This window comes from Pristiophorus japonicus, chromosome 2 (genome assembly GCF_044704955.1).
Source record: "Pristiophorus japonicus isolate sPriJap1 chromosome 2, sPriJap1.hap1, whole genome shotgun sequence".
NCBI classification, from domain to species: Eukaryota; Metazoa; Chordata; class Chondrichthyes; family Pristiophoridae; genus Pristiophorus; species Pristiophorus japonicus.
The window spans coordinates 25,156,680-25,228,768 of record NC_091978.1 but is presented as its reverse complement, the minus strand read 5'-3'; the positions used below and the strand labels follow the sequence as shown (position 1 = coordinate 25,228,768).

At 46.1% G+C, this 72,089-nt stretch overlaps 1 protein-coding gene across 3 annotated transcripts; it reads left to right on the top strand.

Annotated features, from left to right (window-relative positions):
- The first annotated feature begins 17,524 nt into the window (after positions 1 to 17,524).
- LOC139229754 (UDP-glucuronosyltransferase 3A1-like) lies at positions 17,525 to 55,757 on the top strand. Of its 3 annotated transcripts, none has more exons than XM_070861317.1 (7): positions 17,525 to 17,794; positions 20,653 to 20,751; positions 31,309 to 31,423; positions 35,059 to 35,593; positions 42,133 to 42,358; positions 48,074 to 48,293; positions 54,745 to 55,757. In XM_070861317.1, the coding sequence occupies exons 1-7, from the start codon at positions 17,713 to 17,715 to the stop codon at positions 55,043 to 55,045; spliced, it is 1,578 nt and encodes a 525-aa protein (XP_070717418.1). In that variant the 5' UTR covers positions 17,525 to 17,712; the 3' UTR covers positions 55,046 to 55,757. The 3 variants fall into 3 exon arrangements, with proteins under 3 accessions (XP_070717418.1, XP_070717427.1, XP_070717434.1); XM_070861326.1 differs by lacking the exon at positions 17,525 to 17,794 and adding an exon at positions 17,925 to 18,010; XM_070861333.1 differs by lacking the exon at positions 17,525 to 17,794 and adding an exon at positions 18,161 to 18,249.
- The last annotated feature ends 16,332 nt before the right edge of the window (positions 55,758 to 72,089 follow it).

Below are 72,089 nucleotides of genomic sequence, written 5' to 3'. Positions count from 1 at the left end.
AGGGGGTACAGAGACGATTCCGGAGATGAGGGGATTACCTTATGATGATAGATTGAGTAGACTGGGTTTTTACTCGTTGGAGTTCAGAAGGATGAGCGGAGATCTTATAGAAACATTTAAAATAATGAAAGGGATAGACAAGATAGAGGCAGAGAGGTTGTTTCCACTGGTCGGGGAGACTAGAACGAGGGGGCACAGCCTCAAAATACGGGGGAGCCAATTTAAAACCAAGTTGAGAAGGAATTTCTTCTCCCAGAGGGTTGTGAATCTGTGGAATTCTCTTTCCAAGGAAGCAGTTGAGGCTAGCTCATTGAATGTATTCAAATCACAGATAGATAGATTTTTAACCAATAAGGGAATTAAGGGTTACGGGGAACGGGCGGGTAAGTGGAGTTAAGTCCATGGCCAGATCAGCCATGATCTTTTTGAATGGCGGAGCAGGCTCGAGGGGCTAGATGGCCTACTCCTGTTCCTAATTCTTATGTTCTTATGTTCTGATGTTCAGTTCCTTGGAATCGAGAAGGATTTGCTTCCACTTCCAAAGTGAGTTCTTTGATAGCTGAACAGTCCGATACGAAGCCACAGATGAGTAGCACCATGCTGGCGTTGCGGAGGAAACCATAGGGCTCACCAGTGTTGGTTTGCTGAGTATGTATGCAAAGCCTGAACACAAAGGGCAAACTTTTAAAGATCACACGGATGAACAATTGTACATCCCTGTCTGGAGTAAAAATAAATGGGGAAGGTGGCTCAACCATGGCTAACAAGGGAAATTAAGGATCGTGTTAAATCCAAGGAAGAGGCATATAAATTAGCCAGAAAAAGCAACGAATCTGAGGACTGGGAGAATTTTATAATTCAGCAGAGGCGGACAAAGGGTTTAATTAGGAGGGTAAAAATAGAGTTTGAGAGGAGTTTGCAGGGAACATAAAAACTGACTGCAAAAGCTTCTATAGATATGTGAAGAAAAAAAAGATTAGTGAAGACAAACGTAGGCCCCTTGCAGTCAGATTCAGGAGTTTACAATGGGAAACAAAGAAATGGTGGACAATTAAACAAATACTTTGGTTCTGTCTTCACGAAGGAAGACACAAATAACCTTTCGGAAATACTAAGGGACCGAGAATCGAGTGAGAAGAAGGTACTGATGGAAATCCTTATTAGGCAGGAAATTGTGTTCGGGAAATTGATGGGATTGAAGGCTGATAAATCCCTGGGGCCTGATAGTCTGCATCCCAGAGTACTTAAGGAAATAGCCCTAGAAATAGTGATCATTTTCCAACAGTCTATCGACTCTGGATCAGTTCCGATGGACTGGAGGGTAGCTAATGGAACACCACTTTTTAAGAAAGGAGGGAGAGAGAAAATGGGTAATTATAGACCAGTTAGCCTGACATCAGTAGTGGGGAAAATGTTGGAATCAATTATTAAAGATGAAATAGCAGCACATTTGGAAAGCAGTGACAGAATCGGTCCATGTCAGCATGGATTTATGAAAGAGAAATCATGCTTGACAAATCTTCTAGAATTTTTTGAGCATATAACTGGTAGAGTGGACAAGGGAGTACCAGTGGATGTGGTGTATTTGGACTTTCAAAAGGCTTTTGACGAGGTCCCGCACAAGAGATTGGGGTTTTCACGAAACTGATTGAGACCAAAGACTTGACCTTGGAAGCGGCGGCTCTGATAGCCCAGACATTTATCTCAGGGGAGGAAGAGACCAGAATGATCTATGACAAAAATCTTGGCTCAAATGCGGCAAACGACCAGAGAGTCAACATTTTTAATGCGGCACACAGTTCTCTAGGCTAACAAGGGCAATCGGACATGCCCCAGCATGTAGTCGAACCCAAAGGGAGAATTCAACAGAGACAATGGCGAGCTGAACGGCGATTCATGCCATCGCAATGGACAATGCGGCCAGTAATGGGGCCATCAACACCTGTTAATGGTGCGCTAAGGACAGTTACAGAGACAGTCAGAGACGATCGACTGGTAATGGACCTTTTGTTACCAACAATGGGGCCTCCAGCTCATGCTGGAGGTGTGGAGGCAAATACCCAGCCAGAGCTTGCAGATATCAGCAATATACCTGCAGAAACTACAACATCAGTGGTCACTTGGCGCGTATGTGCAGGAAGCCTGCAGCCAGGTTGATGTACGAGGAGGACGGGCCCAATGTAAGCCCTACGAGGCCAAATGAATACTGGGGGAAATCGCTGGAAGCTGAAGTTCAGCGAGTTCATGTGGAGCACATATGCAATTCCTGTACCAGGACGCCACCGATAATGATGAAAGTGCTCCTCAATGGCATCCCAGTATTAATGGAGCTAGACACGGGGGCCAGCCAGTCCCCGATGAGTATCAAACAGTTCGATAAGTTGTGAGTGTCCAAGGCCAGGAGGCCAAAATTATTGCCGATTGACGCACAGCTACAGACATATACAAAGGTGATAATTTCGGTGCTAGGCAGCACCATAGTAGTCGTGACCCACAAAGATTCGGAGAACAGGTTGCCACTCTGGATTGTTCCGGGGGACGGTCCCGCACTACTGGGGAGGAGTTGGCTTGCTGTCATGAACTGGAAATGGGGCGATGTCAATGCAATTTCTTCTGTGGAGCGAGTATCATGCTCACAGGTCCTGGACAAATTTGACTCATTATTTCAACCCGGCATTGGCACTTTCATGGGGGGCCAAGGTAGTGTTCACATAAACCAGGACGCCAGGCCAGTACACCACAAGGCCAGAGCAGTGCCGTACGTGATGCGGGAAAAGATAGAATGCAATTGGACCGCCTGCTGAGGGAAGGCATCATCTCGCCAGTCGAATTCAGTGACTGGGCGAGCCTGATCATGCTGGTGCTCAAGGCGGATTGGTCGGTCAGGATATGTGGCGATTACAAGGCCACCATCAATCGGGTGTCACTCCAAGACCAGTACCTGCTACCGAGAGCGGAGGACCTCTTTGCGACGATATCCGGTAGCAAACTTTTTTCCAAATTGGAACTGACCTCAGCTTACATGACCCAGGAGCTGACGACTGAGTCAAAGAAGCTGACCACCATCACGACACACAAGGGGTTGTTTGAGTATAACAGATGTCCGTTCGGGATTCGTTCGGCCGCCGCGATCTTTCAGCGAAATATGGAAAACCTCCTCAAGTCGATTCCAAGGACAGTGGTTTTTCCGGACAACATCCTCATCACAAGTCCCGATACTGAAGAATACCTCCACAACCTGGAGGAGGTGCTACGCAGACTGGTAGGGCTGCGACTGAAAAAGGCGAAGTGCGTCTTCTTAGCTCCAGAGGTAGAATTCCTAGGGATGAGGGTAGCAGCAGACGGGATCAGACCCACTGCGTCCAAAACGGAAGCGATCCAGAGAGCACCCAGACCTCATAACATGACGGAGCTGCGTTCGTTCCTGGGGCTCCTGAACTATTTTGGTAACTTTCTTCCCAAATTGAGCATGCTGTTAGAGCCGCTACACGTGCTCCTACACAAAGGTCACGATTGGGTCTGGGGGGGGACAGCCAGGAAAGGGCTTTTGATAGAGCACGCAACTTGTTATGCTCCAACAAACTGTTAATGTTATATGACCCGTGTAAGAAACTTGTTCTAACGTGCGATGCGTCATCCTATGGGGTTGAGTGTGTGTTGCAGCATGTGAATGCCAATGGTCAGTTACAGCCGGTAGCTTATGCCTCCAGAAGTCTGTCCCAGGCAGAAAGGGGCTACGGGATGATAGAAAAGGAAGCGCTAACATGTGTACATGCAGTAAAAAAAAATGCACCAGTAGCTGTTTGGCAGGAAATTTGAGCTGGAGACAGATCACAAACCCAAACGTCCCTTTTGGCTGACAACAAAGCCATAAATGTGAATGCATAGGCCTGCATACAGAGGTGGGCACTTACGTTAGCCGCCTATGATTACACAATTCGACACAGACCAGGCACTGAAAACTGCGCCGATGCACTCAGCAGGCTCCCACTAGCCACCACTGAGGGGGGCAACTGAGCATGATGCTGAGATGGTCATGGCTGTTGAAGCTTTCGAAAGCAAAATCTCACCTGTGACAGCCCGTCAGATTAAAGTCTGGACAAATAAAGACCCGCTACTGTCTTTAGTTAAGAAATGTGTTCTGAATGGGGACTGGGCAGCCACGTACGGGGCAAGCCCTGAGGAATTTAAACCGTTTCATAGGCGCAAGGGTGAACTCTCAATTCAGGCCGATTGCCTACTGTGGGGAAACCGAGAAGTCATGCCCCAGATGGGCAGAGAACTTCACAATGAGCACCTGGGCATTGTCATGATGAAGGCAATTGCCAGGCCACACGTTTGGTGGCCAGGGATAGATGCAGGCCTGGAACTTTGTGTTCGCGGGTGCAACACGTGTGCTCAGCTGAGCAACACACCTAGGGAAGCCCCCCTCAACCCCTGGATCTGAACCACCAAGCCATGGTCATGCATCTATGTGGACTATGCAGGTCCTTTCATGGGAAAAATGTTTTTGGTTGTAGTAGACACCTACTCCAAATAGATTGAGTGTGCCATTTTAAATTCAAGCACATCCTCTCCCACGGTAGAAAGTCTACGGGCAAGGTGCGCCTCCCATGGTCTACCGGATGGCTTGGTCAGCGACAATGGCCCGTGCTTCACAAGCACTGAATTCCAGGACTTCATGGCAGGCAATGGAATCAACCATGCCAGAACGGCATGTCATGTCATGTATTCAACTATCATTGTAACCCATGTATAAGCTGACCGAAGTTGTCCACCTTGAGAACATTAACCACTTGTGGGAGACACTCCTAACCTGGACTTTCAAGTATAAAAGGGGAAGCTCCACCCACCTTCATCACTTGAGGTCTTGGTAATAAAGGTAACTGGTCACAGAGTGACCTTCTCTCAAGTATGGGCCTCATGTGCATTTATAATATATAGTAAGGACATATCACAGCCGACCTGCAGCAGAGTCAGAAAATGGCTGCAGCACCATAAGGAGCAGAACCTAAAATCAAAATGGCCACGGCCATACCACGAGGGGCAGCATTGGAGGAGCATCATGTGACACCGAGTGGCCAATCTGATTTGAAGGCTCCCTTAAAGGAGACCGGTAACCAAAGAAATTTAATGACGAAGTTTCAACTATTTGAGTACAAGGACTGCAACGCTAAAGATGCAATTAAAGGGTGCAAGTACGAAAATGTATGCAATGTAACCATGAATGCTTTAACTAATGTGACTAATGAGATGAATACAGGCGTCAGTAAGGTTAAGAACAAGTTTATTATGCTGAACAATAATGATAGAGAATGTAAAATGCCTAATGTAACCATGTCTGTTGAAACCAGGACACCCAAAAGTGATGCAAATGATAGAATATACAATGCAGGCTCGACTATGTGTGATCAGAGCCAAGGTGTCATGTATACTGGTAGGACATTGGGTCCTACAGGGACCATGCTGATGCCAATGGAATTCCCCTGTGGGAGACCTCGAGGTCCAGCAGGCTACCTGACCATGTAGCCTGACCTTTGGAACAAATGTGATGCCACTTGCAGGACACACACACACACAGGCAGTGGGAGTACACCCAATAAAGGGACAGTGGTCAATGGGCAGCCCAGCCACCACCAATGGCAACCTGCGCCAGACCAGCCCTACAACCCCTGGCCACCAGGGACAACACCAGGAGCATGAGACCAATACCCTCCAGCTTCCCTGGCAAACCCTGGCATGATCTGACCCTCATCCCAATTGGGGGACAAGGAGCCCACCCAGTCTTGTGGCCCTGCCTACCACCCCACAACTACCCACATCACAGTGTATACACCACCCACTGCTGGCGTGGCTACCACCCGCCCCCCACCCCACCCCCCGAGGGATCCCACAACAGTGACATCCATTTGGTCTGTGTGTGAGGGAGGGAAAACATACGAGGCCAGCCTCAAGCACAGGATCATACCTGGCAACCACACAACCCTCACCACAACCTCTCATAGCCCACTATTGATCACCTTCCCTGGTGATGACAATAAGGATATGAAAAATGTTGTATATGAATGCCTGTTTACTGTATGATGTCTGTAACACTGTTATGCAACACTGAATGTACCCTTACACTGTACACACCTTACCTGTACACCAGAGGGTGCTGCTGATGGAGACCTCAGGGTTACCTACACACAGGTAACCCAGTATAAAAAGGAGCTCACAGCTTGTGGTCCTCACTCAGGAGCTGCAAATAAAGGACTACAGGTCTACACAGTTTAAGTATCATACCTGCCTCGTGGAGTCATTACTAAAGGTGCCTACATACACTACAAGATCAGTAGAGGAAAAGTACTTGAGAAACTATTAGAACTGAAATCCAACGAATTCCCTGTACCTGAAGGCTTACATCCTAGGGTTCTAAAACAGCTGGCTGCAGAACTAGTGGATGCATTTCTTGTGATCTTCCAAAATTCCATAGATTCTAGATCAGTCCCAGCAGATTGGATTGCAAATGTAACCCTGCTATTCAAGAAATGAGGGAGAGGCCAGTTGACCTGACATCGGGAAAATGCTGTAATCCATTATTAAGGAAGTGATTACATGGCACTTAGAAAATCATAACATGATTATGCAGAGTCAAATGGTTTTATGAAAGGGAAATCATGTTTAATAAATTTATTAGAGCTTTTTAACAATACAACTAGCAGGGTTGATAAAGGGAAACCAGTATTTGGATTTCCAAAAGGCATTCGATAAGGTGCTACATAAAAAGTTGTTACACAAGTTAAAGGCTCATAGGGTTGGAGGTAATATATTAATGTTAAATCCTGACCCTGCAGTACAGACTTACACGAGGCATATGCTGAAGTCAAGGTCACTCAGGACCTGCACCTTTATTTCACAGCTCCCGAATGCCACACTTGCCTAAGAATTGTCTTTATATACCTGTGTGGAACAGGTATGCAGTGTCTCCTGCAAGTGCAAGTGGTAAGGTATGTTTGTGGTTACAGGTCATATCGAGTTACAGTCATGTATAGCATGGTAAGATACAGTTATGTACAGTAATGTGAGATACATGACATCACCCTCCTTTGACTAAGGATAATGTGGGGTCGCTGGTCATCCAGGCTCTGATTTGGCGAACCTGTGGACTCAAAGGCATTGATTGCCATGACTATCTCACAGTCCTGTTCGTCAGACCCTTCTGTGGTCGCCAGGGGTAACCTGCTAAGCGCGTCGGCACAGTTGTCTGTGCCTGGTCTGTGCCTTATTGTGTAGTCGTAAGACGTCAGCATGAGTGCCCACCGTTGAATGCGCGTCGAGGCGTTGCCGTTTATTGCTTGCTCTCGGGTAGCAGGGACGTGAGGGGCTTGTGGTCGGTTTCTAACACGAACTTGGCCCCGAAAAAGTATTGGTGCATCTTTTTGACACCGTACACGCACGCGAGCGCCTCCTTCTCCACCATACCGTACCCGCGCTCCGCCCGCGAAAGTGACCTGGAGGCATAAGCTATGGGTTGTAATTTACCCGCACCATTGACATGCTGTAAAACGCACCCGACCCCGTACACTGACGCATCACATGTGAGAACTAGCTTTTTACCTGGATCCAATAAAGCCAAAACACTGTTGGAACATAGAAGGTTGCGTGCCTTATTGAAGGCGCGTTCCTGGGCATCCCCCAAAAACCAATCGCACCCCTTTCTGAGTAGCACATGGAGAGGCTCCAGCAGCGTGCTTAAGTTCTGCATAAAGTTCCCAAAGTAATTGAGTAGCCCGAGAAAGGCACGCAGTTCCGAGACATTCCGGGGCCTGCGTGCCAGATGAATTGCTTTGGTTTTGGATTCTATTGGGCGGATTCCATCAGCGGCAATCCTTCTGCCCAAAAATTCAACCTCGGGCGCGAGAAACAGACACTTAGATTTCTTAACTCTTAGGCCTACCCGATCCAACCGCTTTAGTACTTCCTCCAAATTCCTGCCCGTGATAAGTATGTCGTCTTGAAACACAACCGTCCCCGGGATGGACTTGAGCAGACTCTCCATGTTGCGCTGGAATATAGCAGCTGCCGACCTGATGCCGAATGGGCATCGATTGTACATGAAAAGGCCTCGATGTGTGTTGATGGTGGTGAGTAGCTTAGACTCTTCGGTCAGTTCTTGCGTCATGTACGCAGATGTGAGATCTAGTTTCGAGAAGAGTTTTCCTCCAGCCAACGTGGCAAATAGGTCCTCCGCTCTGGGCAGCGGGTATTGGTCCTGTAGGGAGGCTCTGTTTATGGTAGATTTGTAATCCCCACAGATTCGTACGGATCCATCAGGCTTCATGACTGGGACAATTGGACTTTCCCAGTCGCTAAATTCCACAGGTGAGATAATGCCTTCCCGCAGAAGCCTGTCCAGTTCATGTTCAATCTTTGCCCTAGGGCACAGCTCTAGCATTGTGATGGACCGGTCTAGCATCCTGTGTGATGTAGATTCTAACTTTTGCCCCTTTGAAGGTGCCCACACTTGGCTGAAAGAGATGTTCAAATCAACTTAGAACTGTTGAGCAGGAGGTCCGTTCCTCTGATGACATGGCGTGAACATCATCCCATTTCCAATTTAGTTTTGCCAGCCAGCTTCTCCCCAGCAGTGCTGGGAGATCTCCGGGGACAATCCACGGGGGAAGTCGGTTCACCGTCCCTTTGTGTGTGAGTGAGAGCATGGCGCTGCCAAGGACTGGGACGATTTCTTTGGTATAGGTCCTTAGTTTGGTGTCGACCCTTGTGAGTTTTGGTCTGTCTCTTTTGTGCGGCCACAGCTGTTCAAATTGTTGAGCGCTCATGAGAGATTGACTCACTCCGTATCCAGTTCTATGTTGACAGGTATCCCGTTGAGTAGGACCCTCATCATTATTGGAGGCATCTTGTTGTAAGAACAGTGGCCATTGATCGTGTTGACCCGCTGTACATCGGTGTCCCGGGTACTGTCCCCACCGTCTTCTGGTACGCTTTCCGACCTTTTCGATTCGTATACCAGCCGAGCTGCTGTTTTTCTACACATGCGGGCCAGATGCCCTGTATAGTTGCAGTTTCTGCAAACGGCATGCTGAAATCGACACCATCTTGATGAGTGCCTTCCCCCACATCTCCAGCACAGACCGCTTCCATTGTTTCCGAAGGATGAGCTGCGTCTGGCTGATCTCTCTTGAGCTTCTCTCAGTTTGTAGTTGATTGCTCGCATTGTGGGTTGATGAGGTGTGAACAGCCGTTCCTGTGGCCCTTGATGGCTTCTGGCGCCACTGCCTGCTGTTGAAGGCCTGCTCTCCTGCCTTTGTCTGTGTGGGGGTAGCAGCTTGTTTCACGCTGTGAACCCCTTGTTCTGATGTTTCGTTAGTTGTCGTACCCGCAGTGTAGATCAACCTCGTTTCTTCTTCTCCTGCCAAGAATGTCTGTGCAACCAGTGCTGCTGCCTCTAGAATCAAGTTCATGGTCTCTATGAGCTTTCGGAATATGCCTGCATGGCCTATTCCTTCAATAAAAAAGTCTCTCAGTACTTCTCTCCTTAGTTCATCGGAGAACTCACATAAACTAGCCAGCCTCCGAAGTTCCGCCACAAAGTTGGGTATGCTCTGGCCCACACAGCGTCTGTAGTTGTAGAACCTGTGTCTGGCCATGTGTAGGCTGCTCGCTGGCTTCAGGCGGTCTCTTACCAGTGTGCTCAACTCTTCAAACGACTTGCTTGCTGGTTTCTCGGGTGCCAGCTGGTCCTTTATTAAGGCGTATGTTTTCGAGCCACAGCTGGTCAAGAGATGGGCTCGTCTCTTGTCTGCCTTATCGTCGCCTAACCAGTCTTTGGTTACAAAGCTTTGCTGGAACCTTTCTATAAAGTCCTCCCAATTATCTCCAGCATTGTATTTTTCATCTGAGCCGTTGGTTGCCATTCTGTGGATTCTGTGATCCCATAACTTGTCACCACTGTTAAGTCCTGTCCCTGCAGTACAGACTTACACGAGGCACATGCTGAAGTCAAGGTCAATCAGGACCTGCACCTTTATTTCACGGCTCTCGAATGCCACACTTGCCTGAGACTTGTCTTTATATACCTGTGTAGAACAGGTATGCAGTGACTCCTGCAAGTGCATCCCCGGTGGTAAGGTATGCTTGTGGTTACAGTTTATATCTAGTTACAATCATGTATAGCATGGTCAGATACAGTTGCGTACAGTAATTTGAGATACATGACAATTAGCATGGACAGAGCACTGGTTAACGGACAGAAAGCAGAGAGTAGGCAATAAATGGATCATTTTCAAGTTGGCTGGCTGTAACTAGTGGGGTGCTGCAAGGATCAGTGCTGGGGCCTCAGCTATTTAGATGAAGAGACCGAGTGCAATGCATGGCAGATGAAGTATAATGTGGATAGCATGGCAGATGAAGTATAATGTGGATAGCATGGCAGATGAAGTATAATGTGGATAAATGTGAGGTTATCCACTTTGGTGGTAAAAACAGAGAGACAGACTATTATCTGAATGGTGACAGATTAGGAAAAGGGAAGGTGCAACGAGACCTGGGTGTCATGGTACATCAGTCATTGAAGGTTGGCATGCAGGTACAGCAGGCGGTTAAGAAAGCAAATGGCATGTTGGCCTTCATAGCGAGGGGATTTGAATACAGGGGCAGGGAGGTGTTGCTACAGTTGTACAGGGCCTTGGTGAGGCCACACCTGGAGTATTGTGTACAGTTTTGGTCTCCTAACTTGAGGAAGGACATTCTTGCTATTGAGGGAGTGCAGCGAAGGTTCACCAGACTGATTCCCGGGATGGCGGGACTGACCTATCAAGAAAGATTGGATCAATTGGGCTTGTATTCACTGGAGTTCAGAAGAATGAGAGGGGACCTCATAGAAACGTTTAAAATTCTGACGGGTTTAGACAGGTTAGATGCAGAAAGAATGTTCCCAATGTTGGGGAAGTCCAGAACCAGGGGTCACAGTCTGAGGATAAGGGGTAAGCCATTTAGGACCGAGATGAGGAGAAACTTCTTCACCCAGAGAGTGGTGAACCTGTGGAATTCTCTACCACAGAAAGTAGTTGAGGCCAATTCACTAAATATATTCAAAAGGGAGTTAGATGAAGTCCTTACTACTCGGGGGATCAAGGGTTATGGCGAGAAAGCAGGAAGGGGGTACTGAAGTTTCATGTTCAGCCATGAACTCATTGAATGGCGGTGCAGGCTAGAAGGGCTGAATGGCCTGCTCCTGCACCTATTTTCTATGTTTCTATGTTTCTATGTTTCTATCCAAATTTTCTGATGATACAAAGCTAGGTGGGAAAACAAGCTGTGAGGAGAACACAAAGCATTTGCAAAGGTATATAGACAGATTAAGTAAATGGGTAATAAGGTGGCAATGGAGTATAATATGGGGAAATGTGAAATTATTCACTTTGGTGGAAAGAATAGAAAAACAGAATAATTTTTAAATAGTGAGAAACTATTTAATGTTGGTGTTCAGAGAGATTTAAATTTCCTCGTATGGAAAACACAGAGAGTTAGCATTGAGCTACAGCAAGGCAAATGACATGTTGGCCTTTATTGCAAAGTTGGAGTATAAGGGTAAGGAAGTCTTGCTACAATTAAACGGGGCCTTGGTGAGACCATACCTGGAGTACTTTGAGGAAGGATATACTTGCCTTAGAGATGGTGCATTGAAGGTTAACTGGATTGACTCCTGGGATGAAAAGGTTGTCCTATGAGGAGAGTTTGAGTAGATTTGACTTATACTCTCTGGAGGATAGAAGAATGAGAGATGATCTCATTGAAACATATAGAATTCTGAGGGGGATAGACAGGGTAGATTCTGAGAGGTTGTTGCCCCTGGCTGGAGAGTCTAGAAGTCTGGAGAGTAAGGGCCATAGTCTCAGGATAAGGGGCTCCATTTTCCCCAGTGATTTGCACTGTTTTTTGGGGTGCACCACTTTTTTTGGCCTAAATTAAAAAATCCAAGTTTCCCCAAAGATTGTGCATCAGTGTAACTCAGTTAGTTACAATATTTTTAGGTTTCGGGATTTTTAGCGTCATAGGGGGCATAACCTGATGTCTGCGCCAGTTTTTCACAATTATACAAGTTTGGCCAACTTACAATTCTCCGAGGATGGTGTATGTGGCCACTCCCAAAAAAACCTTCTGGGCACTTAAGAAAAATCAGCTCACATCAAAAAATCAGCACAGAAAGATACCATTGTTTTTAGGTGAAGATTTGGAGGGAGACAAGAGCACATCAATATGCATCATCAAGCTTATATTTTTCCAACTGAAAATGCAGAAAATGGAAGTTTCATGCAATTCTTTAAGTTGGGATTTTTTTTCAAAGTGCCACGCCACTACCAATGTCTTCAAACCAGGCTCGAGGGTCAGAGCGTCGGCCGGCAGAATCGATCCCTCGCCCCTAAACAGGGGCTCGGGGCTCAGCTTGAAAAGAAGCCTGGTGTGGGGAGGGGTTTGGGGGGGGGGCGGTGGGGGAGGTGTAGAAGCCAAATTGAAGGAACGGGAACCCTTATACTCTGCCACTATGCATCAAAAGAAGCCTGGGGCGGGGGGAGGGGTTCCTGATGTAAGAAAACCCATTGCGCATGCTCAGACCTGGGTGTCCATACTAAGGCGTCAACCTTGGGGAGAGAGACAACAAAGAAGCTTGTCCTGCCTTCTATTTTGAGCTTCTTGCAAAGGTACAATTTAATCCTGCGGACAATACTGACAATACCATACGTCCTGCAGCATGATGGTGCTGTGGAGAAGACAATTGATTCAACGCCATCGCATGAGGAACCTCAGAGTACGTAGGGTGCTGGGCAGGAGGCCTTACCCATGTCGGGTTTATCAAGACAGGCGTTTGTACCTGCACCTGAGAGATGCAGACTGTGTCAGTAGGCTGTGTTTTCGCAAAGAAGTTGTAACTGGGGTCTGTGAGTTAGTAAAAGCAGACCTACAACCGAGAAGCGTCAGGAGGACTGCTTTGTCAGTTGAAGTGGAGGTTACAGCTGTACTTTCATTCTATGCATCTGGATCATTCCAGGCCACAACTGGGGATGTGTGCGCCATTTCTCAACATGCAACACATGTCTACATTCGGCAGGTGACTGCTGCACTATATGCCCGGAGGAATGGCTGCATAAAGTTCCCCATGACCGCCCAGGCAATGTGTGACAGGGCTGTGGGCTTCTCCAGGATTGCTGGCTTCCCAAAGGTACAGGGTTGCATTGATTGTACCCACATCACCTTGCGAGCACCTTTGGAGGATTCAGAGATGTACAGGAACAGAAAAGGCTTCCACTCCATTAATGTGCAACTCGTGTATAACGGCATGCATCACATCATGTCAATTGATGCAAGATCCCCTGGGAGCACCCATGATGCGTTCATCCTACGCAAGAATGTTATATCTGCCATGCTTCAGCAGCAGCCAGAAGGGCCGAGCTGGCTACGGGGAGACAAAGGGTACGGCCTCGCCAACTGGCTCATGACGCCCCTACGTGTAACCCGGACGGAAGCTGACCAGTAATGCAAGATAGAAACATAGAAATATAGAAATCTACAGCGCAGAAGGAGGACATTTCGGCCCATCGTATCCGCGCCAGCCAACAAAGAGCCTCATGGCCCTCGGTCAGCAGCCCCGACGGTTACATAAAAACCTATGAACAATGAACAATGGCGGAAAGGTAAAGAACATCCGGCCCATCCAGTCCGCCCCACACAACTGCGATACCCCATGCACCGCAACATTTTACACTCCATCCCAACCGGAACCATGCGATCTCCTGGGAGAGGCAAAAAAAGATAAAAACCCAGGCCAATTGGGGGAAAAAATCTGGGAAAATTCCTCTCCGACCCATCCAGGCGATCGAAACTAGTCCAGGAGATCACTCTGTCTTTATTCGATTCCCTGAAGTACTTACCATCGTATCTGCGCCAGACAACACGAGGTTATCCAGTCTAATCCCACTTACCAGTTCTAGGTCCCTGCAGGTTACGGCACTTCAAGTGCCCATCCAAGCACCTTTTAAATGTGGTGAGGGTTTCTGCCATTTCCACCCTTCCAGGTAGTGAGTTCCAAACCCCCAAAACCCTCTGTTTCAAGAAGCTTCCCCTCAAATCACCTCTAAACCTTCCACCAACCACCTTAAGACTATGCCCCCTTGTAATTGACCCCTCCACCAAGGGAAATTGGTCCTTGCTATCCACTATATCCAGACCCCTCAACATTTTATACACCTCGATGAGGTCTACTCCATGGAGAACAAACCCAGCCTATCCAATCTGTCCTCATAGCTAAGATTCTCCATTCCAGGCAGCTTCCTCATAAATCTCTGCACCCGCTCCAGTGCAATCACATCGTTCCTATAATACGACGACCAGAACTGCACGTAGTATTCCAGCTGTGGCCTAACCAGAGTATTATACAATTTAAGCATAACCTCCCTGCGCTTGTATTCTATCCCTCGACCAATAAAGGCAAAGGTCCCTTTGTTCATCTACACTTCGAAGTGGCCTACCATTTAATATGTATACCCTTTCCTTATTAACCCTCCCCAAGTACATTACCTCACACTCCCCCAAATTAAATTCCATTTGCCACTGTTCTGCCCACCTGACCAGTAGATTGATATCCTCCTGCAGTCCATGACTTTCCTCTTCATTATCAACCACACAGCCAATTTTAGTGTCATCTGCAAACTTCTTAATTATACCTCCATATTCAAATCTAGATCATTGATGTATACCACAAAAAGCAAGGGACCCAGTACTGAGTTCTGCGGAATCCCATTACAAACATCCTTCCAGTCACAAAAACATCCATCAACCATTACCCTTTGCTTCCTACCTCGAAGCCAATCTTGGATTCAATCTTTGCCCTGGATCCCATGGGTTTTTGCCTTTGTGACCAGTCTGCCATGTGGGACCTTATCAAAAGCTTTGCTAAAGTCCATATACACTACATCATACGCACTACCCTTATCGACCCTCCTGGTTACCTCCTCAAAAAATTCAATCAGGTTCGTCAAACACGATCTTCCCTTAACAAATCCGTGCTGACTGTCCCCGATTCGTCCTTGCCTTTTTAAATGTAGATTTATCCTGTCCTTCAGGATTTTTTCCAATAATTTTCCCATCACTGAGGTTAGGCTGACAGGCCTGTAATTACTTGGCCTATCCCTTTCTCCCTTCTTAAACAAGGGTACCACATTAGCAGTCCTCCAGTCCTCCGGCACCATGCCTGAATCCAAAGAGGACTGGAAAATGATGGTCAAGGTTTCTGCTATTTCCTCTTTTGCTTCGCTCAAGAGCCTGGGTATTTTCATCCGGGCCTGGGGACTTATCCACTTACAAAGCAGCTAAACCCCTTAATACCTCCTCTCTCACTATGTTTATTTCATTCAGAATTTCACACCTCCTCCTCAATAGCAGTATCTGCATTGCCCCTTTTCTTTGTTAAAACAGACGCAAAGTATTCATTAAGAAGCATACCCACATCTTCCGCCTCCACACACAGATTACCTTCATGGTCTCTAATAGGCCCTACCCGATCTTTAATTATCCTCTTGCTCTTAATATATTTATAGAAAATGTTTGGGTTTTCCTTAATTTTACTTGCCAAGAATTTTTCATGCTCTCTTTTAGCATTCCTAATATCCTTTTTAATTTTACCGCTGAACTTTCTATATTCCTCCAGAGATTCTACAGTATTTAGCTCTCAGTATATGACATAGGCTTCCCTTTTTTTCTTTATCCTCCCCTGTAAGTCCCTAGACATCCAGGGGGCTCTAGAATATTTATTCCCATCCTTTTGTCTTTAAGGGCACATGTTTGGCCTGAGCCTTCCAGATCTCCTCCTTGAATGCCTCCCACTGTTCTGACAGTGATTTACCTAGAAGTAGCTGTTTCCAGTCCAAATCACTTCTCAACTTAGCAAAGTTAGCTTTTCCCCAATTTGGGACTTTTATTCCTGGTCTATCCTTGTCCAAGCGTAACTCTGGCAATACGCCAAAAAACGGCATTGGGTAAAATTGAGCCCAAGGGGTTGGCCATTTAAGACTGAGATGAGGAGGAATTTCTTCACTCAGAGGGTTGTGAATCTTTGAAATTCTCTACCCCAGAGGGTTGTTGAGTATGTTCAAGGCTGAGATCGATAGATTTTTGGACTCCAGGGAATCAAGGGATATGGGGATCAGGCGGGAAAGTGGAGTTGAGGTCAAAGATCAGCCATGATATTGAACGGCGGAGCAGGCTTGAGGGGTCGTATGGCCTACTCCTGCTTCTAATTCTTATGTTCTTAGTATCAGGCCATTCGGCCTATTGTGCCTGTGAAAAAGCTATCCAATTCGTCCCACAAAGCTACTTTTTCTCCAGAGCCCAGCACATTCTTCCTTTTCAATTATTTATCCAATTCCATTTTGAATGTTATTATTGAATCTGCTTCCATCATCCTTTCCGGCAGTGCATTCCTGATCATAACAACTCGGTGCGTATTTTTCTCTTCTCATATTCTCTGGTTCTTTTGCTAATTACTTTGAATTTCGAAATTAAGCAACTGAAATGAATTTTATCGAGCAATTCACGTTATCTATAATGCCAGGAGGATCACAGGTTTACAGTGCTCTGACAAGCTCGTCCTTTTTATGTAGAAACTGTGATCTATCCAGAATATAAATTAAATAGCTGTCATAAAATATACGGCTTGTCCAGTGGCTTCCTGAAGAGCTTTAATAATCCTTTTGTAATTGGTTGTTAGATTAAGGTAGTGGGAACATTCTGTTCCTATTCATGGCTGTGTTTTCTCATTTTCACAGTTCTACAAAGATGCAGATTTTCCTGACAAGTTGTGTCAGTATTACCACTGTCTTTTCTGAAATTACTTGAGTGCCGTGGCACAAATGTAAGAATTGTAAATGTAAGGATTGTTTGGGAATGATAGGCTAATAAAGGTGAGGCGACTGTCAATTCTACAGCAAAAAAATTGTTTTGCTGAGATTGCAAATGATGTCCATCATTGAGAGGCTCAGTATTAACTAAGGTGTCCTCTCTGGCTCTCTCTCCCCCCTCCTCCTTCACCTTCCTCTCCCCGCCCCCCCCCCTCCTTCTTCCCCTCTCTCTCCCCTCCCCCTTACCCCCTCTCTCCTCCCTCTCCCTTACCCCCTCTCTCTCCTCCCTCTCCCTTACCCGCCTCTCTCCTCCCTCTACCCCTCCCTTCCCCTCTCTCCGTTCCTCTCCTCCCTCCCTTACCTCACTCTCTTCCTCCCCTCCTCTCTCTCCCCCCTTCTCCCTCTCCACCCCCTCCTCTCTCTCCCCCTTCTCCCTCTCCACCCTCTCTAACTCCCCCTCCCCCTCCCCCCCCTCCATTTCCACCCCTCCCCTTTCCATCTCCCTCCTCCCATCTCCCCTCCCCTTTCCATCTCCTCCCTCTCTATCTCCCCCCCCCCCTCGATCTCTTCCTCCCCCCTCTCTGTCTCTCCCCTCCTCTCCCTCTACCACCCCTCTCCATCTCCCCTCCACCCCGCCCCCCACCTCTCTATCTCCCCTCCCTCCCTCACCCCTCCCCTCCTGTCTCTGTTTTCGGTTCTGGGATTTGTGACAAACAAGGGGCGGTGCGGGGCGGTCCAGTTACGGACTGTGGACTGTGGGCAGTGGCGGATCGCGGGGCGGGGCGGGCTGCGAGGACGGGTTGAGCGGCACGAAATGGACCAGCGCGCCGGGCTGGTGTTGTTACTGTGCCTACCCGCGGCACACGGCGCCAAGCTGCTCACTGTGGCCCTGATGGGTAAGCAACACTTGACCAGCTGCAATTAACGCCGCGAGTGGCGCAGAAACAAACCGAGGGGCGCATGCGGCGGGAGGGACCCCGCCAGTTCCGGGTTTGTCCATGCACTGCGCATGCTCAGAGACCCGGAAATGCGCGCTGAGAGCGCCGCACGTGGGCGGAGAGTTGGGCTGTTTGCCCAGAGGTTGATCTTGGCAATCTTACCCCGATAGAAGTGTAAGGCCTGCATTTGGTACAAGCCTGCTTTTATCAGCGTCAGACAGAAAGGACAGGAAAATACATTTTTGTCCATAATTTAAAAAAGAAAGACTTGAATTTCTCATCATTATCATAGGCAGTCCCTCGAAGTGAGGATGACTTGCTTCCACGCCAAAAAGGGATGAGTTCACAGGTGTTTCAATAAAGGACCTAATATTCCAGGTTCTGAACTACATCGTGAAGGGTGGAAGATGCCAGTGCGTGGATTTTTTTAACGTGTTAGAATTAAAATTCAGACTGGATATGGGTACTACCTTTATAAAGTAGAACTCAAACTGGTTTGTTGTTTGTCCCTCAGTTGGCCTCCATAAAATGGGACTGCACGTGATCTTTATAGGCAGCTTGTCGGTTCTCTGGAAAGGTCCTTTGGCACACTGGACACACGGGCTTGACAGAGCTAGGTCTTCGTTCAGTGGCAAGGGTTACCCAAGACTAACTGGAGACCAGCTCTGCTGTACGAACCTATTGCGCACACACATAGCAATGTGGGCTGGCCTGCGCTGCCCCTGGGCCCTCGCCTCTTCTGGGCCCCAGACTCACGCCTCTCCTGGGCCCCCGGTCACTTCCTTGTACTAACTCTTGCAGCTGCTTCGCCCCTCCTGCTGTCCCTGCCCGCACTGCAATCAACGACCGGACTTCGCAGCCGTCGCCCTCCTGCAGCGGTATGCTGCCACACGCTGCTCCCTCTGATGGCCCCGGCCTGCTGATGGTTTCACAACCACCAGACATTTCAAAGTTCTTTACAGCCAATGAAGTACTTTTTGAATTTGCGGGTCGTCACTGTTGTAAATGTGGGAAACACAGCAAGCTTCCACAAACAGCACTGTGATAATGACCGATTAAGGAATAAGGGGAGCGGGCAGGGAAGTAGAGCTGAGTCCATGATCGGATCAGCCATGATCGTATTAAATGGCGGAGCAGGCTCGAGGGGCCGTATGGCCTACTCCTGCTTCTATTTCTTATGACCGCATCATCTGTTTTTGTTATGTCGATTGAGGGATAAATATTGGCCAGGACTACAGGGAAATCTCCCCTGCTCTTCTTTAAAATAGTGCCATGGGATCTTTTATGTCCACCTGAGAGGACAGACGGGACGTCGGTTTAATGTCTCATCTGAAAGGCAGCACCTCCGACAGTGCAGCGCTCCCTCAGCACTGCACTGGAATGTCAGCCTAGATTTTTTTTAAATGTGCTCAGGTTTCTGGAGTGGGACTTGAACCCACAATTTTCTGATTCAGAGGTGAGTGTACTACCCACTGAGCCACGGCTGACATTTAATTTAAATATTTAAAAACCTGTGAAATAAGGACAGTTTATTTTTATACCCTTTAAAATATGTAAATTTATTTTCCAAAATATTAAAATTTAGTTTTTATGTAATTAATTAAATTCCATTTTGATTAATTTTAAATCTGATTTTTAAAAAAAAATTATTTAAATGATTGTGAATCACCACAAGTATGAATGGGAACACCTCTTCTCTGATTGGTTGGGCTGGGCCCACATGATCCCAGGGACGTGTGCAAAGCACCTAGCGCCTACGTTCCTGGGAAAGTTGGGCCTCTACGCAGGCCCTCGCAGGGAGGCCCAGGACCACACATCGCCGAACCTCCCGGACCAGCAGGTAAGTTCGTAGATATTTTTCCGGTCGGAGGCATCTGCCCGCGTGAAGCCTCCGACCGCAACTTCTGGGCCGATGTTGCATTTTGATACACTGGTACTTGCACCGTTTATAATAGGGTTAATCATATAAATGCAGGACAAATGCTTACACCCGTGTTCCCACTGCACTTTGAATGTAATTACTCGAAGGAGTGCTGCACTGCCGGAGATGGATGTATTGGATGTTAAACCGAGGCCCTCTCGGGTGGATGTAAAAGATTCCAAGGCACTATTCCAAAGAAGAGCAGAGGAGTTCTACCCTGTGTCCTGGCAGATATTTATACCTCAACCAACATCACTAAAACTGATTAGCTGGTCATTATCACATTGTTGCTTGTGGGAGCTTGCTGTGCGCATTTAGGTGCCGCATTTGCTACATTGCAACAGTGACTACTAAAGTATTTCATTGGCTGCAGAATGATTTAGGTTGTCCTGAGGTCATGAAAGGAGCGATATCAATACAAGTCTTTCTTGCTTTGGCCAGACTTGCTCACACTTCTACCCTTGGTGGCCCTTTCTCCTGTGCTCTGAAGCTCTTTGAAATGTTTTTATATATGAAAGGCTCTATAAAGATGTGAATTGTGAGCTCAGTCTTTTAATTTAATATTGGATGACATTGCACCTCCAGACAGTGTAGCACTCTGCAGGTACTGTAGTGAAGTGTCAGCCTCAAACGGGACTGGAACCCACAACTTTCTGACTCGGAGGCAAGAGTGCTACCACTAAGCCAAGGCTGCCACCTAGCCTTTTGTGCCCCAGATTGGAACTTATTTTGATTTGATGTATGTAATCCATGGATCGAGTGGCGAGGCTGAAAAGGAATGGAGTTCCTGTGCCTGGGACTATTTGATTGCCGACCAAGTAAATGCACTTTGGTTTCAACATTAAATTCTGCAAAGTTGTACATCCTCAAACTCTGATCACGAATGTATTCACAGGTGGGAGTCATTATTTTATGATGGATGAAATCACAAAGATCTTGGCAAGTGGAGGCCATAATGTGTCCAAATTCCACCAGCAGGTCCGTTCTTTAATTGGTGAGTTGTATGCCTTTATTTTCCTCGATATCTATGTTGTTTTAAATAGATGTCAGTTGCTCACTTGAGTCGTAACAAAATTCAGTCTTCTGGTTATACTCATTTTATTCTTCAACTTCAGCATAAAATACAATTTACAAGCTGAGTACAGTCACAGATGGAACACATAAACCTCGGCATGGGTCCCCTTTCGTGCTGCTTGAACAAAGGAAAAAGCTGATATTTACAGTTATATTTATGGATTATTCTCAATATGAAACTGGAAGTAGCATTGCCTTGTTTGGTAGTCTCCGGTCAAAAGCAGCATTCCTTCAGCCAATGCACACAAGTTTACATTTCTCATACATCAAGAGGAATAATGGGACTTTGGAGTGCATGTCCACAGATCCCTGAAGATAGCAGGCCAGGTAGATAAGGTAGTTAAGAAGGCATACGGAATGCTTGCCTTTATTAGATGAGAGGTAGAATTCAAGAGCAAGTGGCTTATGCTTGAACTGTATAAAACACTGGTTATAGCTAGAGTACTGCATGCAGTTCTGGTCACCACATTACAGGAAGGATGTGATTGCACTGGAGTGGGTCCGGAGGAGATTTATGAGGATGTTGCTGGGAGTGGAGAATCTTAGCTTTGAGGACAGATTGGATCGGCTGGGTTTGTTTTCCTTGGAACAGAGAAGGCTGAGGTGAATAAAATTATGAGGGGCCTAGATATAGTGGATAGAAAGGGCCTATTTCCCTTAGCAGAGGAGGTCAACAACCAGGGGGCATAAATTTAAAGTAATTGGTAGAAGGTTGAGAGGGGATTTGAGGGGAAATTTCTTTGTGCAGAGGGTGGTGGGGGCCTGGAGCTCACTGCCTGAAAGGGTGGTAGAGGCAGAAACCCTCACCACATTGAAGAAGTACTTGGATGTGCACACGATGTGCCGTAACCTGCAGGGCTACGGACCAAGAGCTGGAAAGTGGGATTAGACTGGATAGCTCTTTGTCATCTGGCACGGACACATTGGGCCGAAATGGTCTCCTTCCATGCTGTAAACTTCTATGATTCTATGATTCTATGGGCTAGACCTTGCTCTTCATTTTTGGCGGTTTTCTCGGCGGTACTGCTCGTTTTTGGCAGAAAACCACCCGGCGAAAGGTTCCACTTCAATTTTTAAAAGGTGCCGCCGGCATTTTCCAAAATATCGCTGGGGAGTGGACCACCCACATGCACCGCCGAAAAAAAACACCCCCGCCCGAGTTTGGACTCAGTGGTGACCCGTAGCTAAGATCGAAGAAACCGCCCGCAAAAATCAGCCAAAACTGGGCGGTAGGTAAGTAGCCCTGCAAAGAAAGGTAAGTTAAAGTGTTTTTTATAATTCTTTTAGAATTCTTTTACGGCAATTAAGTTTAAAAGGGTCCAGAGGATGTTTTCTGTTTTGATATTTTTTGTTTCATTGAAAAAATATTTTTTGTGTTTTTACCCCCTACCTAGGCCCAACTGCAGCCTCGGTGTACATTTGAGTAATTACTGCCCATTCTGGTTAAGAACTGCCCAATTTGTCCAGGATCTCGTTTAATCGGCGAGAATCTACGTGTAAGATCCATTTTATCGCCGGGCGGTATTGTTTTCCTTTTCTATGTAATTTTCGTAAGCGTTATTTGAAGAATCTCAGAAATCTTTTTGGACGGAAATCCGGCGGTGCCGGGCTTTAGGGGAACTCTAGTCCTATGATTCTATAAAGATTCAATAGTTTACATTCAATGTACCGTCCTTCAACCGGCTTGTACTTCAACATCCTCTAGCAAAGATTGCATTGGTATATGATGGGATATTTACAGTGTGGCAATATTATAAACATCCCAAAGCTCAAATTCAATCTTGAAAACTGGCGAAGTGAAATCTGTATCTCTTTCTCTTTCTCCAGCTGAATTTAGGAGCTAGAAACATAGAAACATAGAAAATAGGTGCAGGAGCAGGCCATTCGGCCCTTCGAGCCTGCACCGCCATTCAATGAGTTCATGGCTGAACATGCAACTTCAATACCCCATTCCTGCTTTCTCGCCATACCCCTTGATCCCCCTAGTAGTAAGGACTACATCTAACTCCTTTTTGAATATATTTAGTGAATTGGCCTCAACAACTTTCTGTGGTAGAGAATTCCACAGGTTCACCAATCTCTGGGTGAAGAGGTTTCTCCTCATCTCGGTCCTAAATGGCTTACCCCTTATCCTTAGACTGTGACCCCTGGTTCTGGACTTCCCCAACATCAAGAACATTCTTCCTGCATCTAACCTGAGCTAGCAGTTAAATTAAAAAGTAGGACCTCAAAGGTAGTAATCTCAGGATTAGAAACATAGAAACATAGAAAATAGGTGCAGCAGTAGGCCATTCGACCCTTCGAACCTGCACCACCATTCAATAAGATCATGGCTGATCATTTCCTCAGTACCTGCTTTCTCTCCATACCCTTGAACCCCTTAGCCATAAGGGCCATATCTAACTCCCTCTTGAATATATCCGATGAACTGGCATCAACAACTCTCTGCGGCAGGGAATTCCACAGATTAACAATTCTCTGAGTGAAGAAGTTTCTCCTCATCTCAGTCCTAAATGGGCTACCCCTTATCCTAAGGCTATGTCCCCTGGCTCTGGACTTCCCCAACATCAGGAACATTCTTCCCGCATCTAACCTGTCCGTCCCGTCAGAATCTTATATGTTTCTACGAGATCCCCTCTAATCCTTTTAAACTCCAGTGAATAAAGGCCCAGTTGATCCAGTCTCTCCTCATATGACAGTCCAGCCATCCCTGGAATTAGTCTGGTGAACCTTCGCTGCACTCCCTCAATAGCAAGAACGTCCTTCCTCAGATTAGGAGACCAAAACTGAACACAATATTCCAGGTGAGGCCTCACTAAGGCCCTGTACAACTACAGTAAGACCTCCCTGCCCCTGCACTCAAATCCCCTAGCTCTGAAGGCCAACATACCATTTGCCTTCTTCACCGCCTGCTGTACCTGCATGCCAACCTTCAATGACTGATGAACCATGACACCCAGGTCTCACACCCAGGTCTCATTGCACCTCCCCTTTTCCTAATCTGCCGCCATTCAGATAATATTCTGCCTTCGTGTTTTTGCCCCCAAAATGGATAACCTCACATTTATCCACATTATACTGCATCTTCCATGCATTTGCCCACTCACCTAACCTGTCCAAGTCACCCTGCAGCCTCTTAGCGTCCCCCTCACAGCTCACACCGCCACCCAGTTTAGTGTCATCTGCGAACTTGGAGATATTACACTCAATTCCTTCATCCAAATCGTTAATGTATATTGTAAAGAGCTGGGGTCCCAGCACTGAGCCCTGCGGCACTCCACAAGTCACTGCCTGCCATTCTGAAAAGGACCCGTTTATCCCGACTCTCTGCTTTCTGTCTGCCAACCAGTTCTCTATCCACGTCAGTACATTACCCCCAATACTATGCGCTTTGATTTTGTACACCAATCTCTTGTGCGGGGCCTTGTCAAAAGCCTTTTGAAAGTCCAAATACACCACATCCACTGGTTCTCCCTTGTCAACTCTACTAGTTACATCCTCAAAAAATTCCAGAAGATTTGTCAAACATGATTTCCCTTTCATAAATCTATGCTGACTTGGACCGATCCTGTCACTGCTTTCTAAATGCGCTGCTATTTCATCCTTAATGATTGATTCCAACATTTTCCCCACTACTGATGTCAGGCTAACCAGTCTATAATTGCCTGTTTTCTCTCTCCCTCCTTTTATAAAAAGTGGTGTTACATTAGCTACCCTCCAGTCCATAGGAACTGATCCAGAGTCGATAGACTGTTGGAAAATGATCACCAATGCATCCACTATTTCTAAGACCACTTCCTTAAGTACTCTGGGATGCAGGCTATCAGGCCCCGGGGATTTATCAGCCTTCAATCCCATCAATTTCCCGTACACAATTTCCCACCTAATCAGGATATCCTTCAGTTCCTCCTTCTCACTAGACCCACTGTCCGCTAGTACATACTGAAGGTTATTTGTGTCTTCCTTTGTGAAGACAGAACTGAAGTATTTGCTCAATTGGTCTGCCATTTCTTTGTTCCCCATTTAAATTCACCAGAATCCGACTGCAAGGAACCTACATTTGTCTTCACTAATCTTTTTCTCTTCACATATTTAGAGAAGCTTTTGCAGTCAGTTTTTATGTTCCCTGGAAGCTTCCTCTCTTACTCTATTTTCCCCCTCCTAATTAAACCCTTAGTCCTCCTCTGTTGAATTCTAAATTTCTCCCAGTTCTCAGGTTTGTTACTTTTTCTCGCCAATTTATATGCCTCTTCTTTGGTTTTAACACTACCCTTAATTTCCCTTGTTAGCCACAGTTGAGCCACCTTCCCCGTTTTATTTTTACTCCAGACAGAAATGTACAATTGCTGAAGTTCATCCATGTGATCTTTAAATGTTTGCCATTGCTTATCCACCGTCAACCATTTAAGTATCCTTTGCCAGTCTATTCTAGCCAATTCACGCCTCATACTGTTGAAGTTACCTTTCCTCAAGTTCAGGACCCTAGTTTCCGAATTAACTGTGTCACTCTCCATCTTAATAAAGAATTCCACCATATTATGGTCACTCTTCCCCATGGGGGCCTCGCACAACAAGATTGCTAATTAGTCCCTTCTCATTACACAATACCCTGTCTAGGATGGCCAGCTCTCTAGTTGGTTCCTCGACATATTGATCAAGAAAATACACTCCAGGAAATCCTCCTCCACTGCATTGCTACCAGTTTGGTTAGCCCAATCAATATGTAGATTAAAGTCGCCCATGATAACTGCTGTACCTTTATTGCACACATTCCTTATTTCTTGTTTGATGCTGTCTCCAACCTCACTACTACTGTTTGGTGGTCTGTACACAACTTCCACCAGTGTTTTCTGCCCTTTGGTATTCCGCAGCTCCACCCATACCGATTCCACATCATCCAGGCCAATGTCCCTCCTTACTATTGCATTAATTTCCTGTTTAACCAGCAATGTCACCCCGCCTCCTTTTCCTCTCTGCGTATTCTTTCTAAATGTTGAATACCTCTGGATGTTGAGTTCCCAGCCTTGGTCACCCTGGAGCCATGTCTCCGTGATGCCAATTACATCATATCCGTTAACTTCTGTCTGCACAGTTAATTCGTCCACCTTATTCCGAATACTCCTCGCATTGAGGCACAGGGGCTTCAGGCTTGTCTTTTTAACACATTTTGCCCCTTTAGAATTTTGCTGTAATGTGGCCCTTTTTGTTTTTTGCCTTGGGTTTCTCTGCCCTCCACTTTTACTATTCTTCTTTCTATCTTTTGCTTCTGCCTCCATTTTATTTCCCTCTGTCTCCCTGCATAGGTTCCCATCCCCCTGCCAAGTTAGTTTAACTCCTCCCCAACAGCACTAGCAAACACTCCCCCTAGGACATTGCTTCCATTCCTGCCCAGGTGCAGACCATCTGGTTTGTACTGCTCCCACCTCCCCCAGAACCGGTTCCAATGTCCCAGGAATTTGAATCCCTCCCTTTTGCACCACTCCTCAAGCCACGTATTCATCCGAGCTATCCTGCGATTCCTACCCTGACTAGCACGTGGCACTGATAGCAATCCTGAGATTACTACTTTTGAGGTCCTATGTTTTAATTTAGCTCCTAGCTCCCTAAATTCGCCTCGTAGGACCTCATCCCGTTTTTTACCTATAACGTTAGTACCTATGTGCACCATGACAACTGACTGTTCACCCTCCCTTTTCAAGAATGTCCTGCACCCACTCCGAGATATCCTTGACCCTTGCACCAGGGAGGCAACATACCATCCTGGAGTCTTGGTTGCGGCCGCAGAAATGCCTATCTATTCCCCTTACAATCGAATCCCCCATCACTATTGCTCTCCCACTCTTTTTGCTGCCCTCCTTGGCAGCAGAGCCACCCACGGTGCTATGAACTTGGCTGTTGCTGCCCTCCCCTGATGAGTCATCTCCCTCAACAGTACCCAAAGCGGTAAATGTGTTTTGCAGGGGGATGACCGCAGGGGACCCCTGCACTACCTTCGTTGCACTGCTCTTCCTGTTGGTCACCCATTTACTATCTGGCTGTGTATCCTTTACCTGCGGTGAAACCAACTCACTAGTCACGTGCTATTCAGGTCATTCTCAGCATTGTGCATGCTCCAGAGTTCATCCACCCGCAGCTCCAGTGCTGCAGTTCGGTCTGTCAGGAGCTGAAGGTGGATGCACTTCCAGCACACATAGTCGTCAGGGACACTGGAAGCGTCCCTGACTTCCCACATAGTACAGGAGGAGCATAACACGTGTCCGAGCAGTCTTGCCATGACTGAACCCTTAGATAAACTTAATTTGACAACAACCATGCTAAATGTTACTTACTTATATCGAAAAGAAAAGCTACTTACCCCCTTGGCTGTGGCGTCACCTTTTGATTTCTTTCTACTTTTTTGCCTCCCAGCTGCACTAGCTGGGCCTTTATACCAGTGCCATGCGCTAGTCAGAGTAGGAATCGCAGGATAGTTCAGATGAATACGTGGCTTGATGAATGGTGCAAGGGGGAGGGATTCAAATTCCTGGGACATTGGAACCGGTTCTCGGGGAAGTGGGGCCAGTACAAACCGGATTGTCTTCACCTGGGCAGGACCGGAACCGATGACCTAGGCGGAGTATTTGTAGTGCTGTTGGGGAGGGGTTAAACTAATATGGTAGCGTGATGGGAATCTATGCAGGGAGGCAGAGGGAAGTAAAAAAGGGGCAGAAGCAAAAGGTAGGAAGGAGAAAAGTAAGAGTGGAGGGCAGAGAAATCAAGGGCAAAAATCAAAAAGGGCCACATAATTCTCAAAGGACAAAGAATGGTAAAAAAACAAGTCTGAAGCCTCTGAGTCTCAATGCAAGGAGCATTCGTAATAAGTTAGATGAATTAACTGTGCAGATAGCTGTTAACCTACATGATATAATTGGGATTACGGAGACATGGCTCCAGGGTAACCAAGGCTGGGAACTCAACATCCAGGGGTATTCAATGTTCAGGAAGGAGAGACAGAAAAGAAAAGGAGGTGGGGTAGCGTTAGTGGTTAAAGAGGAGATTAATGCAATAGTAAGGAAGGACATTAGCTTGTATGGGTGGAGCTGCGGAATACCAAAAGGCAGAAAGCGTTAGTGGGAGTTGTGTATAGACCACCAAACAGTAGTAGTGAGGTTGGAGATGGCATCAAACAGGAAATTAGGGATGCATGCAATAAAGATACAGCAGTTATCATGGGTGACTTTAATCTACATATAGATTGGGCTGAACAAACTGGTAGCAATACTGTGGAGGAGGATTTCTTGGAGTGTATAAGGGATGGTTTCTAGACCAATATGTCGAGGAACCAACTAGAGATTAGGCCATCCTAGACTGGGTCTTGTGTAATGAGAGAGGATTAATTAGCAAGCTTGTCATGCGAGGCCCCTTGGGGAAGAGTGACCATAATATGGTAGAATTCTTCATTATGATGGAGAGTGACACAGTTAATTCAGAGACTAGGATCCTGAACGTAAAGAAAGGTAACTTCGATGGTATGAGACATGAATTGGCTGGGATAGTCTGGCGAAAGATACTTAAAGGGTTGATGGTGGATTAGCAATAGCAGACATTTAAAGATCACATGGATGAACTTCAACAATTGTACATCCCTGTCTGGCGTAAAAATCAAACGGTGAAGCTGGCTCAACTGCAGCTAACAAGGGAAATTAGGGATAGTGTTAAATCCAAGGAAGAGGCATATAAATTGGCCAGAAAAAGCAGCAAACCTGAGGACTGGGAGAAATTTAGAATTCAGCAGAGGAGGACTAAGGGTTTAATTAGGAGGGGGAAAATAGATTATGAGAGTAAGCTTGCAGGGAACATAAAAACTGACTGCAAAAGCTTCTATAGATATTGAAGAGAAAAAGATTAGTGAAGACTAATGTAGGTCCCTTGCAGTCAGAATCAGGTGAATTCATAATGGGGAACAAGGAATTGGCAGACCAATTGAACAAATACTTTGGTTCTGTCTTCACTAAGGAAGACGTGAATAACCTCCCGAAAATACTAGGGGACCGAGGGTCGAGCGAGAAGGAGGAACTGTGGGAACTGAGAGAAATCCTTATTAGTCAGGAAATGGTGTTCGGGAAATTCATGGGATTGAAGGCCAATAGATCCCCAGGGACTGATAGTCTGCATCCCAGAGTACTTAAGGAAGTGGCCCTAGAAATAGTAGATGCATTGGTGGTCATTTTCCAACATTCCATGGATTCTGGATCAGTTCCTATGGATTGGAGGGTAGCTAATGTAACCCCACTTTTTAAAAAAGGAAGGAGAGAGAAAACACGGAATTATAGACCGGTTAGCCTGACATCAGTAGTGGGGAAAATGCTGGAATTATTATTAAAGATGTAATAGCAGCGCATTTGGAAAGCAGTTACAGGATCGGTCCAAGTCAGCATGAATTTATGAAAGGGAAATCATGCTTGACAAATCTTCTAGAATATTTTGAGGATGTCACTAGTAGAGTTGATAAGGGAGAACCAGTGGATGTGGTGTATTTGGACTTTCAAAAAGCTTTTGACAAGGTCCCACTCAAGAGATTAGTGTGCAAAATTAAGGCACATGGTATTGGGGGTAATGTATTAACGTGGATAGAGAACTGGTTGGCAGACAGAAAGCAAAGAGTAGGAATAAACGGGTCCTTTTCAGAATGGCAGATAGTGACTAGTGGGGTACCGCAAGGGTTGATGCTGGGACCCCAGCTATTTACAACATACATTAATGATTTAGACGAAGGAATTAAATGTAATACCTCCAAGTTTGCAGATGACCCTAAGGTGGGTGGCGGTGTGAGCTGTGAGGAGGATGCTAAGAGGCTGCAGGGTGACTTGACGGGTTAGGTGAGTGGGTAAATGCATGGCAAATGCAGTATAATGTGGATAAATGTGAGGTTATCCACTTTGGTGGCAAAAACATGAAGGCAGAATATTATTTGAATGGTGACGGATTCGTAAAAGGGGAGGTGCAATGAGACCTGGGTGTCATGGTACATCAGTCATTGAAAGTAGGCATGCAGGTACAGCAGGCAGTAAAGAAAGCAAATGGTATGTTGGCCTTCATAGCGAGAGGATTTGAGCATAGGAGCAGGGAGGTCTTGCTGGAGTTGTGCAGGGCCTTGGTGAGGCCACACCTTGAGTATTGTGATCAGTTTTGGACTCCTAATCTAAGGAAGGACATTCTTGCTATTGAGGGAGTGCAGCAAAGGTTCACCAGACTGATTCCCGGGATGGCAGGACTGACATATGAAGAAAGACTGAATCGACTAGGCTTATATTCACTGGAATTTAGAAGAATGAGAGGGGATCTCATAGAAGCATATAAAATTCTGACGGGATTGGACAGGTTAGATGCAGGAAGAATGTTCCCGATGTTGGGGAAGTCCAGAACTAGGGGTCACAGTCTAAGAATAAGGGGTAAGCCATCGAGATGAGGAGAAACTTTTTCACGCAGAGAATTGTGAACCAATGGAATTCTCTACCAGAGAAAGTTGTTGAGTCCAGTTCGTTGGATATATTCAAAAGGGAGTTAGATGTGTCCCTTAAGGCTAAAGGGATCAGGGGGTATGGAGAGAAAGCACGAGTGTGGTATTGAATTTGCATGATCAGCCATGATCCTATTGAATGCTGGTTCAGGCTCGAAGGGCCGAATGCCCTTCTCCTGCACCTATTTTCTACGTTTCTAATGATGTGAAACACTTTTTAATCCCCTCTATATGAATGAACTAAACATGAACACCTTTTGGAAGCTGAATTAACCGAATTCCATGTGCCAAAAATCTCCATCAATACAATAGTGTTGGGCCTGTACTCATTGGAGTTTAGAAGAATGAGAGGTGATGTTATCAAAACATATAAGATTATGATGAGGCTTGACAGTGTAGATGCAAAGAGGATGTTTCCCTCATGGATCTAGAACAAGGGGGCATAGTTTCAGAATAAGGGGTCGCCCATTTAAAACGGAAATGAGGAGAAATTTCTTCTCTGAGGGTCGAGAATCTTTGGAATTCTCTGCCCCAGAGAGCTGTGGAGGCTGAGTCATTGAATATATTCAAGGCTGTGATAGAACATTTTTGAAAGATAAGGAAGTCAAGAGTTATGGGGAGCAGGCAGGGAAGTGGAATTGAGGCCATGATCAGATCAGCTATGATCTTATAGAATGGTGGAGCAGGCTTCAGGGGCCGAATGGCCTACTCCTGCTCCTATTTCTTATGTTCTTATGTTCTATGACTGGAAAATCATGGAGCCGGGAGAATCGAGTGCCCTGATCACTTGACCCGATTGATGGATCTACACTCCCATCGAGTGAGACTCCAGTCTTGGGGAAACTTTATTCCATTGAGCACTAAATGTGTTGAGGGCTAAAGGTGAAGTGGATGCAAACCCCCAAATGCCCTTCCTCTGGTTTGTATTGTATGACACAGTACATTTGTAATAAAGGAAAATGAAAATGTGCCTTTCAGGAGTAAACATCTCACACAATGGCTACACCTACATCCCATGGACTATCGGAGAGAATTACGCGCGAGAATACGGGAAAGTGATGCAAAAATTTGTGCAGGAACGCTTTTACAAAAAGTACGTATATGATTTTAAATGTTCTTTTGAAATGGAGTTACAGAATGCAGACAGGCATATCAGATAGAATTACTTTCTTTCAGTATGACAACCACAAGAAATGTAAGCACAGCATTCCTGTTCTTCATTGAGCAAAGGGCAAGGGTTTAAATGTCTGCATAGGAAGGCTACAATCAGAAAAAAACTGATTTCCATTGGACACTGCAATGGGTTTTGATTTCAACATCGTGAACATGCAGTAAGGTGGAGTATTTGGAGAATAGTAGAAACAAGAGGACAGTTGCGGGAGACAGTTACCATAGCACCACTGATTGAATTGGGAGACAGAAGAAAGGTTATGAGAGGGAGAGATTGACAGCGAGAGGTGAAAGCAGACTTGCCTATCAGAGGCAAAAATCTTTATCTTATACTTTTCCAAGGAGCATGGAAGAGTTGATAGAGGACCAACCACAATGTGGGCTCAGTTTCACAGTTTTGGACTTTATAGAGTTAAGAACATAAGAAATAGGAGCAGGAGTAGGCCAAATGGTCGTTCGAGTCTGCTCCACATTCAATAAGATCATGGCTAATCTTCTAAATCAACTCTACTTTCCCGCCCTAACCCCGTATCCCTTGATTCCCTTAATGTCCAAACATCTAGCAATCTCAGCCTTAAATAAACTTAGCAACTGAGCCTCTACAGCCCTCTGGGGTAGAGAATTCCAAAGATTCACCACCCTCTGAGTGAAGAATTTTTTCCTCATCTCAGTCCTAAATGTCTGACCCCTAATTCTGAGACTGTATCCCCTAGGTCTAGAATCTCCAGCCAGGGGAAACAGCCTCTCTGCATCTACCCTGTCAAGCTAAGAATTTTATACATTTCAATGAGATCACCTCTCATTTTTCTCAGCTCCAGAGACTATAGGCTCAACCTGCTCAATCTACTCAGAGTTGCTGAGGGGACAGAAGTGTTTGAGAATGGTGCGGCAAAATACATGAAATGGTCATCATGGCAAGAGTTGGTTCTGTCGAGGCAATTTACTGACCTCTTACTTGCAGCACCACCTTTCCAAGATGTTCTCCTAGAAGTACAAAGCTTGAGCAGGGTATCTTGTGGTGCATGCCGTGTGTTAGACTTTTTCCTGTACCCTTCAGTCCTCAAATGTTTTGCACTGTAATTTGCTGGATGTGCAAGCTGATAATTTAATTTAGGGAAGGATATACTTGGATTGGAGGCAGTTCAGAGAAGCGAAAGTTATCGCCCCAAACAATACGCTACGTAATTTCTAGCCCAAAATATTTTGAATCATTCAAGAACAATTTACTACCTGATGGAATGAGTTTGAATTGTTTCATTTTCTGGGCCAGAGAGGTTGATTGGCAATCATTAACAATGATGATATCGTGAAGAGGGTACTTACGCTGTTAATTGCCAGACCTGACTTTCTGTGGCGAGTCTAACGGGAATGTAATGGTACAGTTCCAGCAGGCTCTTAAAAATAATGGGGCAAAATGCGAGATGCTACTCATGCGAAGCAAGCGGCGTAAATCGACCAGCAAGTTCTGGAGATTCGGAACTCACGCCATATCTCTTAATCCCCTAAACATGCTGTCCGATTTACACCTTAATAACGGCATGTGCCGTTAACACTTCAGTAACTTTTCAGCAAGCTCCAAGCCCATTATAACGTTACAATTAATGAGCTGGAGTGAAATGAAATTATAGAACCAGTGGGAACCTGTTCAACCTTCGTTGCCTCCAGGCCAGATCCAAGACCGTCCCATCCTCTGTCGTCAAGCTACAGTACTCAGACGATGCCTGTGTCTGCGCACATTCAGAGGCTGAACTCCAAGTCATCGTCAACATCTTCACCAAGACGTACGAAAGCATGGGCCTTAAACTAAACATCCGTAAGACAAAGGTCCTCCACCAACCTGACCCCGCCACACAGCACTGCTCCCCCAGTCATTAAGATCCATGGCGCAGCCTTGGACAATGAGGACCATTTTCCACACCTTGGGAGCCTACTATCAGCAAGGGCAGACATTCAACGACGAGGTTCAACACTGCCTCCAGTGTGCCAGTGCAGCCTTCGGCCGCCTGAGGAAGAGAGTGTTGGAAGACCACGCCCTCAAATCTGGCACCAAGCTTATGGTCTACAGGGCTGTAGTAATACCAGCCCTCCTGTATGATTCAGAGACATATACAGTAGACACCTCAAATCACTGGAGAAATACCACCAACGAAGTCTCCGCAAGATCCTGCAAATCCCCTGGGAGGACAGACGCACCAATGTTAGTGTCCTTGATCAGGCCCACACCCCCAGCATCGAAGCACTGACCACACTCGACCAGCTCCGTTGGGCGGGCCACATTATTCGCATGCCTGACACAAGACTCCCAAAGCAAGCGCTCTATTCGGAACTCCTACACGGCAAGCGAGCCCCACTTGGGCAGAGGAAACATTTCAATAACACCCTCAAAGCCTCCTTGATAAGGTGCAATATCCCCACCGACACCTGGGATTCCCTGGCCAAAGACTATCCAAAGTGGAGGAAGAGCATCCGGGAGGGCGCTGAGCACCTCGAGTCTCTATGTCGAGAGCATGCAGAAAACAAGCGCAGGCAGCGGAAGGAGCGTGCGGCAAAGCAGACTCCCCACCCACCCTTTCCTTCAACCACTGTCTGCCCCACCTGTGACAGAGACTGTAATTCCCGTATTGGACTGTTCAGCCACCTAAGAACTCACTTTTAGAGTGGAAGCAAGTCTTCCACAATTTTGAGGGACTGCCAATGATGATGATGACTGTTTGGGGTATTCAGCGGTTTGTGGAAGATCAGAATTAAAGACATGCAGACCATTTATTTTCCACAATATGATCAAGGATTAATAGACATGCCAGGCTATTAAGCTATAAATTGTGGTCGTGTACAATTCTGCTCAAGACTCTAGAGTGGGACTTGAATCTACAACTTTGTGACCCAGTGGGCGAGAGCGCTTCCGAGTGAGAATTATACTAGATGCTCAATTAAATATTTCTTTGTTAATTCTGGGGCTTTATTAATGAGACAAGGCACAAAATAAGCTCAAGCTCAAACTAAAGATACACAATCCTGAAGGGGGATTGACAGGATAGATGCTGAGAGGTTGTTTCCCCTGGCTGGAGTGTCTAGAACTAGGGTGGGGGGGGAGCGGGGGCACAGTCTCAGGATAAGGGGTCGGCCATTTAAGAGAGAGATGAGGAGTAATTTCTTCACTCAGAGGGTTGTGAATCTTTGGAATTCTCTGCCCCAGAGGGTTGTGGATGCTGAGTCTCTGAATATATTCAAGACTGAGGTAGATAGATTTTTGGAGCTTCAGGGGAATCAAGGGATATGGAGACGGGCGGGAAAGTAGTCAATGATCGTGCATGATCTTAATGAATGGCGGAGCAGGCTCGAGGGGCGTTATGGCCTGCTCCCTGCTCCTATTATGTTCTTAAATACAGAAGGCCAACAGAATTGCGGCCTAGTTGGGAGGAGGTGCTAGGCCTGCTCTCCTAGTTCTTTACCTCCCCCCGGTGACCGTTGCACATCTTTTATTTTCTCCCCGAGTCCACCATAAGATCTCGGTGTGCAATAGCATAATGTTATCTTTTTTTTCCTTCTCCAATGCAGATACTACTTTTCATCGTTTCTCACAATCCTAGATGCACACGCGTACGAGTGTGACAAACTGTTGTCCGATTCTGAAATACTGGCCAAGCTGCGCAACGAAAACTATGATTTGATGGTAATCGATGCCTTTCACTTTTGCACCCTGTTGCTGGCTGAGAAACTCAAGTTACCTTTTGTTGCGGTCTACGGCACCTCGTTCTACAATGCGCGCTACGTCCACCTGCCCTCAAACCCCAGCTACGTGCCTGCCTTCATGTCCCACCTCTCGGACTCCATGACCTTCTTTGAGCGCCTCCAGAATGTCAGGGTGCTCCTGAGAGGTTATTTCGAGGGTCGGGCCTGTTTCGACCGCTTCAGTCACGTTATCGAAAAGCATTTCTCAGCGGAGGAGAATGTAAACCTCGAGGACCTACTCCATAAGGCCGAGCTCTGGATCTACAACACCGGCTTCTCTTTGGAATATCCTCGACCGCTCTTGCCGAACATGGTTTACGTCGGGAGCTTCCTCTCGAAACCTGCCGAGCCCTTGCCCCAGGTAGGTGGCTTTGCGTCTATTTATGCAGTGTGATTGTGCACACAAGACCCAAGAGGTTCAAAGGAAGTTCTATCACCCTACATGCCTGACAGGAGCCAGGGTCGGAAACATAAGAACATAAGAAATAGGAGCAGGAGTAGGCCATTTGGCCCCTCAAGCCTGTTCCGCATTCAATAAGATCATGGCTGATCTGATCTTGGCCTCAACTCCACTTCCCTGCCCACTCCCCATAACCCTTGACTCCCTTATCATTCAAAAATCTGCCTATCTCCATCTTAAATATATTCAATGACCCAGCCTCCACAGCTCTCTGAGCAGAGAATTCCAAAGATTCACGACCCTCTGAGAGAAAAAATTCCTCCTCATCTCTGTTTTAAATGGGAGACCGTTTATTCTGAAACTATGTCCCCTAGTTCTAGATTCCCCCGCGAGGGGAAACCTCCTCTCTGAATCTACCCTGTCAAGCCCCGTCAGAATCTTATACATTTCAATAAGATCACCTCTCATTCTTCACAAAGTGCACCATCCCCACTGGCACCTGGGAGACCCTGGTCAAAGACCGCCCTAAGTGGAGGAAGAGCATCCGGGAAGGCGCTGAGCACCTCGAGTCTCGACGTCAAGAGCATGCAAAAATCAAGCGCAGGCAGCGCAAGGAGCGTGCGGCAAACCAGTCCCACCCACCCTTTACTTCAATGACTGTGCCCCATCTGTATCAGAGACTGTAATTCCCGTATTGGACTGTTCAGCCACCTGAGAACTCACTTATAGGCCCCAAGTTTCCACATGATTTGCTCCTGATTTTTAGGAGCAACTGGTGTAGAACGGAGTATCTTAGAAATCGGAATTCTCCACATTTAGTTTTCTGCAGTTCTGGTCAGGTAGAACAATTTCACTTTGGAACAGAATTTCTTTTTCAAAAGGGGGTGTGTCCGGCCACTGACGCCTGATTTCAAAGTTTTCACAGTGAACTTAGAATGGAGTAAGTGAAGATTTTTGTACGCTTGAAAAAACCTTGTCTACACTTTAAAAAAATCAGGTGCAGGTTACAAATTAGGCGTCGGGAACGAGGTGGGGGAGGGGGGGGGGGGAAGGGAAGTCATTAAATTCTACAATCAATCCTTAGTTATACTTATACAAATATTATACAAATAAATCCAACCTGAATAAAAATTTAGAAGCAAAGAAAAGATTAAATAAACCATGTTCCTACCTGTGTGAAAGTGCTTCAGGCAGGCCTTTCAGGCAGCGGTGTGGTGTCAGTGTCTCGACGGCAGCGGCAGCAAGCAGCCTGCGAGCTGAGCTGCGGTGCTTGAGGCAGGCCTTCATTCCCCGCGAAGATGCAGCACCCGGACGGACTTGAGGCCGTGGCTGGCCGGGAGCTGAAGAATGAACACAGGACACACGCAGCTGCAGATTTTAAATTCTTTAGGCCGTTCGGCCATGCTTATGGGGCGGTGTCAGTGGCTCGAAGGCAGCCAAAGAATCAGGAGCGGACGTGAGGCCATTCGGCCATGGGATTGCAGCGGCGTCAGTGGCTGGTCGGGAGCTGAAGAAGGAACAGCAGCAGCCTTCGAGCTGTGAGGGGGACTGATTGAGGCCATTTGGACAGGGAGAGGCAGCCACATCGACATCTTTATATTTAAATTTGCAGAATGGGTGCTGCATTGTCAACACCACATATTATGCAATGGTTTGCTTCCTCATGCAAGAAATTCTTTGTTCTTGGTGGACGTTGATCCATTGCAAAGTTGAATTGGCACTTTTATTTCTCCAAACACACAGTCCTTAATTTGCAGGCACCGGTTCTGCAAGTTTAGCAGTGAAAAGCTGAACTCACTGATTTCAGCAGGTGATTTATTCAGCAGTGCTGCTAAAAGCACTCCTTCACACAAGAAATATCAAGAAAATTAAAATGCAAGCCTTTGCAGGGGTCCAAGAAACAAATCTTCACTTTTTCTGCAGTACTTTTAAAAATGGCCGAGTGCCAATGTTTACTTCAGACTGTGCGTGCGCGAACGCTCCAACGCACACGCGCAGGGTTGCCGGCACCAAGAAGCCTCATTTCAATTGTACCCGCCCCCTCCTACTTACAAAATCGGCGCGACTGGTAGGCTCCGCCTCCTGTGCGCCGCGCCAAGCAGACATCGAGCTCCAGAATACCGCACTTTTTTTCCGGTGCCGTTTTCGGCGCGAAAAACAGGCGCCCAGCTCTGAGGCGCGCCTTTTTCGCCGCGTGTGGAAACTCGGGGCCTTAGAGTGGAAGCAAGTCTTCCTCGATTTCGAGGAACTGCCTATGATGATGAGTGATCTCGCCTTATCTCCCACCCGCACTCCCACCATCACATGAGGCTCTCCACTGAATGTACCCTCTTGTTGTCTGAGACCTTTTACTCATTCAGTCTCGGGGTGTGGGCATCGCGGGCAAGGTTGGCATTTATGACCATTCCCTAGTTGCCCTGAGAAGGTGGTGGTGGGCCGGCTTCTTGAACGCTTGAAATTCTTTGTAGCCGTTTGATAGAGAGAAACTGTTCCCATTGGCGGAAGGGTCAAGAACCAGAGGACACAGATTTCAGGCGATTGGCAAAAGAACCAAAGGCGACATGAGGAAAAACTTTTTTTTACTCAGCGAGTGGTTAGGATCTGGAATGCACTGCCTGGTAGGGTGGTGGAGGCAGACTCAATTGTGGCTTTCAAAAGGGAATTATATAAGTACCTGAAAGAAAAAAAATTGCAGGGTTAGGGGGGAAAGGGCGGCGGAGTGGGTCAAGCTGAAGTGCTTTTGAGAGAGCCGGCATGGGCTCGACGGGCCGAATGGCCTTCTTCTGTGCTGTAACCGTTCTGTGATACAACTGAGTGACTTCCTCAGAGAGCAGTTACAAGTTATCCATGTTGGTGTGGGACTGGTGTTAGATTTTAGAATGGGTAAGGACAGTAGATTGGAATTTACAGCAAAGGAACAGGCCATTTAGCTTAACTGGTCTGTGCTGGTGTTTATGCTCCGAATGAGCTTCCTCCCACACCTCTTCGGCTAATCCTATATACATATCCTTCTATTCCTTTCTCCCTCAGGTACATATCTAGTTTCCCCTTAAAGGCATTTAAGCCATTCGCCTCCTTGTTCCACCTTTGCAGGACTCTCTGGGTGAAGTTTCTCCTGAATTCTCGACTGGATGTTTTAGTGACTGCCCAAAATTTATGGCCCCTCATCATCATCATCATCATAGGCAGTCCCTCGAAATCGAGGAAGACTTGCTTCCACTCTAAAAATGAGTTCTCAGGTGACTGAACAGTCCAATACAGGAATTACAGTCCCTGTCGCAGGTGGGACAGACAGTCGTTGAAGGAAAGGGTGGGTGGGGAGTCTGGTTTGCCGCACGCTCCTTCCACTGCCTGCACTTGTTTTCTGAATGCTCTTGGTGACGAGACTCAAGGTGCTCAGCACCCTCCCGGATGCTTTTCCTCCAGTTAGGGCGGTCTTTGGTCAGGGACTCCCAGGTATCGGTGGGGATGTTGCATTTTATCAGGGAGGTTTTGAGGGTGCCCCTAGTTTTGGACTCGCCCGCAAGTGGAGGCAACTTCTCTACCCTGTCGAACCCACTTCATAATTTTAAAGACCTCTATCAGGTCACCCCTCAGCTTTCCCTTTTCTCAATTAGCCGCATGTAGCTTGTGGCTGACATATTGGAAAACAGATTGCCTCTGACTTGTCATGGTCACAATTTTCTCCTCATCTTTGCTTTGGGCAAGGCAGTGATCATAAATTATATGGAGAAAAAAATTGAGATTTCTGAAACTTCGAGGCACTGCTGATACTGTCAGGGAGCTGGAGTGGCTGCTTGAGACACAGTGACTTCACGTGCAGAAGACACAATGACCGGTTTAGTGGGAACGGGGTCAAGGGAACAGGAGGTGCGGGTCTCGGATCAGCTCGGAGAGGGTATGAGGTGAGAGAATCATAGAATCATAGAAGTTTACAGCACGGAAGGAGGCCATTTCGGCCCATCGTGTCCGCGCCGGCCTACAAGAGTCTAACCAGCCTAATCCCACTTTCCAGCTCTAGGTCCGTAACCCTGTAGATTACAGCACTTCAGGTGCACATCCAAGTACTTTTTAAAATGTGGTGAGGGTTTCTGCCTCTACCACCCTTTCAGGCAGTGAGTTCCAGACCCCCACCACCCTCTGCGTGAAGAAATTTCCCCTCAAATCCCCTCTAAACCTTCTCCCAATTACTTTAAATTTATGCGCCCTGGTTGTTGACCCCTCTGCTAAGGGAAATAGGCCCTTTCTATCCACTATATCTAGGCCCCTCATAATTTTATACATCTCAATGAGGCCTCCCCTCAGCCTCCTCTGTTCCAAGGAAAACAAACCCAGCCTATCCAATCTGTCCTCATAGCTAAGATTTTCCACTCCCGGCAACATCCTCGCAAATCTCCTCTGTACCCTCTCCAGTGCAATCACATCCTTCCTGTAATGTGGTGACCAGAACTGCACGCAGTACTCCAGCTGTGGCCTAACTAGTATTTTATACAGTTCAAGCATAACCCACCTGCTCTTACATTCTATGCCTCGGCTAATAACGGCAAGTATTCCAGATGCCACCTTATCCACCTGGTCTGCTACCTTCAGGGATCTGTGGACATGCAATCCCAGGTCCCTTTGTTCCTCTACACTTCTCAATGTCCTACCATTTAATGTGTATTCCCTTTCCTTGTTAACCCTCCCCAAATGCATTACCTCACACTTCTCTGGATTGAATTGCATTTGCCACTGTTCTGCCCACCTGAGAGGAGGGAACGAAAGATGCGGTTTCAGGGCTCGGGCAGGAGGGAGCACGCCAGCGCCCGAGGCGGCTGAACGGGTGATCTCAATCTTACTGATAAAGAGCTCCATGAGCTTCTCGGACTGGTGTTTGAGTTACGGGAGGAGGCGATCAGGGAGCATGGGTTTAAGGAGACTGCCGGTAGTGGAGAAAAGAAGCCGGGGATTATCTTTGCATTCATACAGCACCTTTAGCGTAGTAACACGTCCCAAGGCGCTTCACAGGAGCGTTATCAAACAACATTTGTCACAGAGCCACAAGAGGAGATATTAGGACGGGTGACTAAAAGCTTGGTAAAGCGGTAGGCCTTTAGGCGGGGAGAGGGCTGGAGAGGTTCAGGGAGGGTATTCCAGAGCTCGGGGCCTAGCCAGCTGATCCTGGAGTAGGGGTTGTGTCTGCAATAGAGAGAGAGGCATGATATAGCCCAGTGAGAGCCGATGGCAGATGACCATGACAGTTATCCAGCAGGTACGCTCACGTCTGCACGTTTTCAGCTTGAGGAAGCAAAGATGCGGCCATACTTGGGGGGAGGGGGCGGGGAGGCGGGGCGGGGGGGAGAAAACGACCAGTGTGGGGGAGACTAAGGGTTTTACTGGGCACAAAGGCATCAAAAGACAGAGGAGAGGGTGTGATTGAACACATCGACAGCTGAAGTATTGTGACAAATGGAAGGTCACAGGTTAGGCAGGACCAGCATGAAAGTGAAATTGCAGGTGACTTGGGGAGGAGGTTTTTTTTCCACAGGGGAGGATGCAGAAGGAAGTAGGGTTGGAAAGAGTGGGATGGTGGGAGGTGCAAGGAAGTGGTCGGGGATGTCCGTGATTAATCGAGACCATGGGAGTGCAGAGACCATCTTAGATAGTAAGGTCAAGGGTTAGACGTGTTACGTAGGAACAGCAGCCCCTCGAGCTTTTGTGCCATTCAATTAGATCACGGCTGATCTGTCCCTCAATTCCACCTACCTGCCTTGGTTCTGTAATCCTCAATACCTTTGCTTAATAAACATCAATCAATCTCAGTTTTCTAAATTTAATTTGACCCCCAGCCTCAAATGCTTTTTGGGGAAGAGAGTTCCAGATTTACACTTCTCTTTGTGTGAAGAAGTGCTTCCTGCCTTCAGCCCTGAATGACCTAGCTCCAATTTTAAAGGTAATTAGAATTTTTCCAAAGAGCATCATAATTTTAACCCATAATCTACAAAATTGTTTCTAAGCTGTTCAATAACAAAGCTTGTCATCTGATGGATGATCTGCCTTTACAACAACAACTTGCATTTATATGGCACCTTTAACATCCTAAGGCACTTCGCATAAGCCTTATTAAACAAAAATTGACACTGAGCCACACAATGAGATATTAGGACAGGTGACCACAAGCTCGGTCACATAAATCTGGAATTCACTCCCCCAAAAATCTGTTGAGGCTTGGGGTCAGTTGAAAATTTGAGATTGATAGATTTTTGTTCTGCAAGGGTATTATGGGATACGGAACCAAGGTGGGCAGGTGGAGTTAAGGTACTGATTGGCCGTGATCTAATTGAAAGGCAGAACAGGCTAGAGGGGGCTGAGCGGCCTACTCGTGCTCCTCTTGTTCTTGCCTAATAATCTGGAAATGATCGATATGTGAAACATGACTTTATATTTTAATCAGGTATTTCATATATATGTAAATATAAATGTCAATAAAAAATAATAAATGTATTTATTTTTATACGTAGGAAATGGAAGAATTTTTATCGGGGGACCAGGGCTTTATTGTGATCGCTTTGGGTACTATGGTGGAATCTATTTCAGATCTCCATCTGATTGGGAAGATGACCAAAGCTTTCGCTCGGCTTCCGCAGAAGTTCATTTGGAGATACAACAACAATTCCTGGCCGCCCAGTATCCCCCTACCGGCAAATGTGAAGACAGACAAGTGGCTTCCACAGAATGATTTACTGGGTAAGATCGGATACCATCGAGTTGTTAACATGATATTTTCACTGGTCCAACAGTGAAATCTAAATTCAAATCGAATTTACATTGTGTGCTGTCTCTTCTTCTTACAGGCAATTGCCTGTTTAAAGATCAGCATGTGCCCCATTTTTAAAAGGGCACAACAAATAAAGGCTATAAATGAACACATTTTAAATCAAACTTAATAATTCAAATTAAAATGATGCACTCCAGTCCCTCCGGCGCCCACCTCTCGCGGAAGGCCGCGAGCGTACCGGTGGTCACCACGTGCTCCAATTCCAGGGACACCCTGGCTCGGATGTACACGCGGAAGAGAGGCAGGCAGTCAGGCCGAACGACCCCCTCGACCGCCCGCTGCCTGGACCGACTGATGGCACCCTTGGCCGTGCCCAGGAGCAAGCCCTACAAGGAGGCCCTCCGACCTATCCGACATTGTGTGTGTTGAGCACGGGATATAGATCTTCACTGGGCTTCAGACTACAATCGGGGGCAGGCTGAGAAGGTTTCATTGCAACCACAAGTAATCCTGTCTCTGAAATAAAGGCAGTTTGTTTTATATATAGTGGCACTTTATCCAACTGTCTCCACGGGGCAGCCGAGATAAGAAAGAGCTGATGCTGATTAAACTTTGCCATAAGGCTGGTGGAGCTATTCAGCAGTGCTAAGCTGCACAGACAGAATATATTTTTGCGTAGGCTTGGGAATCTCTCTCACCTACCAAGCAAACATGAGCAGAAGGGGAATCCAAGTTGTAAGTGTAGCTTACAATGCAGGGAAGATGTCGGAAGCTGGAAATAGTGAAAGGTTAGAGTGTCAATAAGATTATGGAAGGACACTCCATCCTGTGTTTCCTGTGGGCGACTCTTATGATATGCACTTGAGTTGTATAATGCATGGGGTGGAACATGAATCACAGATTGTCATACTGAATGTAGAAAAAACTATTTTGGGTTGCAGTACATGAATGATTTGAGACACTGTGTCAGCTGTGGCTCAGTGGGTAGCACTCTCGCCTCCGAGTCAGAAGGTTGTGGATTTAAATCCCGCTCCAGGGGCTTAAATCTACATAAATCTAGGCTGACACTCCAATGCAGTGCTGAGGGACCGCTGCACTGTCGGAGGTGCCGTCTTTCAGATGAGATGTTGAACCGAGGCCCCGTCTGCTCTCTCAGGTGGACGTCAAAGATCCCGCACTTGAAGAAGAAGAACAGGGGCATTATCCCCGGTATCCTGGCCAATATTTATCCCTCAATCAACATAACAAAAAAACAGATATCTGATCATTATCACATTGCTGTTCGTGGGAGCTTGCTGTGCGCAAATTGGCTGTCGCGCTTCTCACATTACAACAGTGACTACAGTCCAGAAGTACTTTATTGGCTGTAAAGCACTTTGAGACGTCTGGTGGTCGTGAAAGGCGCTATATAAATGCAAGTCTTTATGACCTATGGTAGGTGTTGAATGCTAGAGAGGAATAATCATTTGGACCGACAGTTCCCAAACACTCCGCCGCTGAGGGTTTATCTCAGCTCATGTCTCTGTCTGTTGTGGACTATTTGATAGAGATTGATGGCTATAATTAGTCAACAACTCCATTATCGGTGCCTCATGCGACTTTCCAGGATGATAGGAAGCAAACTAAATAGATCTTGGCCTTTTTCCATCTAGCAATTCCTATGTTTCTAGGTAACGTAGAGAAGAATAGAATTAAGGGCAAATTCAAATAGAAACATAGAAAATAGGTGCAGGAGTAGGCCATTCGGCCCTTCTAGCCTGCACCGCCATTCAATGAGTTCATGGCTGAACATTCAACTTCAGTACCCCATTCCTGCTTTCTCGCCATACCCCTTGATCCCCCTAGCAGTAAGGACCTCATCTAACTCCTTTTTGAATATATTTAGTGAATTGGCCTCAACAACTTTCTGTGGTAGAGAATTCCACAGGTTCACCACTCTCTGGGTGAAGAAGTTCCTCCGCATCTCGGTCCTAAATGGCTTACCCCTTATCCTTAGACTGTGACCCCTGGTTCTGGACTTCCCCAACATTGGGAACATTCTTCCTGCATCTAACCTGTCTAACCCCGTCAGAATTTTATATGTTTCTATGAGGTCCCCTCTCATTCTTCTGAACTCCAGTGAATACAAGCCCAGTTGATCCAGTCTTTCTTGATAGGTCAGTCCCGCCATCCCGGGAATCAGTCTGGTGAACCTTCGCTGCACTCCCTCAATAGCAAGAATGTCCTTCCTCAGGTTAGGAGACCAAAACTGTACACAATACTCCAGGTGTGGCCTCACCAATGCCCTGTACAACTGTAGCAATACCTCCCTGCCCCTGTACTCAAATCCCCTTGCTATGAAGGCCAACATGCCATTTGCTTTCTTAACCGCCTGCTGCACCTGCATGCCAACCTTCAATGACTGATGTACCATGACACCCAGGTCTCTTTGCACCTCCCCTTTTCCTAATCTGTCACCATTCAGATAATAGTCTGTCTCTCTGTTTTTACCACCAAAGCAGAGTCTGGTAGATTGTGAGTTGGTAACTGGGCTTCAACAATATAGTCCTGTTACTCTGCCCTGCACTTCTGTCTAGCGAGTCTCATTGAAACGTACAAAAGTCTTACAGGGCTTGACAGAGTAGATGCAGGGAGGATGTTTCCTCTGACTGGGGAGCCTAGAACCAGGGGTCACAGTCTCAGAATAATTTTGGGCTGAGATGAGGAGAAGGGTGGTGAATCTTTGGAATTCTCTACCCCAGAGGGCTGTGGAGGCTCAGTCTTTGCATATATTCAAGACAGAGATCGAAAAAAATTTTAATATTAAGGGAATCAAGGGATATGGGGACAGTGCAGGAAAGTGGAGTTGAGGTAGAAGATCAGCTATGATCTTATTGAATGGCGGAGCAGGCTCGAGGGGCCGAATGCCCTACTCCTGCTCCCAGTTCTTATGTTCTTATGACTGCTTCAAAATCACAGTCTCTCTGAATTTGCAAGTTTCATGGCATCTGGTCCAAGTGCCACACACTCCTTAATTTACAGTTAACAGGTTGATGAAATAGGTGATCACTCCAGGCGCGGAGGCTCACTTGGCGGGAGAGTGGATGGGCGAACCGGGTGTGTAAAGGGACTTGCCCAGATCCCAATCAGAAGCTCTGTATGTTGGGCAGGCGGGCCTCTGATGTCGGGTGCCATGATGGTCTTCTGGTAATATGGTGATCAGAAGCACACCATGGGGCCGAACTTGGTGAAGGCCAAGTGCCGCCCAAAAGGCCGCCGAGAGACCGGGCGGCACTTTGGGTGGGAAATTGATGAAAAATAATTTTAAAGTTGGGCCGGCGGCAAAGGAGCAACGTACACCATCAAACTGGGCGGGAACGGGCGGGAGCTCCCAATCTCGGCGGCAAAAGCTCTTGCCACCAAGGATGGAGTCGGGCCCACGGAGGGTCGAAGACCTGAAAATAAAAATGATTGATAAAAAAAAATTACCTGGAAGATCTTCAGGGGAAACTAGTAAGGTAAGTCGCTGTGAAAAAAAATGTATTAAAAAGTTCACTCGCCTTTTTTTTCAGTTTTTTACACTTACCTTGGGGGTTAGACCAGCCTCCCGTCGGCGGTCTTTCCCCCTTGCTGGCACTGATTCCCGCCCGCACCAATCTGGCATCTCGGCGGGCGGGAGGTCACTTGCGCCACTTGGCCATCCGCTGACATCAGCGGATGGTTCCCGGCAGTTCTCCCCTCCCGCCCGCTCCAGGTCTAGTGCAAACTGGCACTGGGCGCAACCCGGAGAGGAATCTCGGCGGCAGTCGGCGGCAGTGGGCGGTAAGGCCATCAATTTCGGCCCCAACTGGAAACAAAGCAACTGCCTGTATAGGTTCAGTATTGCATCCTGTGATTCATGTTCTGTTTCTGGATAAAAAAGAAAAATAAATACTTGCATTCACATAGCGCCTTTCATGCCCACTACAAGTCTCAGTGCACTTTACAGCCAATGCAGTACTTTTTTTTGGAGTGCAGCCACTGTTGTAATGTAGGAAACGCAGCAGCCAATTCTCACAAACAGCAATGCGATAATGACCAGATAATCTGTTAATGTGATGTTGATTGAGGGATAAATATTAGCCAGGACACCGGGGATAACTCCCCTGCTCTTCTTCAAAATAGTGCACTGGGATCTTTTCCTTTCATCTGAGAAAGCAGACAGGACCTTAGTTTAACATCTAAACCAAACGGCGACACCTCCAACAGTGCAGCACTCTCTCAGCACCGCACTGGAGTGTCAACCTAGAGTTATGTGCTCAAGTTCCTGGAGTGGGACGTGAACCCACAACTTTGTGACGCAGAGGCGAGGGTGCTTCCCACTGAGCCACAGCTGACACGCGATTCTGTTTGCATTATTTACCACTGCCACACTCTGTGCAGACAGTTTTAATGATGTGTTCACCAATAGCCACAAATCCTTTTCCTGTGGTGTTTCCTGTAAACCAACACCATTAAATTTGTAGTTCCAAAGTTTCTAATCGCAATACCTATTTTTACATTTTGTTCACACTGAACTTAATTCAGCCGTGGCTCAGTGGGTAGTACTCTTGCCTCTGAGTCAGAAGGTTGTGTGTTCAGAGTCCCACACCAAAGACTTGAGCACAAACTCTAGGCTGACACTCCAGATGAGATGTAAGGCCTGGTCTACTCTCTCAAAAGCTTTTCCAATCCCCTTTTTAAAAAATGTTATATGGCTGGAATTTTGATTGGGGTTCTCTCGATCTCTCACCATAAATGTACACAGAAGAACGGCAGAACCACCAGAAAAATGGCTATATACAATCATGTACGCTGATTGTCCGGCGGGTTTTGACAATATTGCGCTGAAGATTTAGTCCCGCCTCCGCCTTCCTCACAATGACATAGGCAGAGCCAGTGCATGCACCATAATCACAGATACTGAGGTACGGCACTTATAGAGGTAGCCATCTACCACGACTGGAGGAAGGGACACTCACCCTTTGAAGGGGAAAGTTGGAGAAGTCGGCTCCAATTTCCAGCTCTGAGAAAAGGTTAGATCAACACCAAGGCTATTAGAGTAAGGGCAGCACACTCGCCTCTGAGTCAAAAAGTTGTGGGTTCAAGTCCCACTCCAGGAACTTGAGCACATAAATCTACGCTGACACTGCAGTGCTGAGGGAGTGCTGCACTGTCGGAGGTGCCGTCTTTCAGATGAGATGTTAAACTGTGGCTCCGTCTGCCCTCTCAGGTGGATGTAAAAGATCCCACAGCACTATTTTGAAGAAGAGAGCAGGGGAGTTATTCCTGGTGTCCTTGCCAATATTTATCCCTCACTCAACACAACATAAACCAATTATCACATTGCTGTTTGTGGGAGTTTAATGTGTACAAATTGGTGCCGCGTTTCCTACATTACAACAGTGACTGCAAAGTGCTTGGAGACATCCAGTGTTAGGCTGGATTTATGTGTTCAAGTTGCTGGAGTGGGACTTCAATCCACAACCTTTTGACCCGGAGGCGAGTGTGCTACCCACTGAGCCATAGCTCGTGACACGAGTCGATACCAGCCTGGCCTTGCCAGCGAAGCACCATCTACCGAGAATTTTTTTTTTAAATGATGTGATAGAAGGTCAGCTTGATAATTATTTATCTGTGAGCGGTGTGATTCGACAAATAATAACGAGTTGTTACTTTACATGCAGGACACCCACAGGTTCGAGCGTTTATATCGCATGGCGGGATAAACAGTTTGCACCAGGCTGTGTACCACGGGGTCCCAGTGCTGGGGCTGCCACTCTTTTATGACCAGATGGACAACATTGTCCGGCTGGAGAGCAAAGGCATAGCCCTTTCCATCTCTGTGTCTGAACTCGAAGAAGAAACCTTGGTGAGGAAGCTGACACAACTGATGACCATTCCCAGGTAATGTGTTTCTATGTAAGATTATAAAACTCTTAAGGGGCTTGACAGAGTAAAGACTGGGAGGATGTTTCCCCTGGCTGGGGAGTCGAGAATTAGGAGGTCACAGTCGCAGAATAAGGAGTCAGCCATTTAGGACTGAGATGAGGGGAAATTTCTCCACTCAGAGGGTGGTGAATCTTTGGAATTCTCTAACCCAGTGGGCTGTGAAGGCTCAGTCATTACATATATTCAAGACCGAGATAGATAGATTGTTGGATAATGGAATCAAAGGATTATGGGGACATTGCAGGAAAGTGGAGTTGAGGTAGAAGATCAGCCATGATATTGATGGCGGAGCAGGCTCGAGGGGCCGAATAGCCTACTTCTGCTCTTATTTCTTATGTTAATCATGTAGCATTTAGTATCTCGATGGTGAAAAAGAATTGTAGAAGCTTCTTTTATTGATAACATTGAATAATACAGCGCAGGAGGATACCATTCGGACCTTCGGGCCTGGGTCTCCTCGTTGAAAGAGCTAACCGATTAGTCCCACTCCCCTGCCCTTTCCCTATAGCCCTGCAGATGTTTTTCTTTTTTTTAGCAGAGATCTAATTCCCTTTTGAAAGTTACTATTGAATCTGCTTCCACCGCACTTTCAGGCAGCGCTTTCCAGATCAACATACTGCGTAAAATACATTCTCATAAAAATACATTCTCATAAAAATACATTCTCATAAAAATACATTCTCATAAAAAGAAGTACCCAGTTAGATGGATTACAACGTCCATATATTTTGGCTCAGTGGGTAGCCCTCTCACATCTGAGTCAGAAGGATGCGGGTTCAAGCCCAGAGACTTGAGTCCATAATCCAGGCTGACACTCCAATGCTGCACAGAGGGTGCGCTGTTGCTGGAGGTGACATTGTTCTGATCAGATATTAAATGATTTCATAGAATCATGGAATAGAACAGCACAGAAGGAGGCCATGCTGCTCATCAAGTCTGCGCCAGCTCTTTTGAAGAGCAATCCAGTTAGTCCCACTTTTCACTTTTCTCCCATATTCCTGCAAATTTTTCTCCTTCAAATATTTATCCAATTCCCTTTGAAGGCTACAATTGAACCTGTATCCACCGCCCTATCAGGCAGTGCATTCCAAATCCTAACCATTTGTTGCATAAATAAAGATCTTTCCTCGTGTCGCCTCTGGTTCTTTTGCCAGTCACCTTAAATCTGTGCCCTCTGGTTATCGACCCTTCAGCCATTGGAAACAGATCCTCTTTATTTACCCTGTCTAAACCTGTCATGATTTTGAACGCGTCTATCAAATCTTTTAGCCTTCTCTGATCCAAGGAGAACAATCCCAGCTTTGGTAGTCTCTCCACTTAACTGAAAACCCTCATCACTGGAACCCTCTGTACCCTCTTCAAAGCCTTCACGTCCTTCCTAAATTGTAGGGTCCAGAATTAGACACAGCACTCTAGCTGGGGCTGAACCAAGGTTTAGCATAACTTTCTGGATTTTGTGCTCTGTGCCTCTATTTATGAAGCCCAGGATCCCATGTGCTTTATTAACCTGTCCTGCCACTTTTAAAGATTTGCATGGTTTTATGAAAGGGAAATCATGTTTGACAAATTTGCTAGAGTTCTTTGAGGATGTAATGAGCAGGGTAGATAAGAGGGAACCAGTGGATGTGATGTATTTGAATTTCCAGAAGGCATTCGATAAGATGCCATGTAAGAGGTTACTGCATTAGATAAAAGCTCACAGAGTTGGGGTTAATATATTAGCATGGATAGAGGATTGGCCAACTAACAGAAAACAGAAAGTCAGGATAAATGGGTAATTTTTCGGTTGGCAAACAGTAACTAATGGGATGCCACAGAGATCGGTGCTGGGACCTCAACTATTTACACTCTATATTAATGACTTGGATGAAAGGACTGAGTGTAATGTAACCAAGTTTGCTGATGATACAAAGATGGATGGGTAAGCAAATTGTGAAGAGGACACAAAAAATCTGCAAAGGGATATAGACAGGCTAAGTGAGTGGGCAAAAATTTGGCAGATGGTGTATAATATGGGAAAATGTGAGGTTATCCACTTTGGCAGAAATAATAGAAAAGCAAATTATAATTTAAATGGAGAAAAATTGCAAAGTGCTGCAATACAGAGAGTCCTTGTTCATGAAACACAAAAAGTTAGTATGCAGGTACAGCAAGTAATCGGGAAGGCAAATGGAATGTTGACCTTTATTGCAAGGGGGATAGAGTATAAAAGCAGAGAAGCCCTGGTACAACTGTACCGGGTATTGGTGAGGCCACACCTGGAGTACTGTGTACAATTTTGGTCTCCGTATTTAAGGAAGGATATACTTGCATTGGAGGTTGTTCAGAGATGGTTCACGAAGTTGATTCCGGAGATGAGGGGGTTGACTTATGAGGATAGGTTGAGTAGTTTGGGCCTATACACATTGGAGTTCAGAAGAATGAGAGGTGATCTTATCGAAACATATAAGATAATGAGGGGGCTCGACAAGGTGGATGCAGAGAGGATATTATCCAAATAGGGGAAACTAAAACTAGAGGACATAGTCTTAGAATAAAGGGCCACCCATTTAAAACTGAGATGAGGAGAAATTTCTTTTCTCAGAGGTTGTAAATCAATGGAATTCTCTGCCCCAGAGAGCTGTGGAGGCTGGGTAATTGAATATATTTAAGGTAGAGATAGAAACATAGAAACATAGAAAATAGGTGCAGGAGTAGGCCATTCGGCCCTTCGAGCCTGCACCGCCATTCAATGAGTTCATGGCTGAACATGCAACTTCAGTACCCCATTCCTGCTTTCTCGCCATACCCCTTGATCCCCCTAGTAGTAAGGACTACATCTAACTCCTTTTTGAATATATTTAGTGAATTGGCCTCAACAACTTTCTGCGGTAGAGAATTCCACAGGTTCACCACTCTCTGGGTGAAGCTGTTTCTCCTCATCTCGGTCCTAATGGCTTACCCCCTATTCTTAGACTGTGACCCCTGGTCCTGAACTTCCCCAACATTGGGTACATTCTTCCTGCATCTAACCTGTCTAAACCCATCAGAATTTTAAACGTTTCTATGAGATCCCCTCTCATTCTTCTGAACTCCAGTGAATACAAGCCCAGTTGATCCAGTCTTTCTTGATATGTCAGTCCCGCCATCCCAGGAATCAGTCTGGTGAACCTTCGCTGCACTCCCTCAATAGCAAGAATGTCCTTCCTCAAGTTCGGAGACCAAAACTGTACACAATACTCCAGGTGTGGCTTCACCAAGGCCCTGTACAACTGTACTAACACCTCCCTGCCCCTGTACTCAAATCCCCTCGCTATGAAGGCCAACATGCCATTTGCTTTCTTAACCGCCTGCTGTACCTGCATGCCAACCTTCAATGACTGATGTACCATGACACCCAGGTCTCGTTGCACCTCCCCTTTTCCTAATCTGTCACCATTCAGATAATAGTCTGTCTCTCTCTTTTTACCACCAAAGTGGATAACCTCACATTTATCCACATTATGCTTCATCTGCCATGCATTTGCCCACTCACCTAACCTATCCAAGTCACTCTGCAGCCTCATAGCATCCTCCTCGCAGCTCACACTACCACCCAACTTAGTGTCATCCGCAAATTTGGAGATACTACATTTAATCCCCTCGTCCAAATCATTAATGTACAATGTAAACAGCTGGGGCCCCAGCACAGAACCTTGCGGTACCCCACTAGTCACTGCCTGCCATCCTGAAAAGTCCCCATTTACTCCTACTCTTTGCTTCCTGTCTGACAACCAGTTCTCAATCCATGTCAGCACACTACCCCCAATCCCATGTGCTTTAACTTTGCACATTAATCTCTTGTGTGGGACCTTGTCGAAAGCCTTCTGAAAGTCCAAATATACCACATCAATTGGTTCTCCCTTGTTCACTCTCCTGGAAACATCCTCAAAAAATTCCAGAAGATTTGTCAAGCGTGATTTCCCTTTCACAAATCCATGCTGACTTGGACCTATCATGTCACTTTCCAAATACGCTGCTATGACATCCTTAATAATTGATTCCATCATTTTACCCACTACTGATGTCAGGCTGACCGGTCTATAATTCCCTGTTTTCTCTCTCCCTCCTTTTTTAAAAAGTGGGGTTATATTGGCTACCCTCCACTCGATAGGAACTGATCCAGAGTCTGTGGAATGTTGGAAAATGACTGTCAATGCATCAGCTATTTCCAAGGCCTCATCCTTAAGTACTCTGGGATGCAGTCCATCAGACCCTGGGGATTTATCGGCCTTCAATTCCATCAATTTCCCCAACACAATTTCCCGACTAATCAGGATTACCCTCAGTTCCTCCTTCTTACTCGACCCTCTGGCCCCTTTTATATCCGGAAGGTTGTTTGTGTCCTCCTCAGTGAATACTGAACCAAAGTAATTGTTCAATTGGCCTGCCATTTCTTTGTTCCCCATTATGACTTCCCCTGATTCTGACTGTAGGGGACCTACTTTTGATTTTTGAGTGATAAGGGAATAAAGGGTTATGGGGAGCGGGCAGGGAAGTGGAGCTGAGTCCATGATCAGATCAGCCATGATATTAAATGGCAGAGCAGGCTCGAGGGGCCAAATGGCCTGCTCCTGCTCCTATTTCTTATGTTCTTAAAAGATCCTATGGCCCAGTTCAAATTAGTATGGAGAGTTTTTCCAGTGACCTGTCCCACATTACTCTTTCAACAAACACCACCAATCTAATTTCATTGCTGTTTGCGGGTCCATACGAAATGTGTACAAAACAAGACTTAATAACTGTGAAGTGGTCTTGGGATACCCCGAGATGGGAAAGGTACTATATAAATGCAAGTTCTTTTCTTCCTAATATTTGGTGGCAAACCTTTACAAACAAATTTTAAATGCTCGCAACAGCATCATCCTGTCTGCAGTTGTTAAGATTGTTTAGGTGCTAACAGCACATAAATCATGCATAACTACCAACTCCAAGAGTGCTATTTTCTTCAATTTTGCACAATAATGTTTTGTCGGTGCAAAATTAAATATACAATGGAGCAGTTTGGCTGCCGGCGAACCTCCACTGCCTTTGTATCCTTTTTATAAATTGGCGACCACAACTGTACGCAGTACTCTTAAGTGTAGTGTGCCACTAGGTCTCCAGTTGTCCTGGTTAACCCTTGCCACTGGATAAAGGCCTAGCTCTGTCAAGCCTGTGTGGTAGCTGATGTGCAACGGTCACCACACGTTAAAAAAATCCACGCACAGGCATCTTCCACCCCCTCAACTGGAGTTCAGGACTGGAACATTGGGTCCTTCATTGAAACATCTGTGAACTCTTGTGGAAGCAAGTCATCCTCGTTCGAGGGGCCGCCTATGATGATGAGTCTAACTAAGATTCGATACAGGTTTAGCATAACTGCCCTACTTTTCAATTCTATACCTCCAGACATAGGGCTCAAATTTCCCCAACCCCTTTTTCTAGCGCCCTCACCCGAGGGGCGGCGCTTTTGCCCACCTCCAAGTGCGCCGAAAATCTTCCTCCCGATTCTGGCTGCTCCCCAGCCTCTCCTCGGTGATGGCCTAGCGTGGCCCAGTGGATTGGGGGCGGAGCCAGGTCCCGGCGCTGAAAACAGTGCCGGGACCTCTACACATGCGCGCTAGAGTCTGCGCGCATGTGCAGTAGCTCCTGGCAGGCCGAATCTGTGAGTGCGCACTGCAGGCTGTGTGGGAGGGGCCGAAGCATGCCGTCCCTAGCCCTGGCTGAATGGGCTCCCTCATCGGTGGCCCGCTGCGTTCCCTAAGGTAGGACTTCGATTTTTTATTTTTTATTTACTGATTGATTGATTGCTTATTACTTTGGTCTTGGTGCTTTAGGTGCAGAGTTCCTCCTATTTTTTATTTGTTAATTAATTGCTTATTGCTTTTAGTGCTTGGTGCAAATGTATCGCATCGTTTAGTGCTTGGTGCTTTAAATGTATTTCTGCTTCTTTAATGTTGTTGTGAAATTGTTTAGTGCTTTGCAAGGTCCCCTTCCCCCCCATATCTGCGCTGATTTCTTAAGTCCCTGCAAGGTTTTTCTGAACGTTCAAGAGTGCCCACTTATGCTGGTCTAAGTTAGTTTCGAGTAACTTTTAGCTGGCTAAACTTGTTTAAATGGCCAAAACAAGCGCAAGTGGCTGGTAACGCCCCCTTTTGAAAAAAAAACGAAACAAAAAAAAACCTAACTAACTCACTTACTCTGGCGCAAATTAAATGGCCAGAAATGCAACGAAAAAGATACTCCAGAAAAATCAAGTTGCTCCAAAAAAAACGGAGCAACTCCTGGGGAAATTTGGGCCCATAATCCCGAGTGCTTGGTTTTCTTTTTTCATGGCTTTGCTAACCTGTGTCTCGACTTTTTTTGGTTCCATTAAAATTGCTCTGGTAAAATCTTGTCCTTGCAGCTTCAAGCAGAGTGCACGCCGAGCCAGCAAGCAGCTGAGATTCCAACCATTTACCGCCGCCGAACTCACCAGCAGGTGGATCGATTCCATCCTGAACATCGGGAGCGGGGACCACTTGAAGCCTCGTTCCTACCGAATGCCCACCTACCAACTTTATTTACTGGACGTCTGGGTCTTTGCGCTCACCGTTACAACGCTGGCCATTTTCTGCGCCCACAAAATCCTCAGGAGCCTGTCAGTGCGAGCCATGGCGGGGCTTCCCCAGGTCAAAACTGGAGAGAAGAAACGTAAAACAATGTAGGGAATAGGTAGCAGGTCAGCACTGCTGATTGGACAAGGGGGAGGGGAGGGGTGGTTGGGAGGTACATTTCCGTCTCCACTCTGTCAGCTCATCACAGCTGCTCACCATTGTGCCTGTGCTAGCTCTTTGACAGAGCTGTCCTATTCGGTCACTTTCCCCATAGACCTGAACATTTTTCCTTTTGAAAGTCACTGTTGAATCTGCTTCCAACACCCTTTCATGCAGTGTATTCCAGATCACAACATCGTGCACCGCAAAAAAAATTTGCCTCATTTCCCCCCTCCCCGACCACTGGTTCTTTTGCCAAATATCTGAAATCTGTGTCCTCCGGTTACCAACTCTCCTCCCTCGCCTCCAATTAACAAGTAATGGGAGCAGGCGTAGGCCATACGGTCCCTCGGGCCTGTATACAGGTTGCAGGCTCTCTCATGACTGTAAAGTCTGATTTTCGCGAGGAATCTTTCCCCGCACACTGGGCAGCGACGGGTAGACATTCTGCTTTGGCCGCAGTCGGCAAACCGGGAACAAATTGCGCTTTTTCTGTTTTTTTAGCCTGAAGCGAAGTCATCGTTCAAGCTTCCGCTCAAACTCATTCGCATAAATCACAAATGCAACATGTTTAATTAACCAGCGCAATCGAGCTGTGTAAAAGAACGTGGCTGTTTGTTTTTTTCTCCCCTTTCCATTAAACAATATTCCTTCATGTGTTTAAGAGCGGTTAACCTGGTGCAGATTTATTATTATGGCTGAAAATGCGTTCATCACCAAAAATAAGCACTTTTAATAAGAAGTGTCCAGTCCTGCAGCTGGGAGTAATCTGAGTTAAAATCACTGAAAATTATTTAAAAAAAACAAACTATCCTGGACCATTTATTAGTTTCATTGGTGCGCATGTATCGGTTTCTTGGTAAGTTAAATATTTTTTAATATTTTAAAAACTTTTAAAACTGCGTGTGCGTCCAAAAAATGGGCTTGATTTGAAGAGCCTCCTCGAGCGGCTGTACTCGACAGAAACTCGCCATGCTCATTCATTCGCTCTGGGGGCGGGGCTGGCTTCCAGTACGATGCTTTTTAAATCAGCAACAACAGCTTGGTGTTGAAATTCGGTACCGTTGTTTCTGAGGCAGTGTCACCGCCTGAGTGCTGATTTACCGCCGGGCGTTAGGCACAGCGTCAAAGTCCTAAATTCAGTTTTAACACCCAAAGATGAGAGAGCAGCGCTAAAAAGTGGCGCTGCACACTCATCCTCGGGGGGGCGGGGGGGAGCTCAGGAAGCCCACTGAATTTTCTGATGGGAGGCTGCCCACCATGCTAGGGAAAAAAACATGAAGAAAAAAACATTAACTACAGCTTCTCTGACCCACACACTAACACACACTTGCAGAACATGAAAACATGCAGAACTAAATAAAGAGAAAAACTTACCTTCCTTTCTGGGCGATTCCGCCCGAGATCCCCTCTGTTGCGTCAGCTTTTTCCAGGCTGTCCGGCCGCCTCCTGTTACCACAGCCGTACAAAGCAAATATCGCGACAGAGGCGTCAAAGAGGCGTTGTATGCTGGATGACGTCACCACACTGGTGACATTAGCTGGCGCAGTGCTGCCTCTTGGCATCTCTGCCAAAGAGCCGACTAAATTTAGGACGAGGCGACGACAGTAGGCCTTTGCAGCCCTGTTTGGATTTCCGCGCGGGGTAACGAGCAGCGTACAAAATCCTACTTCGACCCTCTTGTATTTATATTGTGCCTTTAATGTAATGAAACGTCCCAAGCTGCTTCACAGGAGTGTGATCAGGCTAAAATTTGACACCGAGCCACTTAAGAAGAAATTATGGCAAATGACCAAAAGCTTGGTCAAAGAGGTATGTTTTGAGGAGCTTCTTGAAAGAGGAAAGAGAGGAAGAGAGGCGGAGAGGTTTAAAGAGGGAGTTCCAGAGCTTGGGGCCTAGAGGTTAAAGAGGAAATTAATGCAATAGTAAGGAAGGACATTAGCTTGGATGATGTGGAATCTGTATGGATGGAACTGTGGAATACCAAGAGGCAGAAAATGCTAGTGAGAGTTTTGTACAGACCTCCAAACAATAGTAGTGAGGTTGGGGACAGCATCAAACAAGAAATTAGGGATGTGTGCAATAAAGGTACAGCAGTTATCATGGGCGACTTTAATCTACATATTGACTGGGCTAAACAATCTGGTAGCAATGCGGTAGAGGAGGATTTCTGGATGGTTAGGGATGGTTTTCTAGACCAATATGTTGAGGAACCAACTAGAGAGCTAGCCATCCTAGACTGGGTGATGTGTAATCAGAAAGGACTAATAAACAATCTTGTTGTGCGAGGCCCCTTGGGGAAGAGTGACCATAATATGGTAGAATTCTTTATTAAGATGGAGAGTGACATAGTTAATTCAGAGAATAGGGTCCAGAACTTAAGGAAAGGTAACTTCAATGGTATGAGACGTGAATTGGCTAGAATAAACTGGCGAGTGATACTTAAAGGGTTGACGGTGTATAGGCAAAGGCAAACATTTAAAGATCACATAGATGAACTTCAACAATTGTACATCCCTATCTGGAGTAAAAAATAAAACGGAGAAGGTGGCTCAACCGTGGCTAACAAGGGAAATTAAGGATAGTGTTAAATCTAAGGAAGAAGCATATAAACTGGCCAGAAAAAGCAGCAAACCTGAGGACTGGGAGAATTTTGCAATACAGCAGAGGAGGACAAAGGGTTTAATTAGGAGGGGGGAAATAGAGTATGAGAGGAAGCTTGCTGAGAACATAAAAACTGACTGCAAAAGCTTCTATAGATATGTGAAGAGAAAAAGATTAGTAAAAACAAACGTAGGTCCCTTACAGTCAGATTCAAGTGAATTTATAATGGGGAACAAAGAAATGGCAGACCAGTTAAACTAATACTTTGGTTCTGTTTTCATGAGGGAAGACACAAATAACCTTTCGGAAATACTAGGGGACCGAGGGTCTGGTGAGAAGGAGGAACTGAAGGATATCCTTATAAAGCGGGAAATTGTGTTAGGGAAATTGATGGAATTGAAGGCCGATAAATCCCCGGAGCCTGATAGTCTGCATCCCAGAGTACTTAAGGAAGTGGCCATAGAAATAGTGGATGCATTGTTGATCATTTTCCAACAGTCTATCGAATGTGGATCAGTTCCTCTGGACTGGAGCGTAGCTAATGTAACACCACTGTTTAAAAAAGGAGGGAGAGAGAAAACGGGTAATTATAGACTGGTTAGCCTGACATCAGTAGTGGGGAAAATGTTGGAATCAATTATTAAAGATGAAATAACAGCGCATTTGGAAAGCAATGACAGGATCGGTCCAAGTCAGCATGGATTTATGAAAGGGAAATCATGCTTGACAAATCTTCTGGTACACAAGACAGATGACTTATTTGCGACCCTGGCAGGAGGAAAGACATTCACCAAGTTGGATCTGACCTCGGCCTACATGACGCAGGAGCTGGCGGAATCTTCGAAAGGCCTCGCCTGCATCAACACGCATAAAGATCTGTTCATCTACAATAGATGCCAGTTTGGGATTCAATCGGCCGCGGCTATTTTTCAAAGGAACACGGAGAGCCTGCTAAAGTCGATTCCACGCACCGTGGCTTTCCAGGACGACATATTGATCATAGGTTAGGACACCATCAAACACTTGCAGAACCTGGAAGAGGTTCTAAGTTGGCTAGATCGTGTGGGACTCAGGTTGAAACACTCAAAGTTTGTTTTCCTGGCACCAGAGGTCGAGTTCTTAGGGAGAAGAATCGCGGCAGACGACATCAGACCCACCGACGCCAAGACGGAGACCATCAAGAACACGCCGAGACCACAGAAAGTGACGGAGCTGCGGTCGTTTTTGGGACTCCTCAATTATTTTGGTAATTTCCTACCCGGGTAAAGCACCTTGCTAGAACCCCTACATGTGTTGCTGCGTAAGGGAGATGGTTGGGTATGAGGGAAATCACAAGAGGCTGCCTTTGAGAAAGCCGGAAATCTGTTCCAACAAACTGCTTGTTCTGTATGACCCATGTAAAGGTTTAGTGCTAGCTTGCGATGCATCGGGTTGGGTGTGTGTTACAACAAGCAAATGAATCGGGAACATTGCAACCGGTCGCCTATGCGTCCAAGAGTTTGTCCAAGGCCGAAAGGCCGACAGCATGATTGAAAAAGAAGCTCTGGCATGCGGTTACGGGGTTAAAAAAATGCACCAGTGTCTGTTTGGGCTTAAGTTTGAGATAGAAACTGACCATAAGCCGCTCATATCACTTTTTTCAGAGAGCAAAGGGATTAATACCTATGCCTCTGCTCGCATCCAAAGATGGGCGCTCATGCTGTCCGCATACAACTATGTAATCCGCCACAGACCAGGCACAATGAACTGCACAGATGCTCTCAGTCGGCTACCATTGCCAACCACCAGGGTGGAAATGGCACAGCCTGCAGACTTGCTCTTGATGATGGATACATTTGAAAATGAAAAGTAACCTGTTACGGCCTGCCAGATTAGGACCTGGACCAGCCAGGATCCCCTACTGTCCCTTGTAAAAAACTGTGTCCTCCATATGAGCTGGTGAAGCTTCCCAGCGGAGATACATGAAGAGATCAAGCCATTCCAACGATGCAAAGACGAAATGTCCATACAGGCGGACTGTCTTTTGTGGGGTAATCGCGTGGTTTTGCCTAAGAAAGGCAGGGAAACGTTCATACCCGACCTACACAGTACCCACCCAGGCATAGTAATGATGAAAGCTATAGCCAGATCCCATGTGTGGTGGGCCGCCATCAACTCAGAATTGGAGTCTTGCATGCGCCAATGCAACACTTGCTCTCAACTGAGCAATGCACCGGGGAGGCACCGCTAAGTTTGTGGTCATGGCCCTCCAAACCGTGGTCTAGGATCCACGTTGGCTTCGCTGGCCCATTTCTAGCCAACATGTTTTTGGTTGTTGTGGATGCTTATTCAAAATGGATTGAGTGTGTAATAATGTCGATAAGCACGTCCACTGCCACCATTGAAAGCCTACGAGCCATGTTTGCCATGCATGCCATGCATGGCCTGACTGATGTCCTTGTCAGTGACAATGGGCTGTGCTTCACCAGTGCTGAATTCAAGGAATTCATGACCTACAATGAGATCAAGCACGTCACATTTGCCCCGTTCAAGCCCGCATACAACAGCCAGGCAGAACGGACAGTCCAAACCATCAAACAAAGCTTGAAACGCATGTTGGATGGCTCCCTGCAGACCCGCCTGTCCCGAGTCCTGCTCAGCTACCGCACCAGACCCCACTCGCTCACCGGGGTTCCCCGAGCCGAGCTGCTCATGAAAAGGATGCTCAAAACAAGGCTCTCTGTTGTCCACCCTGATCTCCATAATCACGTCGAGGACAGACGGCATCAACAAAGCATGTACCATGATCGTGCAAAATTGTCACGCGACACTGAAGTCAATGAGTATTTGTACTCAACTATGAACATGGTCCCAAATGGCTTGCTGGCACTGTCATAGCCAAAAAGGGAGTAGGGTGTTTCAGCTTAAACTCACAAATGGACTAATGTGCAGATAGCATTTGGACCAAACCAAACTGCGATACACAGACAGCCACGAGCAACCTGTAGAGGACACCAACAACTTTGACCCTCCCACACACACACACACACACACACACACAGAAGTGGCAACCAACATCATGGTTGACCACAAAGCTGAACTCATCATTCCCAGCAGTCCAGCAAGGCTAGCTGCACAGCAGCCCAGCGAAGAACCAACCAACTCACCTATATCTGCATTTGTACCGAGACGATCGACTAGGGAGCGAAAGGCCCCAGATCGTCACACCCTATAAATAAGTGTACTATTGACTTTGGGGGGAGTGATGTTATGTATGCAACCCTATGTAACCAGTATTATACCGCCACCAAGGCTTACCTGTTGGAGTCCCAAGGGATCCCAGCATCCCTTGGGAGCACTGTATATAAGCAGGCCTCCCATGCTGTACCAACACTCTGGAGTAGAATAAAGGAGCTAAGATCATACTTACATCTACAGTACTCAGTTGCATCACTTTATTAAGAATATAACATCAACAACCAGGGAGCATGGAGTTAAAGTAATTGGGGGGAGGTATAGAGGAGATACGAGGGGAAATTTCTTCACTCAGAGGGTGGTGGGGGTCTAGAACTCACTGCCTGAAAGGGTGGTAGAGGCAGAAACCCTCAGCACATTTAAAAAGTACTTGGATGTGCACTTAAAGTGTCGTAACTCCCAGGGCTACGGACCACGAGCTGGAAAGTGGGATTTGGCTGGATGACTCTTTGTTAGCTGGCACGGACACAATGGGCCAAAATGGCCTCCTTCTGTGCTGTAAATTTCTATGATTCTAGAATTCAGAGGAAAAATCAGCAGATGTTGAATAGGAGGGAAAAATGCAAGCGAGCAAGGGTCAAAATGGAGACACGAAGGGTTTTGAGAAGGTTCTTACCAAGGCTGGGAATTGAACATCCAAGGGTATTCAGCATTTAGGAAGGACAGACAGAAAGGAAAAGGAGGCGGGATGGCGTTGCTGGTTAAAGAGGAAATTAATGCAATTGTAAGGAGGGACATTAGCTTGGATGATGTGGAATTGGTATGGGTGGAGCTACGGAATATCAAAGGGAAGAAAACGCTAGTGGGCGTTGTGTACAGGCCATCGAATAGTAGTAGTGAGGTTGGGGACAGCATCAAACAAAAAATAAGGGATGTTTGCAATAAAGGTATAGCAGTAATCATGGGCGACTTGAATCTACATATTGATTGGGCTAACCTAACTGGTAGCAATGTGGTGGAGGAGAATTTCCTGGAGTGTATTAGGGATGGTTTTCTAGACCAATATGTCGAGGAACCAACTAGAGGACTGGCCATCCTAGACTGGATGATGTGTAATGAGAAGGGACTAATTAGCAATCTTGTTGTGCGAGGCCCCTTGGGGAAGAGTGACCATAATGTTGATGCCAGTATATTGGATATATTCAAGAGGGAGTTAGATATGGCCCTTACGGCTAAAGGGATCAAGGGGTATGGAGTGAAAGCAGGAAAGGGGTACTGAAGGAATGATCAGCCATGATCTTATTGAATGGCGGTGCAGGCTTAAAGGGCCGAATGGCCTACTCCTGCACCTATTTTCTGTGTTTCTATGTTTCTTTTAGAATGGAAGCAGAAGATAACAAGGTGGGGGGAATGAGCAGGGCATTCCAGAGGGCAGGTGCATAGTTGACGAGTGAGAAAGAAAGACTTGCATTTATTCAGCATATATCACAACCTCAGGATGTGTCAAGGCACTTTACAGTCAATTAAGTACTTTTGAAGACTTGTAATTTAGGAAATGCAGTGCCAAATTTGCACACAGTAAGCTCCCACAACAACCATGTGATAATGACTAGATTATAGATGTTGGTTGAGGGATAAATATTGGCCAGGACACCAGGGAGAACTGCTCTGCTCTTCGAAATAGTGCCTTGGGACCTTTCACGTCCACCTGATAGAGCAGACGGGATCTCGGTTTAACATCTTATCTGAGAGACGGCACCTCTGACAGTGCAGTGCTCCCTCAGCACTGCACTGGAGTGTCAGCCTCGCTTTTGTGCTCAAGTTCCTGGAGTGGGACTTGAACCCACAACCTTATGACTCAGAGGCGAGAGTGCTACCCACTATTAAACGGCTGACACAGTGAGCTCATCAATAGTGGGGTGGAAGAGACAGGGGTTGAAGAAGAAGCTCGATGTTAGAGCAGTGGATAGTGTGTGCAGGGACGCAAGGTAGGAGGAGATCACTAATGTAAGATAGGGTCAGGAAAGAAAGAAGAAAGAAAGACTTGGATTTATATAGCGCCTTTCATGGCCATCAGACGTCTCAAAGCGCTTTACAGCCAATGAAGTACTTTTGAAGTGTAGTCACTGTTGTAATGTAGGAAATGTGGCAGCCAATTTGCGCACACCATGCTCTCAAAAACAGCAATGTGATAATGACCAGATAATCTGATTTTTTGTTATGTCATGCAATAATCATGGGCGATTTTAATCTTCATATTGATTGGATAAATCAAATTGGCAAAGGTAGCCTTGAAGAAGAGTTCATAGAGTATATGCGGGATGGCTTCTTGGAACAAAACATTGTGGAACCAACCAGAGAGCAGACAATTTTAGATCTGGTAATGTGCAAGGAGTCTGGATTAATTAATGGTCTTGTAGTGAAGGATCCGCTAGGGAAGAGTGATCATAGCATGGTAGAATTTCAAATTCAGTTGAAGGGTGAGAAAGCTTGGTCTCAAACTAGTGTCCTGAACTTAAATAAAGGTAATTGCAAAGGTATGAAGCCAGAGTTGGTTAAAGTGCATTGGGAAAATATATTTAAAGTGTAAGACTGTAGAAAAGCAGTGGCAAACATTTAAGGAGATATTTCATAACTCTCAGCAAAGAATTATTCCAGTGAGAAACAAAGATACGAAGAGAAGGATAAACCATCCTTGGCTAACTAAAGAAGTAAAGTATGGTATGATATTGAAAGCAAAGGTATACGATGTTAACATAGAAACACAGAAAATAGGTGCAGGAGTAGGCCATTCAGCCCTTCGAGTCTGCACCACCATTCAATATGATCATGGCTACGAAGGACAGTGGAAGGCCAGAAGATTGGTAACTTTTTAGAAACCAGCAAAGGACGACTAAAGAAATGATAAAGACAGAGACGATAGCATGAGAGTAAACTCGCAAGAAATATAAAAACAGACAGTGAGAGCTTCTACAGCTAGATAAAAAGGAAGCGAGTAGCTAAAGTAAACATTGGTCCCTTAGAGGATGAGACTGGGGAATTAATAATGGGTAACTAATTAATAATGGCAGAAACTTTGAACAAATATTTTGTATCGGTCTTCACTCTAGAGAACACTAAAAACATCCCAATAATTGATAATCAAGGAGCTATTGTGGCGGTGCGGGGGGCGGGTACTTGAGACAATCACTATCACTAGGGATAAAGTACTAGGCAAACTAATGGGACTAAAGGTGGACAAGTCCTCTGGACCTGATGGCTTACAGCCTAGGGTCTTAAAAGAAGTGGCTGTAGAGACAGTGGTTGCATTGGTTGAAATCTACCAAAGTTTCCTGGATTCTGGAGAGGTCCCAGCGGACTGGAAAACTGCAAATGTAACGCCCCTATTTAAGAAAGCAGGGAGACAGAAAGCAGGAAACTATAGACCAGTTAGCCTAACATCTGTCATTGTGAACATGCTGGAGTCCATCATTAAGGAAGTATTAGCAAGACATTTAGAAAATCGTAATGCAGTCAAGCAAGGACAGCATGGTTTTATGTAAGGGAAATCATATTTGACAAATTTGCTGGAGTTCTTTGAGCATGTAACAAGCAGAGTGGATAAAGGGGAACCAGTTGATGTGGTGTATTTAGATTTCCAGAAAGCATTTGATAAAGTGCTACACAAAAGGTCACTGCACAAGATAAGAGCTCACGGGATTGGGGTAATATATTAGCATGGATAGGGGATTGGCGAAGTAACAGAAAACAGAGAGTCATAGAAACATAGAAAATAGGTGCAGGAATAGGCCATTCAGCTCTTTGAGCCTGCACCACCATTCAATATGATCATGGCTGATCATGCAACTTCAGTACCCCATTCCTGTTTTCTCTCCATACCCTTTGATCCCGTTAGCCTTAAGGGCCACATCTAACTCCCTTTTGAATATATCTAACGAACTGGCCTCAACAACTTTCTGTGGTAGAGAATTCCACAGGTTCGCAATTCTCTGAGTGAAGAAGTTTCTCCTCATCTCGGTCCTAAATGGCTTACCCCTTATCCTTAGATTGTGACCCCAGTTCTGGACTTCCCCAACAACGGGAATATTCTTCCTGCATCTAAACTGTCCAATCCCATCAGAATTTTAGATGTTTCTATGAGATCCCCTCTCGTTCTTCTAAATTCCAGTGAATATAAGCCTGGTTGATCCAGTCTTTCTTCATATGTCAGTCCTGCCATCCCGGGAATCAGTCTGGTGAACCTTCACTGCACTCCCTCAATAGCAAGAATGTCCTTCCTCAGATTAGGGGACCAAAGATGTACACAATATTCAAGGTGTGGCCTCACCATGGTCCTGTACAACTGCAGTAAGACCTCCCTGCTCCTATACTCAAATCCTCTCACTATGAAGGCCAACATGCCATTTGCCTTCTTCTCCACCTGCTGTACCTGCATGCCAATTTTCAATGACTGATGTACCATGACATCCACGTCTCGTTGCACCTCCCATTTTCCTAATCTATCACCATTCAGATAATATTCTGCCTCCCTGTTTTTTCCACCAAAGTGGATAACCTCACATTTATCTACATTATATTACATCTGCCATGCATTTGCCCATTCACCTAACCTGTCCAAATCATCCTGCAACCTCTTAGCATCCTCCTCACAGCTCAAACTGTCACCCAGCTTAGTGGCATCTGCAAACTTGGAGATATTACATTCAATTATTTCATCCAAATCATTAATGTATATCGTAAATAGCTAGGGGCCCAGCACTGAACCCCCAATGGATAAATTAGTCATTTTCAGGTTGGCAAACTGTAACTAGTGGGCTGCCACAGGGATCAGTGCTGGGGCCTCAACTATTTACAATTTATATCAATAAATTAGATGAAGGGACTGAGTGTAACGTAACCAAATTTGCTGATGATACAAAGATAGGTGGAAAAGCAAGTTGTGAGAAGGACACAAAGAATTTACAAAGCGATAGTGATAGGCTCAGTGAGTGGGCAAAAATTTGGCAGATAGTCTATAATGTGGGAAAATGTGAGGTTATCCACTTTGGTAGGAAAAATAGAAAGCAAATTATTATTTAAATGGGGAGCGATTACAAAATGCTGTAGTACAGAGGGATCTGGAGGTTCTTGTGCATGTAACGCAAAAAGTTAGTATGCAGATACAGCAAGTGATCGAAGGCAAATGGAATGTTGGCCTTTATCACAAGGGGAATGGAATATAAAAGTAGGGAAGTCCTGCTCTAACTGTACAGGGTATTGTTAAGACCACACCTGGAATACTGCGTACAGTTCTGGTCTCCTTATATAAGAAAGAAGAAACTTGCATTGGAGGCAGTTCAGAGAAGGTTCATGAGGTTGATTCCTGAGATGAAGGGGTTGTCATATGAAGAAAGGTTCAGCAGGTTGGGCCTATACACCTTGGAGTTTAGAAGAATGAGAGGTGATTTTATTGAAACATATAAGATTCTGAGGGGACTTGACAGGGTAGATACAGAGAGGATGTATCCCCTTGTGGGGGAATCTGAAACCAGAGGGCATCGTTTCAGAATAAGAATTTGCCCATTTAAAACTGAGATGAGGAGGAATTTCTTCTCTCAGAGGGTCATGAATCTTTGGAATTCTCTGCCCCAGAGAGCTGTGGAGGCTGGGTCTTTGAATATATTTAAGGTGGAGATAGACAGATTTTTGAATGATAAGGGAGTCAAGGGTTATGGGGAGCGGGCAGGGAAGTGAAGTTGAGGCCAGGATATTATTAAATAGCAGAGCAGGCTCAAGGGGTCATATGGCCTACTCCTGCTCCTATTTCTTACGTTCTTAATTGAGGGATAAATATTAGCCAGGAGGCCACGAAGGTATTTGAAAGTCAACTTACCCTGGCATAGGAAGCCTAAAAGTGCAGAGACGATGGGAACGTGGGATTTCGATTTGTTTTGTTTGTTTACAGTTTATGAATGGAGTTTTGACAGTGTTCAATAATCATGCCTTCGATTGATCTGAAGTTGACAGTGTTGTTTTTGTTAGAAACATAGAAACATAGAAAATAGGTGCAGGAGTAGGCCATTCGGCCCTTCGAGCCTGCACCGCCATTCAATAAGATCATGGCTGATCATTCCCTCAGTACCCCTTTCCTGTTTTCTCTCCATACCCCTTGATCCCTTTAGCTGTAAGGGCCACATCTACTTCCCTCTTGAATATATTCAATGAACAGGCCTATACAGAACCATAATAATCTCATCTTTTGTCCTTTAAACACTTGCTGTAGAATTCTTCCATTAAGATAACATGGCTGCCTTTCTCTCGCTGCAATTGGAGTTTATATTTCTCTGTCAGCTATATTTAGTGCACTGGTTAAATGTATTCATATTAAATACCTGTGGTCGCTAATTCAGCACAGTCGTTAACCATTTACAGGGAAAATTAAACCTTTTTAGTACTAACAAATTACAGCAAGTGGCACATAATAACAGCGAAGCCCTCCCACAATACACAAGAGCTGTTTTGGGGATTGAAGTAGCTGAGTAACAGCAAAATGTTTTGCTCTTGAATACATTTTCTATAATGATTTACGTGGCTAGCTGGGTGCTGCCCTCTCGTGGGCAGATGCTTATAATGACATGCTGGACTGAAAATGGCCACAGTCTGAAGAGATTTCTTCAACTCAGCTTACTGGTATCTTCACGGCCCAGATTTACTGGAGCAGGGCATCACATGGCGTGCCGCAAAGATAAAAAAAATCCTCACCCTTCAGCTCAACGTAACGGGAAGTGCGAGCTGATCACGAGTAAAGAAAGATTGAATTAAGACAGTGAGATAAAAGAGACTGAAAGAAAAATAACTACATTTCTGAAATTTAAATTTCAAAAATCTTCAATAACAATTTACGACCTGATGGAATAAACCCCCCATGTTTACAATTATTCCCTTCCTGGGCCAGAGAGGCCGAGTGGTATCGCAGGAACATGAATCTCCTCATTATAAGAAGGTACTTACGCTGTTTAATACCAGCCCTAACTTTCTGCTGCAAATTTCATTGTCAATTAAAGAGCTAATGGAGCAATTTGTTGAAACTCTCAGGATGGTGTGTGATTTGGATGGGAACTTGGAGGTGGTGGTGTTCCCCTGCGCCTGCTGCCCTTGGTGGTAGAGATCATAGATTTGGGAGATGCTGCTGAAGAAGCCTTGGTGAGTTGCTGCAGTGCATCTTGTAGATGGTACGCACTGCAGCCACGGTGTGTCGGTGGTGGAGGGAGTAAGTGTTTAAGGTGGTGGATGGGATGCTAATCAAGTGGGCTGCTTTGTCCTGGATGCTGTCGAGCTTCTTGAGTGTTGTTGGAGCTGCACTCATCCAGGCAAGTGGAGAGTATTCCATCACACTCCTGACTTGTGCCTTGTAAATGGTGGCTAGGCTTTGGGGAGTCAGGAGGTGAGACACTCGCCGCAGAATACCCAGCCTCTGACCTGCTCTTGTTCACAGTATTTATGTGGCTGGTCCAGTTAGATTTCTGGTCAATGGTGACCTCCAGGATATTGATGGTGGGGGATTCAGCGATGGTAATGCCGCTGAATGTCAAGGGGAGGTGGTTAAGACTCCCGCTCATTGGAGATAATCATTGCCTTATGTGGCGCGAATCTTGTTACATTCTGACCAAGGCTCTGTACAACTGAAGCTCAATATTGGCAACGTTATATAAAATCATAAGAAATAGGAGCAGGAGTAGGCCATACTGCCCATCAAGCTTGCTCCACCGTTCAATAAGATCATGGCTGATCTTCTACTTTACTTTCCCGCTCTATCCCCATATCCGTTGATCCCCTTTAGTGTCCAAAAATCTATTGATCTCAGTCTTGAGTATACTCAATGACTGAGAATCCACAGCCCAGTGGGGTAGAGAATTCCAAAGATTCTCAACCCTCTGAGTGGGGAAATTCCTCCTCATCTCAGTCTTAAATGCCTGAGACTGTGACTCCTCAACTCTCCAACCAGGGGGAACAGCCTTTCAGCATCTACCCTGTCAATCCCTCTCAGAATTTTATACATTACACAATCACCTCTCATTCTACTAAACATCAGAGAATTTAGGCTCATTCTATTCCATTTCTCCTCATTGGACAGCCCTCTCATCCCAGAAATCAATCTAGTGAGCCTTCGTTGTAACCGCTCTCAGCAATTATATCCTTCCTTAGGTAATAAGAACAAAACTATACACAATACACCAGGTGTGGTCTCATCAAAACAATTGCAGCAAGACTTCCTTACTCTGATACTCCAAACCTCTTGCAATAAAGGCTAGCATACCATTTTTCTTCCTAATTGCTTGCTCTACATGCATGCTAACGTTCTGTGATTTGTATACTTTGAATACAAACATTTACGAGTGTTATATATGTAAACATATATACTCTGTACAGCCATCAGAGGGCGCAACCCCTGGAGTCCCAAGGGATCCCATAATCCCTTGGGAGCACAGGTATTTAAGGAGGCTTCACAGGTTGGAGAGGCACACTGGAGACCTGCAATAAAAGACTAAGGTCACACTTTACTTTGAGCTCACAGTATTCAGTCTGACTCTTTCTTCATACTTAACAACTGGTGATGAGATACAGATAATGAACCCAACGATGCAGAGAACAGTTGGCATCCTGGAGAAATTCATGGAGGGAGATGATTGGGAAACTTTTGTGGAGCGACTCGACCAATACTTCGTGACCAACGAGCTGGATGGAGAAGTGAATGCTGCCAAACGAAGGGCGATTCTTCTCACCGCCTGCGGGGCACCAACGTATGGCCTCATGAAAAATCTACTTGCTCCAGCGAAACCCACGGAGAAATCATGATGATTTGTGTACACTGGTCCGGGAGCATTTGAACCCGAAGGAAAGCATTCTGATGACGAGGTACCAGTTCTACACCTACAAAAGGTCTAAAGGCCAGGAAGTGGCGAGTTATGTCGCCGAGCTAAGACGCCTTGCAGGACATTGCGAATTTGAAGGACATTTGGGGCACATGCTCAGAGACTTTTTCGTACTTGTCATTGGCCACGAAACCATACATCACAAACTTTTGACTGTAGAGACCCCAACCTTGAGTAAGGCCACAGCGATAGCCCAGGCGTTCATTGCCACCAGTGACAATACTAAGCAAATCTCTCAGCACACAAGTGCTGCTACAAGTACTGTGAACAAAGTGATGTTGTTTTCAAATCGCAATGTACAGGGCAGGTCACACATGCCTGCAGCTACACGTCCGCAGATGTCTCAGAGTCCACCATCAAGGGTGATAAATGAAAGGCCATTAACACCTTGTTGGCTCTGTGGGAGTGATCATCATTTCCATTCATGCCGCTTCAAAGGGTATGTTTGCAAGGGCTGTGGAACAATGGGACACCTCCAATGTATGTGCAGGCAAGCTACAAATCCTGTTAATCCTGCAAACCACCATATTGCAGAGGAGGACAGATCCACGGCGGATCACGACGAACCAGAGCCTCAGACCGAGGAGGCAGAGGTACATGGGGTGCACACATTTACCACAAAGTGTCCCCCGATAATGCTGAATGTTGAACTAAATGGACTCCTGGTGTCAATGAAGCTGGACATGGGCACGAGCCAGTCCATCATGAGCAAAAAGACATTCGAAAAATTGTGGTGCAGCAAGGTTTCAAGGCCAGTCCTAACTCCAATTCACACGAAACTAAGAACTTATACAAAGGGACTGGTTCCCGTAATCGGCAGTGTTACCGTGAAGGTCTCCTACGATGGAACGGTGCACAAGCTACCACTCTGGGTGGTACCCGGCGATGGTCCCACTGCTCGGCAGGAGCTGGCTGGGAAAGATACGCAGGAACTGGGATGACATCTGAGCGCTATTGCCCGCTGACGACACTTCGTGTGCCCAGGTCTTAAACAAGTTCCTTTCACTGTTCGAACCAGGCACCGGGAAATTCCAAGAGCAAAAGTGCAGATCTACCTAACTCCGGGGGCGCGACCCATCCATCACAAGGCGAGAGCAGTAGTGTACATGATGAGAGAAAGGATAGAGATTGAGCCAGACCGGCTGCAAAGAGAGGGCATAATTTCACCGATCGAGTTCAGCGAGTGGGCCAGTCCTATTGTCCCAGTCCTCAAGGGAGACGGCACCATCAGAATCTGTGGTGATTACAAAATAACTATCAATCGTTTTTCCCTGCAGGACCAATACCCACTACCAAATGCCAATGACCTCTTTGCAACGCTGGCGGGAGGAAAGACATTCCCGAAGCTGGATTTGACTTCAGTCTACATGATGCAGGAGCTGGAGGAATCATCGAAGGCCCTCACCTGCATCAACTCGCACAAAGGTCTCTTCATTTCTAACAGATGCCCGTTTGGAATTCGATCGGCGGCGACGATATTCCAGAGAAACATGGAAAGCTTACTGAAGTCGGTCCTGCGCACGGTGGTCTTCCAGGACGACATCTTGGTTACAGGTCGGGACACCGTCGAGCATCTGCAGAACCTGGAGGAGGTTCTTAGTAGACTCAACCGCATGGGGCTCAGGTTAAGACACTCGAAGTGCATTTTCCTGGCGCCTAAAGTGGAGTTCCTGGGGAGGAGGCTCGTGGAGGATGGCATCAGGCCCACCGATTCGAAGACGGAGGCAATCGAGAACGCACCGAGATTCACAGACCGTGACGGAGCTGCAGTCGTTTCTGGGACTCCTGAACTACTTTGGTAACTTCTTACCAGGTCTCAGCACAATGTTAGAACCACTGCACGCCTTGCTGGGTAAGGGGGACGAATGGCAAAAGCCAAGAAAATGCCTTTGTAAAAGTGAGAAAATTGTTATGCTCAAACAAATTACTTGTGTTGTATGATCCATGTAAGCGTATGGTACTAGCATGTGATGCGTCATAATATGGTGTCGGGTGTATATTGCAACAAACTAATGATTTGGGGAAATTACAACCGGCTGCTTACGCATCCAGGTGTCTGTCTAAGGCTGAGAGAGCCTACAGCATGATTGAAAAAGAAGTGTTAGCGAGTGTCTATAGAGTAAAGAAAATGCATCAATATCTGTTTGGGCTAAAATTTGAATTGGAAACTGACCATGAGCCACTGTTTTCGGAGAGTATGGAGATAAATTCTAATGCATCGGCCCGCATCCAGAGATGGGCGCTCACGTTGTCCGCATACAACTACGCCATCCGCCACAGGTCAGGCACAGAAAACTGTGCCGATG

Bases quoted from the DNA above. Each gene is read 5' to 3' on its own strand.
- LOC139229754 (XM_070861317.1), top strand. From the start codon at position 17,713: ATGGACCAGCGCGCCGGGCTGGTGTTGTTACTGTGCCTACCCGCGGCA. The intron at 17,795-20,652 runs GTAAGCAACACT...ATGTATTCACAG, and splicing joins GCTCACTGTGGCCCTGATGG to GTGGGAGTCATTATTTTATG. The intron at 35,594-42,132 runs GTAGGTGGCTTT...TTTTATACGTAG, and splicing joins CTGCCGAGCCCTTGCCCCAG to GAAATGGAAGAATTTTTATC.